The sequence below is a fragment of the Mya arenaria genome, chromosome 3 (assembly GCF_026914265.1).
Source record: "Mya arenaria isolate MELC-2E11 chromosome 3, ASM2691426v1".
In the NCBI taxonomy this organism is placed as follows: Eukaryota; Metazoa; Mollusca; class Bivalvia; order Myida; family Myidae; genus Mya; species Mya arenaria.
This window is the reverse complement of record NC_069124.1, coordinates 74,477,687-74,538,634: the sequence shown is the minus strand read 5'-3', so window position 1 is coordinate 74,538,634 and position 60,948 is coordinate 74,477,687. Positions and strand designations below refer to the sequence as shown.

At 36.3% G+C, this 60,948-nt stretch overlaps 3 protein-coding genes and 2 pseudogenes across 3 annotated transcripts; 1 reads left to right on the top strand and 4 right to left on the bottom strand.

Annotated features, from left to right (window-relative positions):
- Window positions 1-1,914: 1,914 nt before the first annotated feature.
- LOC128228211 (caseinolytic peptidase B protein homolog) lies at window positions 1,915-31,694 on the bottom strand. The gene is made up of 16 exons (XM_052939374.1): window positions 31,421-31,694; window positions 25,644-25,695; window positions 25,240-25,326; window positions 24,470-24,573; window positions 24,036-24,164; window positions 21,036-21,133; window positions 19,681-19,795; window positions 19,272-19,349; window positions 19,024-19,079; window positions 17,549-17,593; window positions 16,352-16,513; window positions 14,376-14,532; window positions 10,080-10,153; window positions 9,520-9,639; window positions 4,139-4,243; window positions 1,915-2,816 (listed from the first exon to the last, which is right to left on the bottom strand). Exons 1-16 carry the CDS (start codon window positions 31,692-31,694, stop codon window positions 2,550-2,552), a joined length of 1,923 nt encoding a protein of 640 aa, XP_052795334.1. The 3' UTR covers window positions 1,915-2,549.
- Window positions 31,695-31,904: 210 nt separating this feature from the next.
- LOC128227442 (glucosamine-6-phosphate isomerase 2-like) lies at window positions 31,905-45,976 on the top strand. Its single transcript, XM_052937986.1, has 6 exons — window positions 31,905-31,986; window positions 37,986-38,109; window positions 38,376-38,477; window positions 38,788-38,970; window positions 41,991-42,175; window positions 42,481-45,976. Exons 2-6 carry the CDS (start codon window positions 37,986-37,988, stop codon window positions 42,694-42,696), a joined length of 810 nt encoding a protein of 269 aa, XP_052793946.1. The 5' UTR covers window positions 31,905-31,986; the 3' UTR covers window positions 42,697-45,976.
- On the bottom strand, window positions 45,737-53,611 carry LOC128227441 (heat shock 70 kDa protein 12A-like; annotated as a pseudogene).
- LOC128226267 (heat shock 70 kDa protein 12A-like) lies at window positions 46,684-47,728 on the bottom strand. The gene is made up of 2 exons (XM_052936148.1): window positions 47,699-47,728; window positions 46,684-47,064 (listed from the first exon to the last, which is right to left on the bottom strand). Exons 1-2 carry the CDS (start codon window positions 47,726-47,728, stop codon window positions 46,684-46,686), a joined length of 411 nt encoding a protein of 136 aa, XP_052792108.1.
- A 3,285-nt stretch (window positions 53,612-56,896) lies between the features above and the next one.
- LOC128226266 (heat shock 70 kDa protein 12A-like) overlaps window positions 56,897-60,948 on the bottom strand; it is a 4,562-nt pseudogene continuing 510 nt past the window's right edge.

Here is a 60,948-nt window from a genome sequence, read left to right as displayed (position 1 = left end):
AGTAAACGGACCGTCTGTCCCCGCGGTTTCCGGTCAATAACTGCAGCACGCTTCGGCCAATAGACCTCAAACTTGGTAGGCAATTTGGTAATGACTAGCAGATGAAATATATTGATTTTGATGTGAAATTTCTGGTGACCTCGAGCTTCAATCATTTTCCAATCATTAACTAAAGAACGCTTAAGCCCATATACCTCAAATTTGGTAGGTCAAGGTGACCTCCAGCTGAAAATCCGTTTCCGATAAATATCTGAAAAACATTTAGGCCCATAGACCTCAAACTTGGTACATGTAGGCAGGTTGGAAATAACCAGCATGTGAACCCTTTTGATTTTGAGGTCAATGGGTCAACAGTCGAACTTGTGGTGACCTTAAACGAAAAGCTGTTTCAGATCAATAAATAAAGCTTATGCCCAGAGATGAGTGGACATTAACACCATCTTGCTATGACTTATCATTTCTATTAACTTGCTCTTTAAGAATGTTACAGATCTACTTCATTGTAAGGTTAACTGTGTCATAATGGAAATAAAATACAAACTCATGGCTATCTGTCGATATAGGCTCAAATACTAATGACTATATGCCCAACGAGGCCTTTCAGAGGCAATTGTCACGTTCATGTATGTGTCAAGGCAGATTGCTTGTTGTCTGATTGACCACGATGGGTATTGATGTTTGTGAAGCTAGAAGTTCTATTATTACACCAATATTATTCGGCCAAGTTCGAGCAAGCAGCTTCAAACGCTTGTCAGCCATGCAGTCCTTTAAGGAATGGGTTTGACATTATAGTAATATGATAGCAAGTCAACTTCCGACTGAATTCTGTGTCCTTACTTGTTAACCTTAAGCTTAATTATAATGTCCACACCAATAAAAGAAAGGGGCACAGACGTAACTGTGATTCAGTAAATTTGATCTTGTATATATGAAAACTATAGCATTTATCTTATCTTCGATTACAAGTGCTTAAATAACAGCAATGATAATAAAGGATCATTCAATGGCAAAGGACAGGGACATTCCCCAATGCAACATGTGAATAGAAAAAAAGTGCAATAATTAAAGCATTTCTTATTTAAATGAAATGCAGTGATACCGAAAAATTATTCAAAATCACTGTATTAATTATGGTAAAAATATATTGGTCCAAACAGAATTGTGTTGTAGAAAAAATCTTGAGAGCATGATAAATTTATTGGCATGTAACACTCTATGAGATAGACACAGGTAACAGATAATCATATAAGCCTTTGTGTTTTATATACAACTGGACAGCTATTGGTAATTATAGTTATGGAACTTGTTGCTTCATAACAGGTTCTCCGTGCAGGCCTCCGCCTTATATCCCTTATGCTCTGCAGCTTCAACTAGGAAGGCCTCATTAAAGGGTAGCTATGTAAGATAATCGCATATGCCTAACACTGTGACTTCATTTGAGGCAGCATCAAAGTGTAGGTATGTAAGACTTCCACATATGCCTTACACTGCGGCTTTATCTGAGGCAGCATTAAAGGGAGCGTGTGAAGAACTACCATCCCCCTTACACTTTCTGGGGCTACAACTGTGAGGCCTCATTAAGGCACATGTGAGGAGGTTAAACTCATTTCCATTACACTTTCTTGGCCTACATATTGGGATATTTACTAGTGGAACTAGTGACTTCATATCAGTGTAAGTCGAGATATTTGATACAGAAAAAAGAGAGAACAAATCTCATAAACCCTACTCTTAACCACTACACCAGCACTCCCTTGTAGCACGCCCTTGTGAACTTTAAACAGAAATTATCACTTCAAACACTGATATACCATACCATCACCTGTATCAACCACCTTCTGTTGGCAACTATGATCAGATTCAACATACTGTACAGATGGAATGATATGATATCATATTCATAAAAAGACAATACTATTTTCCTCCCATTTTAATATTTCAAAGTATTTCAGCCAATATGGACTTAAAGGTTATACAGTACAAAACATATTATTTCATCAAAACTGAAACAATCCTGATGTTGACTTCACAATAAAAAAACATTTGGCTGATTGCAGGTCAATTTAGCGGCTTTATAGACTAACGTGTTTGAAAACAGACGGCAAATTGTTTGAAATAGTAAGTATATTTTGAAGATCAAACATGTAATTTGCACATCAGACTACTGAATGATGATAACAAAATAGTACTTTTGAAAACAGATGCAGTCTTATTGTAAAATTGCAGTTGTTCATTCTGTATATTGGACTTTGATACTCAGTACAAAGCAAAAATGAGTCCAGTGTTCAGTGCTGCATATATTTGCCTACAATAAATCGTTTTGCATTGAATCGTCGCAATAAACCATTGGCATCAGATAAAATGCAAATCATTCATGAATCTCATGAAAACAGCATTACAGTGTATTCACTGAATAATCACTTAAGAAAATGCATAACAATTCAAGAAATATGCTTGTAAAAACTTCCAGTAACAAATTGACCATTCACAATGATATTCCTATCTCAGTGGTCCAAATCCTTAAAGTTATGTAAAAGAATCACAGCTTGTCATTCTGTAGTGAAAGGATTATCTGACTTGGAAAGGTCAATGTCAACATAGTACTTGTCCCGAAGACGGCCTTTCTTTACGAGCTGTAGTTTAATAGGTGTGACCATCTCCTTCCCCTCCTCACTGACCTCATCTTTTCCATCCCCGTCCGCACTTGTTGCTATAGTTACCGGGGTGTCAGGCACAGTGAGGCGTACCACACTACCCTTCTCTATGAGCTGTCTCTCGTGGGCCATGGCCAGCTGGGAGACCACACGTCGCTCAACCTACATGTACAGTTTAATGGTTTTAATACCGAAAAATAGTTTCAATGTGCAAGGGGTATTAAATAGAATGAAATGGGCATTATCAAAGTTTATTGTATAAAGGACAACATCCCATACACAAACACAAGCAGGAATGATAGTAAGTGACATTATTAATTTATCATTTGGACTTAATATTGTGTTATGTAAATTTCAAAAATTATTAGATGTGTCTTAAAAATAGATGCCATGCCCTGAGCATTCATTCACTGAAAAAGCTACAGCTATTACAGAATTGATCAATACCCACGAACGCTGCCTGGAAACAGGACGGGTTTAATGTCATGTTTCGGAATTAACAACAAGCTTATGTGCATTTTAAAACCTGTCACCATTCTGCCAGTGTTATGTCAGCCTTAAGATTTTTCAGACCACAATTAATAAGTAAAGTGCCATAACTTATGTAAGAAGAGTCAAATCTTACACATATTGCCGGGGACAATTTCAAGTGCCAACCAACAATCTCATAATAAAATAATTTACAAGAGTGTAGGTCCTAACTTTCATAGTTACATCATGCACAACAAGTCAATTCATACCATTTCTTAGGCCATACCTATTGCAGGACCAAGTGAAATGACAACAAATTGTTGGTGCCAAATTTCCAATGCATACCAACAGTCCTATTAAGTTACATGAACTTAGCTGCAATGCTTTTACAGCTACATCATGCAACATAAGATTGTTCAGACCATTTATTACAAAGTCAAAAGGGCCGTTACTTTTGTAAGAACATGTGAAATGTCACACGTGAAGTTACAGGAGTGTAAGTGCAATTCTTTTGTAGTTTTTTCATACCATTTATAACTAGTCAAAGGTCATAACCTGTAAGACCATTTGAAGTATCGCACATATCACATGTATAATTTCCAATCCTGACCATAAATCCTATGAAGTTTCATGACTGTAGGTGCAATATATCTGTATTTAATGCATCACAAGATTTTTCAGACCATTTGTTTATTTTGTCAAGGGTCATTTTATTTTCTTGTTAGACCAAGTGAAGTGAAAAAAATATTACAAGCACAATTCCCCATGCTGACCAGCATTCCTATTTGGTGTCGCATATGTGTGTGTTATACATTTTGAGTAAGATGCATCACAAGACACGTGATATGATGTGTGCGACTCTTATATCCCCCCAGATATATATATATATATATATATATATATATATATATATATATATATCTGGGGGATAATAAAAGCAGTCAAATTTTCCCTTTCATAAGGAACTCCCATATGCACCTTCATATCACACAAGTAAATACTTGTTACGCTACCTCATACTTGAGCGACCTAGCTCCATAGTGCACATCGTAGCCGTAAGCCAGGGCGTCCACTACCGCGTGGTCCCAGATCAGCTCCATCTCATGTTTCTTCTCTGCCTGTCAAACATACAACACAGAGAGGGGAAATAATTCATGGGCATATGAATTATCTGTATAAATAGATGATATAGCATAGGATTATCATATTAAGTGAAATGGAGTATAAGAATATGATTACGCTTGTAAAGTTTAATGTGTTAGGAAGGGATAGACCAGGACAATGTCAATGAACAACTGAATACTATATTAAATATGAATCTAAAATAAAATTATGCAACTTTATTTGATACAACTGTAATAACTGCAAAACAACCAAAAGAAACCAAGATTCAGGCATCAACGATTTCTCAATGTTTTTTGTACACTTAAATATAATTTGGATCCTAAGATAACAATAATATGTTAGAGGACTAATGTAAAAAATTAGAGTCATTTAATAATTTTAAAACTGGAGCTGGGGCAATCACTTGTTTCCTGTCATCTAAATCTCCCCAGCATTGGCGTAAATTGTTTGCGGAAATTATGTAATGAAATCATGAAGGGGAAAACAAATCCTTTTTTTTAACATTGATGATTTATGTAGATTTTAACCAAGGTATGATTAAATGATGATTGATGGTATCCTTGCATAAAAATGGTAAAAATTGCATGCACGTGCACTTGTATTAAAATGATAAAATGTTTGAAATGGATGTTCAAACTCAACTTAGGAACTTTAGGTTTCCACATCCTGAACCAAGAGCTATCAATGCACAATAATTAAAAAACAGAATTTTTTACTTGATTGTGACCCGTCTTTCTGCAGAAAACATGAAACAAAGCAATATCAGAGTGATAAAATAAAAAGAATGTGGTCCACATTTATCTGTAAACAAGCAAATTCGTTGAATTGATATCCCCCGCCTGATTGGGCTAAGTCAAGGAATGGAAATCAATTGTTGATGAAATATATATATATACGAGTTTGAGTTTGATTGCAACTGTTTGAAATAAAAAAAATATTGTATATATATAACATTTAGAATTGACCAAGAAACCTAGTTTATGACTCCATGCTACCCAGTTCCAAACTAATCTAAGATTTCATCAAGGCAAACATTCTGATCAAGTTTCATGAAGATTATTCCAGATATTTGCAAAAAATACAACCTCTAGAGTGTCCACAAGGTTTTTTTCAGATTTGACTCTGTGACCTCATTTTTGACCCCACATGACCTACTAGTTTCAAACTATTCCAATATTTCATCGAGGCATTCTGATTAAGTTTCATGGAAAATAGAGCAGATGTATTGCCTCTAGAGTGTTCCAAAGATTTCTGTAAGATATGACCTAGTGACCTAGTTTTTGACCCATTAACCCACTTTTAAAACAGTTGAAATTCAACCTAAGAGAACATTCTGACCATGTTTGAACTTAATCAGACCAATCACCACCAAAAAATAGTTTCGGACAAGATTTTTGATAGATTTGACCTAGTGACCTAATTTCTAATCACATGTGACCCAGTTTAAAACATGTCCAAGAGTTCATCAAGAAAAACAGTCTGATCAAGTTTCATGAATATAAGACCATTAGGCCTCTAATGTGTTTCAAAGATTTTTCTAAAATTTGACCTAGTGACCTAATTTTTGACCCCATATGCCCCACTTTTACAAGAGGTCCATATTTCATCAGGGGGTACATCATGACCAAGTTTGAACATAATCTGACCAATCATTTCCATTCCAGACAAAAAAAAGTTAAGATTTGACCTTGTGACCTAATTTTCAATCATATGTGACCCAGTTTTAAATAAGTCCAAGATTTCATCAAGGAAAAAATTCTGATTAAGTTTTATAAATATTTGAAGATGTATTATACATCTTCAAATATTTATAAAACTTAATCAGAATTTTTTCCTTGATGAAATCTTGGACTTATTTAATAATGCCTCTTGTATGTTCCAAAGATTTTTCTAAGATTTGACCTTATGACCTAGTTTTTTACCCCATGTGATCCACTTTTTTAAGTGGTCCATATTTCATCAAGATTTACATCATGACCAATTTTGAACATAACTTGACCAATCATTACCATGATATGGTTCCGGACAAGATTTTTCTAAGATTAGACCTCGTGACCTCATTTTTTATCATATGTGACCCAGTTTTATTAACGACCAAGAGTTCATCAAGGAAAACATTTTGATTAAGTTTCTTGAATATTTGACCATGTATAATGCCTCTAGTATGTTCTAAAGATTTTTCTAAGATTTGACCTAGTGACCTTGTTTTTGACCCCTTGTGACCCACTTTTAAAACAGGTCGAGATATGATCAAGGGGAACATTCTGACACAGTTTGAACATTTTCTGATCAATGCCTACCAAGATATGGTACCGGACGGACGGAAGTACGGACGGACGGAATGACGTACGGACAACGCCAAATCAATATCACGCTCCCGAAATCTTCAAATCGGTGGGGGATAATAAACACAAGCAGTACTGACCCTGAATCAGAAACGCTTGAAAGCATTTAACCTCAATTTAAAAAAGGTATCAAAAAGATACCTATGCAATGAGAAATGCACAATGCACTACAGAGAAACAAAAATAAAACACAAAATCAACCAAATTTTACCCATAAAACAATAAAATGAACCCATTTTTGCTGAGTTATTTTGCAACTTTAGCACTGATTATATCATCAAGTGTACAGTACAAGTACTTTATCCCTACTGTGTGTTTAAAAATGTTATAGATGTGCATTTGAGCATAGGCTGTTGATATTGTTATGGGAAGAATGTTTTAACAAATATATTAACAGGCAAACTATGAATGAAATTTTGTAAAAAACCTAGACACTTTAGTCTTTACATTGAAGTTCTTAATTTACAAATTTTGAAAAATTCTTAGATGGAGGGAACATTCTTCCCATGAACCAGCCAGACCATGACCTAAATCAATAATACCTATTCGCCTGTATATCTATCCACATTCACATATGAAATAAACATGGTGTGAATACGATAAAAACTCCACCATGACCAGACAATTACTTCCTAGAATATCTTGAACAAGAGCCGTCGTAAGACAGCGCGCTCGACTATGCCGCTTTGACTTAGAATACAATAACGATGTAATAATACCAAGTTTGATCTCTTTATGTCAAACCTAACTAAAATTATTCGATACATAAGGTGACTTTGATGCTGCCCTCCCACCAGCCCGCCCAAACAATGACGCAAGTCATTCAAATAACTTGATTTCCCATTATGAAAATGTGGTTAAGAAAATACAAATATGCCTTTCAAAGGAAATTAAAAAAAAAAAAAAAAAATCAAGGGCCATAATTTGTATTTAGGCTTAAAACGGAGTCATGTTTCTTGTTGTAAGATGGTCGTAAATAATTTTGAATTTTATTAAGTGCATTAAATGAATGGTATAGAAGTGTTTTTTTATTAAAATCCCAACTTGCCATTAACTTTTACTTGCCTAAAACTTTAACCTAAGTCAATCAGAGGCCATGACTTGTATTTAGGATATGGAGTTATGTAACCTCATTGGGTGATGGTCCTGAACAATTGTGTGAAGTATTAAGTCAATTGAACAAAGGATATAGAAGTTATTAATAAATATTCCAACTTGCCCTAAAACTTTAACCTAAGTTCCATAGTCAATCAGGGGCCATAATCTGTGTTAAGAATAATATAGAGTTATCTAACCTCATCATGTGATGGCCCTGAACAACTGCGTGAAGTATTAAGCCAATTGTATGTAGGATATTGGACTTATAAGTGAAAATCCCAACTTGCCCTAAAACTTTAACCGGACGCCGACGCCGGGGCGAGTAGTATAGCCCACATATTCTTCGAATAGTCGAGCTAATGGTTTTATTTACTTATACTCTGAAAGAGATATTAATGTACTATTTTTGACATAGAGCTTCCTCAGGTCATGAATTTGTTTCACATTGCAATTAAAAGGAGAAACCTCTGCCAATAATATATCCTCTAACCATGTACTTTACCAATCCCAATATAATCCCTAGATATTCTAGCTTTAAAATAATACTGTTGTTGAAGCTTTGATAAAATAAACTTCTGGTTTTCAGCTTTATCATTTCTATAATATCAAATGTAAATGCATACTCAAATGCCAACTCTTTCTACATAAATAAGGGATTGTTCACATGTTGTTAATGTTCAAATGGCTGTTATAAGGAAGACTTTTTTATTTAAGAAGGTACCAAATGAAAAGCAACTGACGGCCGCTTTCGACGGATAAATTTGATTTCTTTCACATCACCAACACAATTATGAGTGATATGAATGGTTTGGGAATTTGAATTAAGCAAGTTTATGAGGATGAATGTCCCCTGAGGACTTAAATTGGCAATGACAAATATCCCACTTTATAGAAAGAAAAAGGGCAATATCTCTGTGAAAAATCATCACAGAACATGCCGATAATATGTGCATCTCCCCATTATGCAGGAACTACATGCTCCCCCTTCATGCAGGGACTACATGCTCCCCCACCATGCAGGGACTACATGCTCCCCCACCATGCAGGGACTACATGTTCCCCTGTCATGCAGGGATTGCCTGCTCCCCCGTCATGCAGGGACTACATGCTCCCCCATCATGCAGGGACTACCTCCTCCCCCGTCACGCAGGGACAACATGCTCCCCCATCATGCAGGGACTACATGCTCCCCCACCATGCAGGGACTACGTGTTCCCCTGTCATGCAGGGATTGCCTGCTCTCCCATCATGCAGGGACTAAATGTTCCCCTGTCATGCAGGGATTGCCTGCTCCCCCATCATGCAGGGATTGCCTGCTCCCCCATCATGCAGGGACTACCTCCTCCCCAGTCATGCAGGGACTACATGCTCCCCCATCATGCAGGGACTACATGTTCCCCCATCATGCAGGGTCTACATGCTCCCCCACCATACAGGGACTACATGTTCCCCTGTCATGCAGGGATTGCCTGCTCCCCCATCATGCAGGGACTACATGCTCCCCCGTCATGCAGGGACTACCTGCTCCCCCATCATGCAGGAACTACATGCTACCACATGATATAGGGACTACATGCTACCCTATCATGCAGGGACTACCTGCTCCCCCATCATGCAGGGACTACATGCTCCCCATCATGTAGGGACTACATAACAGATTGGCACCAAAACATTGATTACATAAGGAAACTACCAACTTGTTTTAAAGTACCCTACAGTTAAATATTAATTCACACTTCTTGAGAAAATACAAGACATTTTTGCAATAAAATTTGCATACTGATTGAACTGATAGATATTTCATATCTACTTTAACAATAACTTACCCTTTGGGCCCAAAACTTGAGTTCTTTGATCACAAGTTTACTGATCTCTGATTTAGAGAATGGCAGAAAGTACACAAACTCATTTATTCTGCCAAGAAATTCATCTCTTCGAAAATGTCTCTGAAACACAAAGCCGATAATGTGAAAATATCATAAATTTTACTTTATTACAGCATAAATGTACGATGGAATTATCTACAGTTTCCCCCAATAGACATAGCTGTCATTTCTTTGGCAGTAAACAAATATACGTTGATGCCCTAGGAATGCTAGTAAATTAGCTCTGCAAAAAGTGCATAGTATAAAACATTAAGTTTGCATTATTGACAAAATGTCAAAAATTATTTAGCAAGATAAAAATGACAAATCTACAAGGAATAATAAATACCGTAGGAACTGTGTTAAATTGTGAAATTGGTTAGACACAAAAAAAATGGAACCTTCAACAGGTTTCAGTATATTAAATGTAACATTTAAGAGTACTCCAATATAGCATGTTTGTCATGATAGGATAGAGAAGAGGCAGAGATGAGGGAGAGAAGATGGTGACTGGTAGCTACCTTAAGTATCGGTCTGACAACATAATCCTTGAAGCCTCGGGAAACTGTTATAGCCTGCTCACTGTCAAGCTCATCTGAAATAATCCTGCCCATTCAAATCTCTACATGGGTTAATCTACCAAATTTATAGAAAATTTCTTCATATTTAACAGCAATCTGAAAATTAAGTGTCAGTTGAATTAACTAATACTAAAACCTAGTTACATCTGTAACGTTTTGGAGTGTACCGAGCGGCTGTACACTATTTTATCAAAGTTATGGCAGAACTCTTTAATAAATGATGAAACTATATAATAATTTTCCTCAAGGTTACTTAACCTTTTGATTGTGTACAAATGATTTTGATTAAACTCCAAATAAATAATCACAAAATAATTATAGAAGAAGTTTTGTATAAGTAATTTTCCTTTTACCAAAATGCCTATGATCAACTTCTAAAAATGATTTTCCAACTCTTTAAATCTACTGCTTTATCAGTGATCTCTGTGAATTAAAAGAAAGCTGGGCTTTCTTGCATAAGACACCGAGTTGTATCTTTCAAAATTACAATACTTAAAACACTGCTCAGTTATGAAATACCAGATAGCCGAGCTTTCGTGGTAAATACATAAAATGCGTTCACTTTCTTTCTTTGCGTCTGCAATCTAAATATAAATACGCTCTAACTTCATCCAACAAGAGCAGAGCTTTCTCTGAAAGATTGTTGAAGTTCTAACTTACTATGTCTCACAGGATAGCTGAGCTTTCTAGCAAGTGCATAGAAGTGTAGACATTAAATTAACTCTCGTATCTTTCAACAACAACCCGGTCCACTCGTCAGCTATAAACTATACAATTCGTCAAAGCTGAGCTTTTCGGTAAATATAGTTAATATTTTAGATAAGCAACTACAAAGTTCAAGTTGATTAATACTAATTATTTCTTGATGTTGACTGTATGGTAACTGCATCTAGAATGACGATATTATGAAAAATTTGGCCTTATAGACGCCGCGAAAAGCGCTCAAGCAAAGCAATGCTTTCATTGGTTGTTAAAACTGCGCGTTGATTGGTTGAAAACCAAGCACTTTGATTGGTTGCAATCAGCATTCTGATTGGACAAAATTATTCTCAACAAAAACTAGAGTTGTCACAGGAGTGACGAATACGCCCAAATGGCGTCTGGACACAGGAATGGCAAACCATTCCTTTGAAAAGAGGCCATAACTCCAAAGTTACTGCACACTGCATCTTCTTTTATCATGCATGTATTGTTTTATTTAAATCTGTTGAGTAATTTAGAAGTTACACTGCTGACAAGAAAAACTAGCCTTTCATGAGTTATCGTCCGGAAACCGTTTTTCTATTTTTAGTAACAGTGACCTTGACCTTGGCCCCACCAGCCCCAATATCGAACTTGAAATGTATCTTCTGATGTTACACCTGTGTACAAAAAATTGTTCAAATCTGTCTTGCCTTTCATGAGTTATTGTCCGGAAACCGTTTTTCTATTTTTAGCAACAGTGACATTGACCCCACCAGCCCCAATATCGAACTTGACCTGTATCTTCTGATGTTACACCTGTGTACCAAAAATTGTTCACATCTGTCAAGCCTTTCATGAGTTATCGTCCGGAAACCGTTTTTCTATTTTTAGTAACAGTGACCTTGACTTTGGCCCCACCAGCCCCAATATCAAACTTGACCTGTATCTTCTGATGTTACACCTGTGTACCAAAAATTGATCAAATCTGTCAAGCCTTTCATGAGTTATCGTCCGGAAACCGTTTTTCTATTTTTAGTAACAGTGACCTTGACCTTGGCCCCACCAGCCCCAATATCTAACTTGACCTATATCTTCTGATGTTACACCTGTGTACCAAACTGTATCTTCTGATGTTACACCTGTGTACCAAAAATTGTTTAAATCTGCTTAGCCTTTCATGAGTTAACGTCCGGAAACCGTTTTTCTATTTTTAGTAACAGTGACCTTGGCCCCACCAGCCACAATATCGAACGTGACCTGTATCTTCTGATGTTACACCTGTGTACCAAAAATTGTTCAAATCTGTCTAGCCTTTCATGAGTTATCGTCCGGAAACCGTTTTTCTATTTTTAGTAACAGTGACCTTGACCTTGGCCCCACCAGCCCCAATATCAAACTTGACCTGTATCTTCTGATGTTACACCTGTGTACCAAAAATTGTTCAAATCTGTCTAGCCTTTCATCAGTTATCGTCTGGAAACCATTAAAACCGACAGACCGACCGACAGACAGACCGACCGACAGACCGACCGACTGACCGACAAGCTCACTCCTATATACCCCCTCAAACTTCGTTTGTGGGGGTATAATAAAGAAACAATTTTTAAGGTTAAAGTCAACTATTTTATATGGCTGTGGTAAATTCGTTACACATCTTTATCATATGTTTTTTTTATCAAGATCTGACATTAATTAAAGATAATTTATTTGATTTTTCTGGGGTTTTTTTTCAATATTGTGCTGTACAGACAGCATGAAATCACACTTGATTTACCAAATCAATCAATCAATCAATTACAAATATCTAAAATAATGCATAGAGTTTGTGGCTAGTATTTTTTTGTAAAGAACAATACAGTTGAACACCGTTAATCCGAAATCGTAGGGACCGAAAAAATATTTAGGAATAGCGATATTTTGAATTAACAATTTTTAGAAAATGACAGCGCTCACGAATTATAGATGACATGAAATACTAAGTCGTGAAGATTACAATTCGGGTAACACGTTACCAATACGATACATTTGGTTTTAGTGATCATTCATATACAAAAATATTTGTTGATTTATTGTTTAATAAATGACAAATAATGCATTATTACACTTCTTATTTAAAACAACATAAAACATTTAAAACAAAATGACAGTTATGCATTCCGAATATAGCATGGATTGTTTGGTAGCGGGTCGATAGAGCAATGCGGCAATCGAATCTGATGAGATAGACATTTTTGAATGATATTCAGGTTTGCGTTAACCAGCATATACAATATAAACACACAACATCACCCAAATGAATCGCTCATTTTCTGACATCGATGTTTGTAATATACGCGTGCTCAATGTCATTCTTTAACAAGCGCTAATTGTGCTCCATTGTCACATCAAGTGAGCCCGAGAGAATTCGAAATATGGTGTGAAAAACTATGACATGATCAAGTTCAAAATAAGAATTGATAAACAGGTGTGAAATACCAAATCGGGACCGTAATTTTTGCATCGGAATAGCGATTAAATATTAAAAATTAAACAAAGAAGAAGTAAAATCTGGACCGAAAATAATTTTGAAATAGCGATAATTTTGGATAAACGCTGTTCGGAATAGCGTGTTCAACTGTACAATTTTACATGAAAGGTTTTGAAATTATTGCAAAAATGCAACTGCTATTTTTCGATGTTCCTGGAATCCCAATTTATACAATAAGAATATTATTTTCATTACACTCATGTGATAAACGATTAAAGAAACCGTGGCATAATTTTTTTATAAATAAAGACCAATAAAATTGGTTCCTTGAATGATGATATCAAGCAAAAGTCTGAGATAAAAAATTTACAAAACTTGAAATGTATTGAAAATATAAACATTGGTAAGCAATGCACAGATTCAGTTTGTGATCCTCCCATAATGCTTTGCACTCTTAACGCACATAACATAAAATAGATGCTTTGGGGTTAGGCAGAAAAACAAAAAACAACATTTTATACCTTAGATTTCAAGAAACCTGTACAATTTTATTTTTTTATGACATTTTATATGGTCTCTTTCATTGAGAGAATTATATGAAAATGCTTATTTTCTCAAACAGTATTAAGCACCTTAAACAACTGAGCTCACTTTTTTGGTTTTGCTTTAAAGTTTGTAATTTCTCCTTTAAAAGAAATGACACTTTTAAAGGATTAAATTTTTATGATAAAAAAAAACTATTTTTTATTCTGTAAAATCAAGTTCAAGTAAGAAATATTTTTACATGTTATGCTTAAGTTTTTTTGAGGAATAGGGGCCAGCCTATTAAGGAACTAATTCAAAATCACTCATTTCTATTTACAATAGGGATGAAGGGAAGAACATTTCAGAATACAAGCACAAGAAAATCCAACCATTTTATAAAATTATAACACTTTAGGGTAAGGTGGAATGGTTGTCTGAGTCTTAGGACTCTTACCCAAAAGGTCATTTGTTCAAGCCCCACCAGCTGAATGTTCTCTTGGCTTCTCAAAATTGATTAGTACATTTTAACTTTAATACTATCTAAATGGTCAAGATCATACCTAGTTTCCCAGCTCGGCGTTGTTTTGAGATACTCTCCGCCTCTTTTCTCAGTTCAAGGCCGTGCTCTGCTATCTCATCAGAGGCAAGGTTTGAAGTCATGATAAAGATAGCATCCTTACACTCAATAGTCGTTCCTTTACCGTCTGTCAACCGACCCTGTGTGGGGAAGAAAACAAATCGGAACAAACTATTTTCTTTGAATAATGCATCGTGTCATTCAAGAGATAAACAAACAAACAGAAATCATATCTTATTACATGATACTGGAAGCCAAATGTTGAAATGAGGATATGCTGAGTTTGTTGAAAGAGCCTTTCACACAGACATAATGATCTTCCATGCAATTGCAACACAGAATATCATGGAGATAAACCATATGTGGAACTTTATTTGAAAATCCCGTAAGTCATGGTAAAGATATGGCTCAGACAAGGTTCAGTCCAGACCAGTCCTATCAACATTACTCATTTAGACATTTAACCATCTTCTTTCCGACCTTGACCTTTAAGGTACAGACCTGGGACTTGTTTGCGACATGCCACCTTATCATGGTCAATAAGCCAATAAGGTTCATTTCAACGTTTGACCTCTAAGGGTGACCTTGACCTTCGAAGTACAGACCGGCTTTTGTGCACGCCACGCCACCTCATCATGGTGAACATTCATGGATTTTTTTAGAAAATCGTATTATGCATGGAAGATACAGCCTGAACAAGAGCGGTCACAGACAGCTATGTACCCCACCTCATGGGGACATTTTTTGTAACGAAAGCCAATCAATGGAGAGTTTCTCAGAAACATAAGAAATGCATAAAATTAAGAAAGGGCAATAACTAAAAGGTCAAATTGCAAAAGCCTGACAATATGCGCTGTGTCTCTTTGTAGTCATAAACATAAGAGGAGTTGCGAAGAAACCAATTTTAAATGTAAAATAAGCAAAGGGCAATAACTCTTTCAAAAATGGTCAAATCAGGAAAGCCAGACAATATGCACTGCTTCACTTATGATCATCAATCTGTGAAAGTTTGGTAGAAATCGCATGAAAAACGTAAGAGGAGTTGCGAAGAAACCAATTTTAAATGTAAAATAAACAAAGGGCTATAACTCTTTCAAAAATGGTCGAATCGCAAAAGCCCGACAATATGCGCTGATTCACTTTATGATCATCAATCTGTGAAAGTTTGGTAGAAATCGCATGAGAAATGTAAGAGGAGATGCAAAGAAATGAATGGGACGGACGGACGCACACACACACACACACACACACACACACACACACACACACACGGAATCGCGCCTACCATTACTATATCCCCTCGCCTTTTCAAGGCGGGGGATAACAAGCTTAAGTCTTGACCGACAATCTAACAGACGCACACTGAACCACGATTGCAATAAGTATGCCTAGCTCACTGCAAGCAGGCACGACAATACAAGTTCATAAAAATTCTATATATGCACTTAAGACAATAACAATGGTTCATGTTTTTGTTTCAATCATAGCAAGTCATGCAAATAACACTTAGCAGCTGTTTTATTATTCAAATTTTTCAGAAATATTCCGCAACACCTTTTAAACCGCAACAAGCAAATTGAATCTTAAGTCCTATACGGGCTACTTTTTTATAGGTGATAACAACATAATTAACATCAGTAGAGCATCACAAGCTCATACAATCTCAGCCTTATAAGAGTCATCACTGCATAAAATACTTCACCAGAGAGATGGGAGCTTGCTACACATAGCGAGATAGCACATGTATGTGCATTTAAATAACTAACAAGCTGTAATCACCAAGTTTCATATGAATATCTTTTTTTACAAGAAGAGTGTAGGAAGGCGTTTACAAAAACTGATATCATTTGTACAACTCAGCTTTATAACAATACCTGTCAGATCATTTTTCTTTAGCAAACAATTATATTCTCTCAAACAAACTTGCTAATAAAGTGGGGAAAGGATGAGACTTGATACCTCATCAAACAGTTGAAGCATGATTGTGAGGACATCTGTGTGGGCCTTGTCCACCTCGTCAAACAGCACAACAGCTCGTGGGTTCTCCTTGAGTAATTTAGTCAACTGACCCCCTTCCTCGTGGCCCACGTAACCAGGCGGGGAACCAATAAACTTGGCAACCTGGGGAAGGAGAGGGGCTTGGTGGTACAGTTCATTTAAATTGAGGAAGAACAAGAGCACTTACTATCATAAATATGCCTGTCCTAATTTCAGGACACCAAGTTTGGTGATATGAGGATACAGTTAAGCCAGATTTAGAGAGCAGACACTGTAGACAGTTTTTGCCAATTCAAGGGTCATAACTCTGGAGTGACGGAGGCACAGCTTGTTATCGAACCTAACAAAGATATTCTGTCCATACACATTCTGTCCAAATTTAGTGATGATTGGAAAAAGGCTTCTAAAGTAATTGATCGGACAAGACAGTAGACTGATTTTAGGTAATTTGTATAATTAAAGGGCAATTACTCTTGAGTGACTCATGCGATATGGCTTGACAACAAACTTGTTCAAATTGTTAGAAATACATAATATGATTCAGAATTTACTACAACAATGACGGCAAATCAAAAATTTAGCTAGACACTGTACATTAAAGATTTAATAGAGGTTATCATAAATACATATCACAGAAACCTTTGAGTCCTTCTCTTAATGTATATTAATGTAGTTATATTTTAAAACAGTTGAGGTAGAACAGTTCACACAAACCAATGACATCAATGACATTGTTGTCATTTATGCAAATCGACCATTATTCAGCTTGAAAATCATTCTGGTTAGGTAATCATTCATTTTAAAATAAGATTTCTCATACAAAGTAATACGTATATCGCTACATCTGTTTGTAATTTTAGACAACTGTTCAAGAGAAAACTTTTTTACAAAAATATGGGAATCTAATGAAAATTTCAAAAATGATCATTTAGTACACATTTTGAAGTAATTCATGTCTTTCACTCACCTTGGTAAGAAAAGCTTGATGCATAATTTATATACCTAATCCCCAAATCATTTACAAATAGCCCCATGTTATACTGTGTGCTCTGTCTTAGCATTTTATTGTTATGACCCTTGGACGCATATGTCCAATGATTAAACTATGGAAACAGTCGATAGAGATTAAATGTCATTTTAATGGATAACGTCTTTTACCTCATGTTTCTCTTGATATTCTGACATATCCAGTCGAATGAATCCCTGAAGAAACAAGTTTTCAGATTAGTTATTGAGATCAGGTCATAATACAAAATGGGATGAACATTTTATTACAAAGAGCAATTACTAACACAAGCCTAATGGACATTTTATTTCCAGGAGTAATTAGAAATACTGTGTGCTGCTTCATCAATACATTTTGCTAAAACGAACACAAGTCAGACAAGAGCAATATCATGCTTTTAATTCATTGAAGATAACCAAAACATTACAAATTGGACCGATATACCTGTTCAACATCTTGATGTAAGTACTTTACCACCTGTGGAATGACATTACAAGTATCTTGCCACCTGTGAAATGACATACCAAGTATCTTGCCACGTGTGGAATGACATACCAAGTATTTTGCCACCTGTGGAATGACAAACCAAGTATCTTGCCACCTGTGAAATAACGTACCAAGTATCTTGCCACCTATGAAATGACATACAAAGTATCTTGCCACCTGTGGAATGACATACCAAGTATCTTGCCACCTGTGGAATGACATACCAAGTATCTTGCCACCTGTGAAATGACATACCAAGTATCTTGCCATCTGCGAAATGACATACCAACTATCTTGCCAACTGTGGAATGACATACCAAGTATCTTGCCACCTTTGGAATGACAAACCTTTAAGTATCTTGCCACCTGTGAAATGACATACCAAGTAATGACATACCAGGTATCTTCCCACCTGTTGAATGACATAACAAGTATCTTGCCACCTGTGGATTGACAAACCTTTAAGTATCTTGCCACCTGTGGAATGACATACCTTTAAATATCTTACCACCTGTGAAATGACCTACCTTTAAGTACCTTGCGCCTGTGGAATGACATACTTATAAGTATCTTGCCACCTGTGGAATAACATACCTTTAAGTATCTTGCCACTTGTGGAATGACATACCAGCAAGTATCTTGCCACCTGTGGAATGAGATACCTTTAAGTAAGTATCTTGCGCCTGTGAAATGACATACCTTTAAATATCTTGCCACCTGTGGAATGACATACCTTTAAATATCTTGCAACCTGTGAAATGACATACCTTTAAATATCTTGCCACCTGTGGAATGACATAGCATTAGGTACATTGGCACCTGTGGAATTACATACCTTTAAATATCTTGCAACCCGTGGAATGACATACCTTTAAATATCGTGAAACCTGTGGAATGACATACCTTTAAATATTGTGAAACCTGTGGAATGACATACCTTTAAATATCTTGCAACCCGTGGAATGACATACCTTTAAATATTGTGAAACCTGTGGAATGACATACCTTTAAATATTGTGAAACCTGTGGAATGACATACCTTTAAATATTGTGAAACCTGTGGAATTACATACCTTTAAATATCTTGCAACCCGTGGAATGACATACCTTTAAATATTGTGAAACCTGTGGAATGACATACCTTTTTAACATCTTTATGTAAGTATCTGGCCACCTGTTTCGCAGTTTCAGTTTTGCCTAAAACAAAAAAATCAATATTACTTGAATTCAAATATCTAACAGCACACACTTTCAAAGTGCAAAATCTTGATGTTAAACATAAGGTAAGATTATTTCTGAAGCAACATATGTGATACACAAAAACAAAATACCAATTACAGACATCGAAAACCAAGAATATGTTTTGTATTAAGCCTAGTAGATGTTTACCTATTCCGGAGGAGCCAAGGAAGAGAAACACAAGCGGATGGTCTTCATCATACCAACCATTCTCCTTACGCCGGATTGCTGAAATTGTAACAAAATGATTGGGGGTGTTCTTTTATATTTTCTCAAAGGAAGAACATGCATTTAATATTTTAGAGTTCTAGGACAGGAAAAACCAATAATAACCCAATAATGGTTCAATATCAATTTGAAAAGTCAGTAAAGAACAGATCTTATTACACTCCTGTTATTTTCACACAGTTTACAACATAAAAAAATAAATAAGAATGAAACTAAATATAAAAGAATTTCACTGAATAAACTAAGTATTTCTACGCAATTTTTATATATATATTCCTTGCAATTACAATAACTTAAACTGATGTGCCCCTTGTCTACACAAAAGGCTTACCAGCAGCGACTGTGTTGATTGCCCCCTCCTGGCCAATGATGTGCTCTCGCAATCGCTGCTCCAGAGGGAACCTCCTCCGCTCCTCCGCAGCAAGCTTTTCATGCTCCACTCGAAACTGTGAATATACAAATACAAATTCAAGTAATCATTAAACAATTCATTTGACACAATGTCATGCAGCAGTGATTTGAAACAAAGTGTTCATCAGTTGTTATGCATTCATATTTATGTGAAAGAATAACAACAATGCTTGTGATTGAACAAAATTAATAAAGTTTTATTACAGTAAAATGCTATGGCAATGTTTCAATGCGGTAAAATGCTATGACAATGTTTTATTGTGGTAAAATGCTGTGGCAATGTAAATATGGTAAAATGATGTGGCAATGTTTCATTGTGGTAAAATGCTCTGGCAATGTTTCATTGTGGTAAAATGATGTGGCAATGTTTCATTGTGGTAAAATGTTGTGGCAATGTTTCATTGTAGTAAAATGCTGTGGCAATGTTTCATTGTAGTAAAATGTTGTGGCAATGTTTCATTGTAGTAAAATGCTGTGGCAATGTTTCATTGTGGTAAAATGATGTTTTATTGTGGTAAAATGCTGTGGCAATGTTTCATTGAGGTAAAATGCTGTGGCAATGTTTCATTGTGGTAAAATGCTTTGGCAATGTTTCATTGTGGTAAAATGCTGTGGCAATGTTTCATTGTGGTAAAATGCTGTGGCAATGTTTCATTGTATGCTGTGGCAATGTTTCATTGTGGTAAAATGCTGTGGCAATGTTTCATTGTGGTAAAATGCTTTGGCAATGTTTCATTGTGGTAAAATGCTGTGGCAATGTTTCATTGTGGTAAAATGCTTTGGCAATGTTTCATTGTGGTAAAATGCTTTGGCAATGTTTCATTAAAATGCTGTGGCAATGTTTTATTAAAATGCTGTGGCAATGTTTCATTGTAGCAAAATGCTGTGGCAATGTTTCATTAAAATGCTGTGGCAATGTTTCATTGTGGTAAAATGCTGTGGCAATGTTTCATTGTAGCAAAATGCTGTGGCAATGTTTCATTGTGGTAAAATGCTGTGGCAATGTTTCATTGTGGTTAAATGCTGTGGCAATGTTTCATTGTGGTTAAATGTTGTGGCAATGTTTCATTGTAGTAGAATGCTGTGGCAATGTTTCATTGTGGTAAAATGCAGTGGCAATGTTTCAATTTTTTCAAAAATTGTAAATTCAAATTTTATTAGGTGAAACTGCTGCCAATGTTACAACAACGCATTGTATTATTTTTCACAACATAACTCATGTTTAATATTTATACTATTTTCCCCAGTATACTTAAATTATCAACATGTGGAAACCTTCTTTTCTGCCTCTGCTAACAGTTGTTTGTTGGTTGGTGACTTGACGTACATCTCAGCCTTATGACCATTGGCATTCTCCATGGTCGGGTCAGCTCCTGAAAACAAAAGATTTCACAGTTACTGGTAACAAATCCATTGTTTAAAATATATTAATAATACTACAACATCATGCATTAACATCAATGTCAGATTCACATTATTTGTAGTTGACAATATCAAAACAATCAAGCTTAATAAAATGATATACATGTTTGCCATTATAACAATACAACAAAAGCATCACATGCAATTGCCAAGGCTAGTCATTTTTTTCTTAGTTACAAGAGGCTGAACTAAAGAAATATCTTAGCCACATTGTATTGCCATGGTTAAAGTGTTCCAAACATTTATTAATAATGATACATTGCTGTATGTGTTGTATATCTTAATTGTTTTGCGAAACTGTATGTATTTATGTATGTGTTGTGTGTCTTTGTTGCTTTGTGACACTGTATGTATTTATGTATGTGTTGTGTGTCTTTGTTGCTTTGTGACACTGTATGTATTTATGAATGTGTTGTGTGTTTTTGTTGCTTTGTGACACTGTACGTATTTATGTATGTGTTGTGTGTCTTTGTTGCTTTGTGACACAGCATGTATTTATGTATGTGTTGTGTGTCTTTGTTGCTTTGTGACACTGTATGTATTTATGTTTGTGTAAAATGTCTTTGTTGTTTTATGACACTGTGAATGAATGTGCTGTGTGTCTTTATTGTTTTCTGACACTGTATATGAATGTGTTGTGTGTATTTACTGTTTGTGACACTGTGTGTATGTATGTGTAGTATGTCTTTATTGTTTTGTGACACTGTGTGTATGTATGTGTAGTATGTCTTTATTGTTTTGTGAAACTGTGTGTGTGTGTGTATGTATGTATGAGTAGTATGTTTTTACTGTTTTGTGACACTGTGTGTATGTATCTGTAGTATTTCTTTATTGTTTAGTGACACTGGTTTGTATATCATTATTGTTTTGTGAAACTGTGTGAATGTATGTGAAGTATGCCATAATTGTGTTGTGACACTGTGTGTATGTATGTGCTGTATGCCTTTATTGTTTTGTGAAACAGTGTGTATGTATGTGTAGTATGTCTTAATTGTTTTGTGACACTGTGTGTATATATGTGTTGTCTGTCTTTATTGTTTTGTTACACTGTGTGTATGTATGTGTAGTGTGTCTTTGTTGTTTTGTGAAACTTTGCGTATGTATGTGAAGTATGTCTTTATTGTTTTGTGACACTGTGTGTATGTATGTGTAGTATGTCTTTATAGTTTTGTGACACTGTATGTATGTGTGTGTTGTATGCCTTTATTGTTATGTGACACAGTATGTATATATGTGTTGTCTGTCTTTATTGTTTTGTGACACTGTGTGTATGTATGTGTAGTCTGTCTTTGTTCTTTTGTGAAACTGTGTGTATGCATGTATGTGTAGTATGTCATTATTGTTTTGTGACACTGTGTGTATGTATGTGTAGTATGTCTTTATTGTTTAGTGACACTGTGTGTTTGTATGTGTTGTATGTCATTATTGTTTTGTGACACTGTGTGTATATATGTGTTGTATGTCATGATTGTTTTGTGAAAATGTGTGTATGTATGTGAAATATGTCTTTGTTTTGCGGCACTATATGTATGTATGTGTAGTATGTCTTATCGTTTTGTGACACTGTGTGTATGTATGTGTTGTCTACCTTTATTGTTTTGTGACACTGTGTGTATGTATGTGCTGTCTGTCTTTATTGTTTTGTGACACTGTGTGTATGTATGTGTTGTCTGTCTTTATTGTTTTGTAAAACTGTGTGTATGTATGTGTAGTCTTCCTTTATTGTTTTGTGACACTGTGCATATGTATGTGTTGTTTGTCCTTGTTGTTTTGTGACACTGTGTGTATGCATGTGTTTCTGCCTTTATTGTTTTGTGACACTGTGTGTATGTATGTGTTGTTTGTCCTTGTTGTTTTGTGACACTGTGTGTATGCATGTGTTTCTGCCTTTATTGTTTTGTGACACTGTGTGTATGTATGTGCCGTCTGTCTTTATTGTTTTGTGACACTGTGCGTATGAATGTGTCATCTGTCTTTATTGTTTTGTGACACTGTGTGTATGTATGCGTAGTCTGCCTTAATTGTTTTGTGACACTGTGTGTATGTATGCGTAGTCTGCCTTAATTGTTTTGTGACACTGTGCGTATGTATGCGTAGTCTGCCTTTATTGTTTTGTGACACTGTGCGTATGTATGCGTAGTCTGCCTTAATTGTTTTGTGACACTGTGCGTATGTATGCGTAGTCTGCCTTTATTGTTTTGTGACACTGTGCGTATGTATGCGTAGTCTGCCTTTATTGTTTTGTGACACTGTGCGTATGTATGCGTAGTCTGCCTTAATTGTTTTGTGACACTGTGTGTATGTATGCGTAGTCTGCCTTTATTGTTTTGTAAAACTGTGTGTATGTATGCGTAGTCTGCCTTAATTGTTTTGTAACACTGTGTGTATGTATGCATAGTCTGCCTTAATTGTTTTGTGACACTGTGTGTATGTATGTGTTGTCTGTCTTTATTGTTTTGTGACACTGTGTGTATGTATGCGTAGTCTGCGTTAATTGTTTTGTGACACTGTGTGTATGTATGCGTAGTCTGCCTTTATTGTTTTGTGACACTGTGTGTATGTATGCGTAGTCTGCCTTTATTGTTTTGTGACACTGTGTGTCACTTGTTTATTGTGGCCCCACCTTATATCTCTTAACAGGGTCAATGTTAAATGTTCAGCAAGTGGGTTTGGCTCTGTGGTTACCATTGAATTGTATACACACATATTTAAATTAATATCCAACTTAAAGGAATTGTATAGAGCTGCAAACAATGATACAAACAAAAAAGAAGACTGGAATGATATGGATACCACAACATCTCATTATTTTAATATAAAATGAAATAATTCCAACAAGTGTGATTTTCAAACCTGCATCCAGCAGCAGTTTTATAATTCTAGCATCATCAAGCATGGCAGCATAATGTAGGGCTGTACATCCACGGCAATTGGCATTCACGTTCAAGCGATTGCTGAACTCAGTCTCACGTATGTTGTGCACTAACAGATAGTGTAGATAAATACTTGTTTAACAATCTAAAATATATTCAATAACTTTTAATCAATATACTTATATTTATTGACATAATCTAACTTTGCAAAAGTAATTTTTATCAAAACCTAGTATAAGTTACAGATGCCAGAAAATGAAATCGTAATCCAAATTATGAATTCATTACCTTTATGAAACAAACAAAACATTAATATTCAATATTCAGTATTAAATTAAATAAGTTGCTTGTCATTTTCATACTTCTTTAAAATGAAACTGAACATTAAGCACTTGATTGGTACAGCTATCATACCATGTATTGGGTGAACACCCTTCTCTTTGGCCATCTGCCGAATGCTGCTGAACTCATCTTCAAGATTTGGGTCAGCTCCGCCCTCAAGTAGCTTCAGTACAGCCCTGGAATAAACAGTGTTCAAACAACTTTCATAATCCACTTCAAGAGTATATTTCTACTACTGTTTGCAAATAAGCTCAAAAAATGATCATGGCTTTTGCTATGCCCAACTACACCAAGTGTGAGCATATTCTTTTACTTATAAACTTTCTCCTTAGGGGCGGGCTCATACACACGCATAAGATTCATACATGTACAATTTGCATCTTCCGGCAAATTAAATAGTAGCATTAAATTATTCTCTTTGAAGTCCAGAAATGTTTCTATTCGAAATCAATTTTTAGGCGAAACTAAATGACTTGTCTCTTCATTGTTAAAGGCAATGTGATCATGCTTTTATTGGCTGATCGACTTCTACTGTGGATTTTGCTAAATATATTTGAAAACAGTAGTAAAATTAGAATTATACCCAGAGCTAGTTGTTCTAATTAGCACAACAAGTTAACAAGCCTTCCAGGTAAATAAATGTTTGCTGACTTGTTAAAAAATGATTTTATATTACCAGTCTTTCTACAACTTCTGATTTGAAGCAGTTACATAAGAACACAGACAAGTGCACTCGTGTACTTGAAATGACTGCAAGTGTCAAGAGCAAGTTTTGATCACATGGCCTATAATGCCATCATTAATGTTTTCCTATAAATGCTTTTTCAGCTAATTTCACCAACTGTAAATTTCCATTGATAGCAGCAACATGCAGAGGGGTCCATCCAAATTCATGCCGTTGGTTTACATCAACACCTCCTTTTATTAAACTGTAAATAAAACATTCATCATTGAAGTTTCAATCAAACAGTTGGGTTGCTGTACATCAAAATTAATAGTCATACTTATATTTTCTCATATTCCACAAACATGGGATTTCAATTGACCAACATCGCAATTTTCGGGACTTACACCTTGGCTTATGAAACCATACATAAGAAAAATAGTATCTTAACATTATGAAAAAGGCTGAACCTTTATTGTGTTTTTTTCTTTCAAATTGATGGACTCTTACTGTTAACCAATTAAAACTCTTCATTATTAATAAAACCTTTTTTACAGCCTTTGATGATTTATATAATAGTACCTGGCAAGTGCATAGAGGTCTCCTCTTCTTACAGCAAATGAAATACTGTTATCTGCAAGCACAAAAAATAAGAATCCATTTCAACTACAATAAATACATTTATTACAGTCGAAACTCGATGGCTCGATATTCTAGGGACCGGCCAAAGTACTTCGAGCCTCGAGAATATCGAGCCAAGCGGGATTGCTTACAGAATGTTATTTTTTCATTTGTTACATAAAGTCTTATTTACCTCGTTTGTTATTGTCTACGCTATCTTCGCAAGAGAAGGAAGAGTATTTATTGGGCATAGTAAGGCACCTAAATTTCGTAATATGACTTATTCGATTATTAAAAAATATCATTTTATGTTTTTATTTATAATAAAAATACATTTATGCGAAAACAAGCAATTGTAAACAGTGTGTAACACAAACATAGCTTAAAAGTTATTTCAAAATGCATAGTAATTTAGGGATGGATAATAATTAGAGACAGAATTAAAGTGATGGCATGTTTATTCAAACTGTTAAAACCATTTAAATTCGATAATAATTATAATATCAGTCAAGCAATTTTAATCGATTAGCGCCTTGTGAAGCCAATCAAACAAATCAAGGTGTGAGATTCTTAACTGAACCCGCGAAAATGACATCGACCCAAGCAAACAAATCAAAGTGTGAAATTCTTGTTTGGGACCGCGAAAACGACTTCGAGCGTGGAGAAATATCGACCCTCAAGATATCGAGCCATCCGATCGAAATTTATATGAACAAAGAGTAAATAAAAACGGTCCTTTTAATTTGGTTCGAGCCAACGAGGATATCAAGCCATGAGATATCGAGCCAACGAGTTTCGACTGTATTTTAAATACCGCTGACTGGCAATGGAATGAGCTTTTAAAGCAGGGATGTCCGTAGTGGTGGTGGTTCTTTCTTTATAAACAAAATTAGTGGCCAAATTTTGTCCCAATCTAGTTGTTTGTCAGTATTAGGTCATAATATAATTTCAATATATCATTTCAGAGCAGACAAGGAGTTAGATTCATGCGGGCCATATGGCATTGAATACCCTGACAAACAGGAAACACAAATTTAAAGCTGCAGCTATAGTTCAGTAACCGAAATGGCTAAAAATCAATCAATGAATTGTACAGTACCAGTAGTAATCGCTGATATTTTTTGAGGTTTTATCGAGATATTCTCCTGATTTTGGGAGATATCTGAATTTTCTTTATGATACTCTTCAGCTCTTCTTTTGTTGAAATAATGCAAAATGAAGTGAAATTATATAACTTAACTTTATTTTCATTCGCTCCGAATGAGGTGTTCAAAAGGGGTCAAAATTAAGTTCGACAGAAGTAGTTCTAAGAAAGTCTGGAATCCTGCCCTGAAGAGTTTTTTTATTTGCTATGTTAAAAAATTTGAATACATGTACTTAAACCACCAAATAATAGATTTGGTTTCGTTGGCATAATTAAAATAACTTACTATACATACAACACGAGTGGTACCAGGGTGTTTATTGTTAACATGTTATGAATGCAAACAATCATGTAAAAAATATTTTTGTGCATGGGGAATGCAATGATGAATCCCACAGGCAGCTGTTACGCTGACAGGACTCACCCTATTTGCCACGACCCCCCCCCCACCACCACCCCCACAATTAAATAATGATAATAATAATAATTCAAGACCAAAAATGATTGGAACATGGTTGTTAATCAAAAAAGCCTATACATCAACCAAATATTCCAGGGGGGGGGGGGGATTTTTTTAAAGGGGGGGGCTGGCAAAAAGTTGGATCATCAATTGTCCATATCGGGGTTGCTTCCCTTTCCAATGTGTTTACTTAAACCTGCCCTCTGGTCTCCTTTATCACAGGGAAGCTGCAAATTCTGAATTGTTGATAAGTCTGTGGTAAATTATATTGTTACTGTGGAGTAAGTAAATTGTCACAGTTTAATTGTGCGAGTGAGCTAAATGAAATAACACTGTTTTAATTTAAATATATTATGAAAGCAATAAAATAAAGAAAAGGTTCAGACAAGGGCGTCTGGCTTATTGTGTCTTAAAAGTTGATTTATATCAACAATATTATTGTTATTACTATTATATATATCAATTATTATTGTTATTACTATTATATATCAATAGTATTGGGTTCATACAACAAATCTAAAGATATTTGAGCCGCATCGCGCGATTTTGGGCCTTCGGACATAATAATTACAAATGAAATAATCATAAATAAAAGATTCAAAAAAAAAGATTTTTGCTATGTATATCAATTCCTCCCAAACTCCTTTCTTTCAAAGGTATGTCATTGGAGCATCATTTTCTTGACAATTTATGGCCGTTGGTTTACTCATGTTTTCATAGCAACCATGGGCTTCGTCCCAACATATTTTGACTGCATTAATAGTCTGTGTTTAAACGGCCAAATCTAATAAAGATACAAAAATTATTCATCATTTTCATCTTAAATTATGTTCCTTAAAGATATTGTGTTAAGAAAATAATTTAAATCATAAGCTAGTTGTAATATTGATAGGTTAATTATGCACGTCATTTGAATAATGTGCTTTCGAAACGATGTCGTATGAATGACGTCAAATTTAGTATTCAAAATGCGCAATACATGGTCTCACGTGTAAACACGTATATTGTCATGGAGTTTTCAGAATTTCTTCCTGAAATACTATTTAATATAGATACCATAAAACATTATAATAGCAAGTATATGTCCAAAGGCCCAAAATCGCGCGATGCGGCTCATTTAATGCCTTTGATATTCTTGTATATCATTGCATTAAATATCTTCAAATGTGTTGTTTATCTCATTTTATGTATGCAAAATGAAATTAATCAACATTTGAGACAAGTAAACATTGAGCCAGTGCCTGTGGGTTTAGAGACCAGATTTAACACAACCAAAATTCAGTTTCAACTACATAACACATTTTAGGGATGACAGATTTTCGGTCGACAACCTTAATTTTTACCGTTACCAAACTTTCTAGGAAGGTGATCCTGCGGGTCACCAAATAAAAAAAAAAATGTTGCATCCTTAAAAGTATTGGTACCTGCTGAGACATTGCAGGGACCTGATTGATAATAACCAGGCACTTGATATATATATAACTTCCTAATTCAGACACTTAATTATCACGAATGGCCGAGAACTTCTGCTATCCAAGGACCAAATACTAGCCACAATAATGCGCGTATAGGGAATTTTTTTTAAACACTTCGATCTTCCGATTCATTTTGTTCCCTAAATGCCACAAGTGGACTGATTCATACCAGTGTAAAATATATTCAACTTTAACTCGACAATATTTAACACTCCATTGTTAAACAAAAACACAAAAGTTAAACATAAATTATTTTTAGCCAATACCTTTCTCTTATTACACTTAAGTGTTTTATGAAACACAAATTTAAATCGATCTGTCAACAAAGCATCGCCATTTTTTAACGAATGTAGGACTAAGTGAACCACTTCCCAAGTGAACCAGGACTAAGTGAACCACTTGGTGAGACTTAGTGAACCATCTAAATGTTATATAGGGAATTTTGTCTTAATGTTATATTATGTTTCAGAGTTTATTTTCCTGGTTATAAATGATTTAATAGGTTATATGAATAAATTGTTCATCATATCGAAGTGTTTAATTATTAGAATTTTGTAGTTTGATATAACAATGTTTTGAAAAAAAGAAAGAAAAATGAACAACAAAATACCTTATAATGAATTTATTATCAATACATCCTACTTTGTTGAATTTTATTCCATAGAACAGAACAGAACAGATTTTATTTCAACTTATGCATAAAGCATCTCGTTACAGTATTCGTACAAAGAAAAGACAAATGTCATAATATGTGTTCAACGTGTTCCATATATGTTAAAAAAAATCTCTATGTTTGTTATTTACACCTCAAATATGTCCCAAAAACAAATAAGTCTGGATGTAATTAATGGATAATTGTACTTTAATTTTAATTGGCCTTATTAATTGGTAATTACTAATTAAACAGCTCACTTACAGAAGTTGGAACAAACATAGTGACATATGACTATTCTAAGCATTTTCATTTTGTGTATATGTTTTATGCCCATATCATTACATGTTGTGTATTGCATTATTTATTATGTATTTGTTCATATGATACCATGTACCATGTTCATGTTGTTGATATGTATTGTATTTCATGTATGTTTCCATATTTTCGCATGTTGTGTATTGCATTATGAATTATGTATTACCATGTTTTATTCCCATATCATTACATGTTGTGTATTGCATTGTGTATTTGTTCATACCATGTATCATGTTCATGTTGTTGATATGTATTGTATTTCATTGCATTTAATTTTTTTATATAGTGCTTTTGTTATAACCATATGCTTTGTATCATGTGCTTTATTATTAACATCAATTATTTGTACTGTAACATGTGTTGTTGATTTATTGACTTGTAATAAATATCATAATATTTATGCATTATGTTACTATCATAAAGTGAAAATAGCTACTATTTTACTTGTCATATGGCTTAAAAGTCTTAGGTTTCATGCCTTTTTGTTTTCTAACAGCTAGATAAACATCTTTAACAGTGTACCAAATGTGTGAAGTCTTGCATTCAAATGGCGATAATTACTAGTTATTATCACCTTTCAGGCAGTGTGCCATCACACCATAGCCACTATATACTGCATATGTGGTTCACTTAGTCCTGAAATGGTACACTTAGGAACTGGTTCACTAGTGAAATGGTTCACTTCGTCCTGCACCCTCTTTTTAACTATCTAGCAGATGCCTGTTATAGTCCAAATAATTATACGTTGACAGATTTTTTTTAGATTTTTGATATGGCAAATCCTTCACGTACAAATTGTTTAGTATCAAAAGTGGGTAGTTGTTCCGATCAGGAATCCGGGTTAAAGCATATAGCGTCTATAAAATATCATAAAAACAAGAAATATTACCAGATATTGTTATTTTATATTAGTTCCGTACACAAAAAATAAATATCCAACTTATAATTATGAGTTTGACGGCTTTTTTTCATTTCATTCTGTCAAAACATAACGATATATACATGAAGGGCACCTGCAAGGCTTCAGAGCACAGTTTTAAATCGCTCGGAACATTTCGGCCATAGCCGAGTTGTTACGATTGTATAACAAGGTCTATCTCGAAGCTTTGTCGGAGGAGGCCGAGTTATTACGATTGTATCGAGTTGTTCCCCTTGGCATAATTGTTGTCTGTTGTCAGTCAACTTTCATTTTATTGGAAAGGTAAACAACTTGTTTTAATGCATTAAATGCTTGTTTAGTGCAAAATAACATTTCACTTACATGGTAAAATATGAATATAACTCTTTATGATCAATTTCAACCATAAAATACTTCACTTAAAACAATTTCAATATTTTTAAAACACCCCTGTTTTTTGCACATTCCCGTTTAGACGTTAGGGATTGGAAGAATCCCATATAACACGTCTATTATTTTAGACTAATGACTGTTATCTTTCCGCTCAATATACTTAGCGCTGGGATCTGTCATTCTTGGCTAGGAAAACAACAAGTGGGATATGGACACATAGAGCCGCCAACACAAAAATTGTCAAAGACTCTGAAGCGGCTGTTTTTATAGACTAGACCAAAAACCTACTGCTAAATGACTTTCTGATGCAATCTCTAGATAACATGGCGATTCTTGAAATTTATTAGCAACAAAAAATCAATCAACTTAACAAATGTTAAGCATTATAGAAGTTTTACCTTTGCCGTCACCAGGAGTGTAAGCGTAAACTGTGAATGCAGACAGTAGACATGTTCCACCGCCAATGCCAAGTGCTGTCAGAAGTCTTCTAGAATTTTCTTTCACAGGTTTCAAGGACGATTTTGCATTTGAACCAAAAAAAATATATTCATTATAATAAACATGTTTTCGAGGTTTTAAGAAGAAAGATTTTGGTGGTAAATAGCGGTTTGTTTGCGATAAATTCCGAAATGAAAGTGATTGCAGTACACATCTTGCTCTGCAGGCTGCCATTGTTGCCGTAAGTGATTTTTACAAAACAATGTTTTGCGACACACAGCCGTTTTCGACTAAATTTAAAGTTTTTTTTTTAGATAGGTATCGAAAATTGAGCAATTGTTATTATTGAAAACTATCTGAAACATTTATCGTTCTCTAAATCACAGAGGCTGTATGCTTTGGGTTTGCTAATAGGCTACGTACAATGTCGTAAAATAGGTCATGGTTTGTGGCATCAGCTGTCAAACAAGTCAAACAAGATACAGGAAAAAATCCATATATTTTCTGGGACGACTGTACATTTGAGGTAATACCTGTTTGTATATTTAAATATACGTTTAGCTTGCTGTGTTTCAAACATTAAGATTTTGCTTATGACAATTTATTTCGGGCCCTTTTTAGATATAAAAAATGTTTGAATGATAGGCACCTGTGGGCGTCTTTGGGCGCCTGTTCACTAGCTACAATAATGAGCGATCAGGGATACTTTTTTATCATTTTGACATTTCATGTGTATCCCTGCCATAGTCTAAAAATCGTCAAAAGACTCGTTGACGGCCATTTAGGTGGACTAGCCTGTTCACAGGATCTTGGAGTAGGATTTGTTATTGGTCCTAGCAAGGATAGATTTTAGTCGAGTCAAAAGAGTACATGTGTAACTCTCGTCAAATGCCCTAACAATGTGAACCAGAAGTAGAGTTGTTCACATCATCAAAGGATAATTTTCCTCTGCAAATCATTCACACATCATTCTTACCTTTACTATCCTGCATTTTGTTTTCGTGTAGACTACATACAGTACTGTAGTATTCGGTCCACCAGTTTGGTAGGCAGTGAAGTCCACCTTAATTGCTATCAACAAGCCTTTTGACGTTTTATGACCTTGGCAGACTCGTAAGAAATGTCAAAATAAGTTTCCCTGAGTGGCCATTATTGTAGCTTGTAGGAAGTGTGGAATTTTGACATAAAAACATGTTCTTGGACCTTGTTTGTTTGTTGGGTTGATTGTATCTCTGGTCAGATACAGAAGAACAAAAAGAATGAAACGCCAAAGACACTCAGTCATTCGAAGGGATTGAACTGTTGCTTTGGTGTCATATGACCTGTATTTTTTTTGTGACTTTAACCCAAAAGTGTTTATTTTTTCTTCAAATTTACAAAGGGTCACTCCTACCAACCACATAAAGAAATATTAATGACTGCAGTTTAACAATGTCAGAAAAACTTGGGAGGCCTAAATAGCCTAGGGTAAAAGAAAATGAAAATATATTTTAGGTTAAAGTCACTAAAGAAGTTACAGGTCATATGACACCAAAGCAGGAGTTCATTCCCTTCAAACAACTTGGACTTAAGACAGTACAAGTTTATTTGCAAAATGTAGCTTTTCAGAAAATTGACCTTTCTTATCAGCCAGGTACTTCCCTAATTATGATAGTGAAACTTGAGAGCAAAGATATTTTAAAGCTCAGAAAACATGCGCTCTGTAAAATAAATATACTGGAGTGACTCTGCAGGTTTTAAGATAACACAGTTTTTGTTAGAAATGATATCATAAAAAGTAATTTGGAAATCAATAACAATGTATTAATTTAAACAACAACATCAGACTTAAACCTTGTGAGTAAAAAAGAGATACATGTACCCATTTGAGAAATGTGACAGTTTTTGTATTTTAAAGTACCTACATCATAGGCACTAGAGTTGTTTAGACTGCGCATCTAAAATGCCAGCTAGCCTTAAATGGCTTAACATGCACTAACATTAAATAGAAACATGATTTTTTGATTTTTTGGAGTACACAGTGTTTATCCAATGCATTAAATTATATTTACAAAGTATTAGCTGAAATCTATTTTCTACCTTAAACATGTAAGAGATTGAAATTTGGTCCAAAATCATAATCAGTAATGAAAATGATTTAAAGTACCGGTAATGTTATATGTATTATAGTAAAATGCATTCACATGTATTTTATAATCTGTCATCAAAATTAGAGTTTTGGATTAACAAGCTGGTATTCTTGCATAAGTGGCTGGCATCATAGTTGTAAACAAGCCGGCTACAAATCAGGGCTTTTTCACCTTCTTTGCTAGGGGCCGAAATAAGGCTACTTCACAATTGGGAAAAAGGGCATATTTTCCCAATTTCCAGATATTTTTTTCACTATTCCCAGATATCTTTCCCAAAAAGGAAGATCTTACTTCAAAACTTACAATAAAAATCTATTCTGATTGAGCAAATTATTCTTTTTATCTTTTAAGTTAACATAAGAAAAATGTTGTATACTTTAAATGTTATTCGAGGATCAATTAGTCCATATTGTTATCATATGTTACCTTTACCTGTGTTTAAAAGATGTCTTCAATCCTCATATGTGGAATTTCCCATTTTGAGACATTTACGCATTTAAATTTCCCAATTTGCAGAATTTCACGCATTTAAATTTCCCAAAATGAAAAGGCTAGGCCTCTTCACAATTTTTGGTGAAAAAGCCCTGCAAATTGTCAGGTTTTAAGCAATCTCAGAATGCATTTTACCAGTACAGGGCTAGTGGGCTTGTGCTTATTTCAACCACTGTTTAAATGCTATAAATAAAAATAAATTAATATCAATGTTCAGATAATGTTTTTTAATGGAACATTCATTCATTTTTGAGGATACAGCTACATGGCATTATGTTTTCTATTTCATTTCATTTTATGCCGAACATAAAATATTTATTATCTTAACCTTAAGTAAAAGGAACTCAATATAGGTGTACCAACAGTTTGTTCCCACTTTCCCAACGACTCACACTTACAAATTATCCCCAATAACCTCTTTGAACCTCAACCTTATCTGTATTTTCTATACTGTTCAACAAAAAAATGTACTACACACAAAAACTTGTACTTGCAGTATACTTGCAGAATACTATTTCACTGTATTTTATTATGGATATCTTGTTTCACTCTGTTTGAAATGCATACTGTAGAATATAACTGTAAAATTGTCATTTGTTTGCAATGCATATATCTATGCATAAACAAAAACAAAATAATTTCTTTAATTGTGTTACTGTATAGACAAAATACCAATTGTCAAAAATAGTGATTAGAACTGATTGCAAATTATTCTGGAAACTACTGATGAGTCCTTATTAATGCAATTAAGACATTCCTGGTAAAAAACTTCCAACATTCTACGAAGCCAAATCGATTCTATACAGACAGCTGTCGAAGATTAGACCAGTGCTGCCAAAGACTTGAGCGGATGTCACCTTTGAAGGGAAGTGGACAGGGACACTTGCCCCTGACACTAGACGGTGATGTTGGGCTAATGCTGATATTTTCCACCGTTGAGACCCTGACCCAACTGTCTACAGCCGAGACCTGGTATCTGTGCCAGTGTCTCGGTTTAAGGAATATGTAACAGAGCAGTGGATAGAGGAAGACCGCCTAGCCTGGACCCACTACAACAATGAAGGTCCACCCACTACAAATTATGTTGAGGGTTGGCACCATAATATTAATAACCAACTGCGCCACTGCCACCCTAATGTACACACTCTGATAGATATTGTCCAGAAAGAGCAGTCTGCTAACAAGGCCAAGATATTCCAGCACGACAATGGTGGAAAGCAGCAGCCGAGGAAGCGGGTCTATCGTGAGCTTGAGCAAAGGCTCATCAGGCTTAAGTACCAGCTGCAAACTGGCCATATGGATATAATAACATATGTTGATGCTGCTGCGCATTTAGTTAAACTGAAGTAAATGTGTGTGAATAGGTAGCATAAAAGTGTTGTATTATGCGCTAATGTATGTTTTTATTTATATCAATCAATACGTAACATTATAAATATTTGAATATGTGATATTTATTTGTACTGTTAAAATGTGTTATAATGAAGATATATTTAATATTAATTCTTATGTTTTTCCATATATTCATTATATTTTTGCATTTTTAATTATATGAACTTTTATGAATTTTGCAAATAAAATTCAGCTCTATATTTGTGTTATTTAATGAAATTTAAGAACAACTTTCTAAAGACTAAACACGCAACTTTTTCAGCACAGTATAGCAATTTTCGCCAATTATCACCTACATTGTATTAACTCTATTGGCCAACCCCAACCTCAATTTCTATAGGGAAAATTAGCAGTTGGAAAAGTGGGAACACACCGTGCCAACAAGTGGGGTATTTTATTTTGTGTTTACTGACAATTCAATAATATTCACACAGGCACTGATTCCCTGGTAAGCCATATCATGGTGAATGGCTCAATGTTCCTATACAAGGTGATGAATGCTTCTGCATTGTAGGAATGTCCAGCAAACAATACCTTTGAACTGAAAAATAAATCTGTGTTAATAACACAGAAACAATACATCTATCTGTATGTTCTCTTTAGCTCATATGATTTTTGAAAAAAAATGACGAGCTATTGTCGTCACTTGATTGTCGTCGTCGGAGGCGTCGGTTAAGTTTTGCATTAAGGTCACTTACATGGAAACCAATTCAAAGCTATTACTTTGAAACTTGGGGAACTTGCCCATCTAATACCCTTCTTCACATTGTACCCTAACGATGCTGAGTCTCACCTGTTATTTTGGGTAAAAACATGAATTTTGGTTGGTTTTGAGAATTGGACATAGCTTCTTCAATTTTTGTTGGATTGATTTCAATTTTATTCACAGACAATAAATGGATAATGCACTTCAAAATATCAAATACGGGGTTTGAGTCACACATTTGGAAGGGTAGCGGGAGGGTGGGTGATATTTTAGTAATTTTGGACTTTGTAATTTTTAGCTAGTCTGATTTTTTAAGTTTTGTGCTAGGGTCACTTACATGCAAACTATCAAAGCTATCACTTTCAAACTTTAGAATACATGTTCACTATCAAATGTACAATAGTATAAATGAATAATTTTACAAGTTACACAACCCTGTAGTGTATGAGGCTGGATTATTGCCCCTTCTAAACCTATACTAAGTTTCACACATACACTATTTGTAACAGTCAACATAATGCAACTGAACTAAGTGTATAAGAAAAATTTATGAATAATTTTAATTGGATTTTGGGCTCCTGTGATCAAGGTCGCTGTTAATTAAAATAAGAATTATATTCAATATCTTGATATACCTGTTCACTATCAAATGTACAATAATGAAGTAAGAGTGTTACAAGTTACGTTACCCTGCCATGTATTTTGACTTGGATTATTGCCCATTGTTAACTTAGAAAGTTTCATACACAAAATATTTTTTTAACAATAAACATAATACAACCAAATATACTGTATAGGAAATATTTATTAATATCTTTAATACCGGTAAGATTTATCTCGGGCACCTAGGGTCAAGGTCTGGACAAGATGCTGTTTGACTCAGTAATGACTTAACTATATTTTGTACACCAATACTTATTGTACAGAACTTACAATACTTATCTTACCATTTTTTTTCTATAGAAAAGTGATAAACTTATATATATAGTGAATAGTCAACAGGAATAAACCAGCTTATCTCATTTGTCTGTCCATACACAAAACTCAGCTTACGAAGACAGCCATCTATCCGACTAAAAGATCTCATTATCATGTATTTAAACTTGGAAGTATTTCCACATGGTCAATTTTTGTATGATACTTCTATTAGTTTACAATGAGATGATCTTTACTGTACCCCACTTCATTATAAAATGCTTTCCCAAATCAGTACATAACCCAATACTTGTAATTTCCTCAAGGAAAATGTAAAACTTATGCACCAGTCAATTGTAACCACGGCCCCTCCAGGTCCTGGGAATAGCGGGGACTTTTGGTCCAGCCAAGCCCGGGTAAAACCCCCACCCTGAGAGGGGGGACGAACTGATGGAAAAATCCCCGCCAAATGCTCCTGCACCCCAGGGACCCCAAGTATGGCATATTCCCCGCTATATTTGGCGCGAATACAAAGCCACCGCATTCACCTGGCACTGCGGATGGCCCATTTCCCCGGCTATCCCCAGTATACCCCAGGACCTTGGGGGGCCCTGGTTACAATTGACTGGTGCATTATATAAACTACAGTGCCCTTCAAAATCTGCCTCACAAACATATTTCACATTATCAATTACGATAATAAATACATAAAATTGATTCCAAGAGCATAAAATCAAATATATGCCACCTGGTTTGTAAAAAAATGATTTGACAACACTTGTTCATTGTTTTCACCCTGTTCTAGATAATAGATTAAAACAAACTATGACAGTACATGAACATAACAGTCCTGGCAAATTCCATTTAATATGCATGTTTGAATGTTAACAGATGAGGTTAGTGATCACAGACACCGCTGCTGATGTTGCTGACTGGGCAGCCAAGTACATCAAGAAGAAGATCACAGAGTTTAACCCTGGCCCTGATAACTACTTCACTCTCGGACTCCCAACTGGTGAGGCCTCAAACATTTCACAATAGCTGTATCTGAAGTTGGCTCAACTCCTGGTCCAATCCCTTTGCATTCTTGATTTTATAATGTTGGTTAAAAAGTTGTGTTGAACAATGAAGTTTGCTTTGATATTCTCATTGACAAATGCGTTTTCATGCATTCAAATATTGTAAGATTTATTAAAATAACATTCTATTTTTGTTTGTTATATTATAAATTGATAAAATGATGTGTTAGAAACATGTGAACAATTTTCATTTCTTTTCAAGGCAGTACTCCGTTGGGCACGTATAAAAAGCTCATAGAATTCCACAAAGAGGGAAAGCTGTCTTTCAAATATGTGAAGACATTTAACATGGATGAATACTGTGGTAAGAGATTTCATTTAAATCAAAATGTATTGTACCATTGGCTTATTTATTGGATAACTATTTTCAACCGCCTGGAACAAAATTAAAGTTATCACATACTAAATTTCTTTCTTTGAATGTACATTTTCTATAATAATAAGTTGTTAATGTATATTGCACAGCTTTACTACTGTGTTCATTTTTGTCAATAAGACTAAATGTATGCATCATATCCTTTATTCTAGAACCATAAACAAGTATGTGCTAAACCTAAGGAAAATGTGAAAAATGTAAATGAATAAAGTTTAAGTCCTTTTTTGTCCTATCACAGATTTGCCTCGTGATCACCCAGAGAGCTACCACTCTTTCATGTTCAACAGCTTTTTCAAGCATATTGACATTGACCCAGCCAATGCCCTCCTGCTGGACGGAAACGCCCCCGACCTTGAGAAGGAGTGTGATGAGTATGAACGCAAGATTAAGGAGGCTGGTGGCATACAGCTCTTCCTGGGAGGTAGGTGTTTCAAATATTTATATCATGATATCCCTCTGCATTGAGTAAGAACTTCAGTAAATTGTGTTTAGTATTTGCAAAATAAATTTACTTGAAAACTTTCAAAGAAAGCTTACTAGCTAGAATACTTTCACAGTAGCATTTAAAGGTTTCCTGTCTCTGTAATCATAAAGAGTGTTTGTATTTGTAACATTATGATGGCTAGTTTCCAATTTATAACTCATTGGCACTTCCTCATAATTCTGCCAAAATTCATTTAAAAGTAATGTAATTGTTTTTCATTCTTTGTTTTGAAACAGTATACCATATTTAAGTCCAATAAAAATCAAATAAATTGAAAACATTATTTATCTTTTTAGCTTGACTATTCGAAGAATGAGGAGGGCTATACTACTTACCCCAGCCTTGGTGTCAAGTTAAAGTCTAAGAGCAAGTTGGCATTTTCACTTACTCCAATTCATTTCATACTTTACACAGTTGTTCAGGACCATCGTACAATAAGGTTACATTACTCCATAACATCCTTAATACAAAGTATGACTCCTGATTGACTTAGGAACTTAGGTTAAACTTTTAGTGCACATTGTGTCAAAGTTTTAGAGAATTCAGAAGCAAGTTGGGATTTTTACAAATAATTCCTATACTCTTCACTCAATGGACTTCATATTTTACACAATTGTGACAGGCCTTCAAATAATAGGTTACAAAACTCCATGTTATTCTAAATACAAATTATGGCCCTTGATTAACTGAACAAGTTTGGTTCAAGTCTTAGGGTAACTTGGGTATTAACTCAGGTCTTCAATACTTTTCATTCAATGGAGTTCATACTTCAGTCAGTTGTTCAAGGCCATAACACAATTAGGTTACATAACTCCATGTTAACTTATCCTTTTTTAAAATTAAAATACAAATTGTGGCCCTTGGTTATTTAAGTTTAAGGGCAAGTTGGGATTTTCTCTTATAACTTCTATACCTTTTATTCAATGTAATTTATGCTTCAAACAATTAGTTCATATAACTCCATGTTATCAGAAATAGAAATTATGGCCCTTGATTAACTTAGAAAGTATAATTCAAGTTTTAGCTCAGAGTTTAAACTTAGATCTCAAATAATGTTCTGTCAGTTCATACTTCACAAAGTCAGACAATAAGGTTTCATATCTCCATATTAACCTCAAAACAAATTATGGCCCTTGATTTACTTTTTAGCTCTTCTATACCTGAATGGCTCATTCAAGCTGTTGTGATAGTGTACTCTCCATCATCCATCATCCATTCATGGTCAACATTTTTCTCCAAAAACTTCCCCTCCTTAACCACTAGGCCAAGTGCAACCAAATTTCACAGGAATGTTCCTTGAATTATCTTCTTCCAGAATACTCAAAATAAAATGGTTCCATGTAGAACTCTGGTTTCCAGCAACTTTAGGAAAAACTTTGAAAATCTTCTTTGAAACTGCTGGTCAGATTTCAAAATAATTTCACAGAAATGTTCCTAAGGTGGCCCTTTCTCAAATTCCTTAAAACCAGGTTGGTTCATTTAAACTCTGCCGACATAGTTCACTGACTTGTTTGGCATTTTAATCAGGTGAGTGATATAGGGCCATCTTGGCCCACTTGTTATCCCCCGCCTTGAAAAAGCGAGGGGATATAGTAATGGTAGGCGCGATTCCGTGTGTGTGTGTGCGTGCGTGCGTCCGTCCGTGCATGCGTCCGTCCGTCCCATTCATTTCTTTGCATCTCCTCTTACATTTCTCATGCGATTTCTACCAAACTTTCACAGATTGATGATCATAAAGTGAAGCAGCGCATATTGTTGGGCTTTTGCGATTCAACTATTTTTCGAAAGAGTTATAGCCCTTTGTTTATTTTACATTTAAAATTGGTTTCTTCGCAACTCCTCTTACGTTTTTCATGCGATTTCTACCAAACTTTCACAGATTGATGAGCATAAAGTGAAGCAGCGCATATTATCTGGCTTTCCTGATTTGACTATTTTTGAAAGAGTTATTGCCCTTTGCTTATTTTACATTTAAAATTGGTTTCTTCACAACTCCTCTTACGTTTTTCATGCGATTTCTACCAATGTTTCACAGATTGATGAGCATAAAGTAAAGCAGCGCATATTGTTAGGCTTTCCTGATTTGACCATTTTTGAAAGAGTTATTGCCCTTTGCTTATTTTACATTTAAAATTGGTTTCGCATCTCCTATTACGTTTTTCATGCGATTTCTACCAATTTTTCACAGATTGATGATCATAAAGTGAAGCAGCGCATATTTTCGGGCTTGCCTGATTTGACCATTGTTGAAAGAGTTATTGCCCTTTGCTTATTTTACATTTAAAATTGGTTTCCTCGCAACTCCTCTTACGTTTTTCATGCGATTTCTACCAAACCTTCACAGATTGATGAGCATAAAGTGAAGCAGCGCATATTGTCGGGCTTTCCTGATTTGACCATTTTTGAAAGAGTTACTGGTATTCCCTTTGCTTATTTTACATTTAAAATTGGTTTCTTCGCAACTCCTCTTACATTTTTTATGCGGTTTCTACCAAACTTTCACAGATTGATGAGCATAAAGTGAAGCAGCGCATATTGGCTGGCTTTTGCGATTCGACCATTTTTGAAAGAGTTATTGCCCTTTGCTTATTTTACATTTAAAATTGGTTTCTTCGCAACTCCTCTTATGTTCATGGCTACAAAGAGACACAGTGCATATTGCCAGGCTTTTGCAATTTGACCATTTTTGAAAGAGTTATTGCCCTTTCTTAATTTTATGCATTTCTTATGTTCCTGAGAAACTACCCTTTCCATTGATTGGCTTTCGTTACAAAAAATGTCCCCATGAGGCGGGGGATATAGCTGTCTGTGACCGCTCTTGTTTTGTTTTTGACATGTTCATGTTACATCATGAATGCATTCATTTTTTAGACAAAGTGACATATAGTCGAGCACGCTGTCCTTTGACGGCTCTTGTTATTTTACATCTTTATCATTCAGCACATCTCTGTTTCTAGGCATAGGTCCAGATGGCCATATAGCTTTCAACGAGCCGGGATCCAGCCTGGTATCTCGTACCCGTGTGAAGACCCTTGCACAGGAAACCATCATTGCCAATGCCCGTTTCTTCGGAGGGGATATCGCCAAGGTGCCTACCAGGGCTCTCACTGTCGGAGTGGCAACTGTCATGGAAGCAAAGGAGGTTGTTAAAGGCTTTGAAAATTAAAATAAATCCATGAAATACAATTTTTTTCAAATCCGTCCATTGTCAAATGCATAGTAATTGTAATGATTTCACACTAAGCTCTATTTAAACCTAAGTAGATTCTTGTGGAGTAGATTCATGTTGAAGTTTTTTTACTTATTCACTAAATTTAACGAGTGGCCAACACGAGGCTTGCAGTGCTTTTGTACCTTCAAATAACAGTAACTTTTTTAGTATACATAAACAACCATAAGCAACCCTCTCTTTCATAGTCCTTAATATAATGTTTGCCTCTCCCTTAGGTAATGATCCTCATAACAGGAGCCCACAAGGCGTATGCTCTTCACAAGGCCATCGAGGGTGGGGTGAGTCACATGTTCACCGTCAGTGCATTCCAGATGCACCAGTGTGCCATCTTTGTGTGTGACGAGGATGCAACCATGGAACTCAAGGTGCGCACGGTCAAGTACTTCAAGGGACTGAATGCTGTGCACCATAAACTTATTGAGGATGCATAGGGTAAATGTCTGGTCAGCTGGGCACTGTTGCATGAGGCTCTGTTTAAGACATAAGTTCATGTTATTTGATCTGTTAAGATTTTTGTACAATAATTATGTGTTTTTTTTAATGTGGCCATTAATTTTGTAGCTGATATTAAAGCTTATACCATTGTTCGGTTCAAAAACATTCCCTTTACTAAGAATATTATAAATAATGAATGTTCATGTATATTACTATCACAAACTGGCTGGATCTCATCATGAATGCCGATGTCCACACCAAATTAATGATCTGTTTGTTGGATTAAACCACATTTGTTTGATGCAAATAAATACAAATTATGCCACCTATCGAGTTTTTCACTTAAAAAACTGCACTTGCATTTTTTGTCTGTTACATTGTCCTTAAAGATATATTACAAGGTGTATATAAAATGAATTATTAGCATGATATTTCCTTTAGCTTACATTCAGAAGAAATATTAAACATAAATATGAGATATGGTTTCCTGCGCACACTTCTGTTTTTTTAAATTGAAATGGAAAAATGGCTCCAATTTTTCTTGGCAGGAAAAGAGGTAAACATTTGGTGTGGCTGAAAGTATCATGTTTGTTTCACTTATACATGAATTAATATGTTAATTATTACATTTGAAAATGTTGTCTGTCTTATTTTTGTGTAATTAAAGGTGTCTGTAGGTAGTTATAATGAGAAAACTATTGAATTTAGTAAATATTTTAAACAACATGAAATACCCCACTTTTTAAGTGGATATGGCTTAAGTAGACATGCTTTAAATAAAAGGTGCAAAATATTTACCTGGTGCTAGAATTGAAATAATAATTATTGCTTTAATTGATTTTTTTTTTGAAATCCGTTCTTTGTATCATTGTAACACTATAAAATGTTTATTATTTTGTATTGTTTCGATCATTTCAGCAAAAATAGGAATGGTTTTGTTTTAACCTTGATGCTGTTGTGTTAACCATCACTCAATATGAGTGTTTTTTGCCAGTCTAAAATAAGTGTGCAAAAAAATCTAAACTGGCCATCATTTAAAATTCAATTCCAGTTAATTCAATTAAATAGTACACTTGTTGTAATCAATCATGCATAGTAAAGCCCAATTATAGCAAAGCCCAATTCTCCTGCTTTAGTAGTTCTCGACCTATGCCCAGAAAATAGACAAGCATTATTATTGGCTTGCAATGCTCTTGTTTACTTCATTTTTAGCTAGACTATTCGAAGAATAAGGAGAGCTATCCTAGTCATTGAGCGTAGGCGTCGGTGTCATCGTAACCACTTAATGTTAAAGTTTTTGTAAGAGTTTTTGTACCACCTCAAATATTTTCAAAGTCCATTGACATAAGGCTTTGAAACTTTGCACACTTGTTCACCATCATGCCCCCAACCTGTACACAGGAGGAGGTAACTCTATCAAGCGTTTTGACAAAATTATACCTCTTTTTCTACTTAGAATTTAGGTTAAAGTTTGCGTACCACCTCAAATATTTTCAAAGTCCATTGACATCTGGCTTTGAAACTTTGCACACTTGTTCACCATCATGCCACCAACGTGTACACAGAAGGAGGTAACTCTATCAAGCATTTTGACAAAATTATGCCCCTTTTTCTACTTAGAATTTACGTTAAAGTTTGCATACAATATCTCAGCTAATCATGTATTGCATTGAAATCTAATCTAACAGTGATCCATGCATGTTTCCCCAAAACTTTTCAATTCATACACCGAAAAGCGGCGGAATAGTCGAGCGCACTGTCTCTGTGACAGCTCTTGTTTAAATTGTAAATTCTATTGAGAATCTACATAATTACAAGGGTGTATTACATCTTTGATATGATGGCATTTCTGTCTATGTGCCATATCTTGATATGTTCCCTATTTTCATGTGTATTTGTTGTTTTCACTTTGTGCCATTTACTTACCCGGATGTTTTATGTGAAAATTGAAAGCAATATTACAGCAATATGACATTTATTCTTCAATTGAATCTGGAGCTTACTACCTCAAACTTCTATTAGATCTTGCCCATTGTTGATGGTTTTTGATAAGAGGGATGCATGTATCTTTGTAAGAATTCATAAGGCTGAATATAGCATAAATTGTTGAACAGAGAGAAGCTGTATTTTCAGATTATTACAATGATTTAAGTTGTGTGTTTTTATTAATTTTGTTGATATTGGAAAATGTTGAATCAGAAGCCACATTCAGGTTATTTAGTGTCGTTGAAGCATTTGGTGTTGTGTAGATGCCTATGCATTGTTGGACCACAATATCCACATTTCACACTTTTTACAAAATTGATTTAAAATTTTGAAATGTGTACTATCAAACTGGTGGGGGGGGGCAAGGAATACCCAAGCATTTCTTTCACAGAAGTTCTCCTAAATGTCTTGTGCATAACGTGACTAGTGAAAAAATCTCTGTTGTTGATTTGTCCGTCTTTCCATCTGTATTTTTGGCTGTCTGTCTGTGTCCTTCCATATGTCCAATTGCTATACACTCTGGTATAATATAATATATATAATTTGATTGGCAGTTGCACAAGAATAAAAGTAACTATAAGAAAAACAAGTAATTTCTTACGAAAGCATAGTTTTGCAATTATCCCTTAAAATCTATTTTAACGGTGTGTTTGCTATTCATTTATAACCAGTTTATATCTTGGGACGTTCACCCTTTCATTCCTGAAATAACTTAAGCTCAAAAATATACACTCTGGTGTATCTTATTATTTCAGGCTTTCTTTTCTAGTGCACATTGGGTACCACATTTAAGACCTAGGTGAACACTTACGGGTCACATTCTTTTGACTAAAATTTATAGCAACCTTACCACAACTAAAAAAAATGATATGGAAAGTATTTAACAAAAATGTGTGAAAATGTGCTTGTTGACAGAAAGATGAATACAATTTTAATACATGTACTGGTTGACCATAAAGACATAGAAAACTACTGTGAAAATGTGCTTCAATACATGTGGAAATTGCCCCATCAAGTACAAAATTCACACAGGTATCTGTAAGATCTCTGTCTTAAATTTGAAGCCAGAACATTTGCTTTGTATTTTTCACTGTCTTAAATTTGTAGAGAGAGCATTTAATTTGTATTTTCTCCATCTTTAATTTGAAACGAGGGCATTTACTTTATTTTGTTTTTTTCTTAAATTTGAAGTGAGAACATTTACTTTGTATTTTTGTACTTTTAATATTGTGGACTATTGCACAAAACTGAATGTTATGGAACTAGCTATGAATAAATAATGATAATGAAGTTCCATGTTTTATCATTCTTGTGATTCAAGATTGTTCAATGATTCTCCTGCAAAAAAGTAACAGTGAAATATATGGAGTTTAGATGGATTCCATTCAACCCCAGGAATCCTTATAACACCATACCATGGTATACTGTATATAATTTACTACTGTATATACAATAGGTATCTTTAATAACACATGCTGGGTTATTTTGGCTCCGGAAGTTAAAATGGGGCTTTTTACGTTATATCACTGTAGAAACATTACACATTGCGAAATCCAATATCTTTACTGTAACGTTGGCATTTCATGTACTGGAGTTTTCAAACATTAAACAGTTGTTTTTGTGTAGCAATGAATTGCATTTTCCAAAAACACTTCTGCATTAAGTGCATTATCGTCTATGACAGGAAGTCTACAGCGAGGTGTGAGACCTCCCCTGTGTCCTCCTCCGTCTATTTCCGTTCCTCCAAAGATCATGCGTACAGTGACCTCCCGCACCGTCCCCGACCCTGCAAGCGGAATAGTGAACGAACCGATGTTTACGCATCCGGGCTCATCAACAAACTCCACGTCTTCAACTTCCGTTGCGTATATATCGATAGTCATCTCGTCCTTGTCTTCTTCTGTAGGGTTGTATACCTGCTCAAACTGCGCCGCTCCAATCTGCATCACCTCGCCTATCTCTACATGCTTGTCAAAGATTTTCCCACAGAAACATTCTCAATCGTTATTTTCAAACATGTATTCTTCCGGATGTTCGTCTTTATCGAACTCAATACAAGTCTCAATACCGTACGTGTACTTGCTAACGCGCTGTGAAATCACCTGCGGACTGTGGCCGAATATGACGGCGCCTTTCAGCACAGCGAGACCGGCCTCCGGTGGAATAACGAGCATCAATTTCGGGAAGTTGGAGCGGACTGCGTCCTGCAGGAGAGGGGAGTCCGAGAAGCCACCTACCATGCGGATGGCCTCTACGCCGGCATTAACGGGGTCGTCCAGCAGTTGCTTAATCTTCTCCACCATTCTGTCAATGGGCATCTGGAAGAAACCCTTGGCTACCTCATGGTCCATTCGCAGTTTGTCCCCCATAAACTGAACCTAGGCAAATGATACAGAGTGATATATATATAATTATTATGAAACAGGAAACAATGGAACGCCAATAAATAGACAAGCTCCAATTCGTGTTAACCAAAATTTATTATGTTCGTTTTTCGAATAAGAATTGGATGTATTACCGCGTGTATGTCGGCGGAGCCGTGCAAAAACGGCAAACATTATGCAATTCGCGAAAACCATTCATGAATACATTAAAATAAAACGAGTGTTGGTACGCCTTGGTTAACATTAACGTTCTTGTGTTAACATTATATGCTTTTATCCTCCATGACATCTGTTATTTATATATTATTACGTTGAAGTAATAGATGACATGAAATAAATTCTTAATGAATTATAATGGGCGGAGTGAGCGTAGCGAACGAGCCCTTAATGTTCATTTAGAAATTAATTAAGGACATCTTACTGACTTAGAATACAACCTGATATGCTATAAACAAGATTGATACAGGCAAACTCTGAAGCAGGGGATGTGTATCGGATGAGTGGCAATAGGCAGACCTTAACACCCGCGAAGTGTGAAATTCTTAATGATTAAGTCTAGTAATAAATGTTTGTCTATCGGCAATTTCAAAGGCCTAAAATGTAGGTTGTATTTTAAAAATGTTTTTACCTTGCCGGCAAATTTCGATTTGGCTATCATGTCGTTCATGTCCTTTTACTTCATACTGCGGACCATCTCGACCAGGGCCGGCGGACACTTGATTGTCACCTTGGTGTCCTTGTCCGGCATGATCTCCCGCTTCTTCATCTCGAAATCCAACATCAGACCTATATAGTCCTCCATGTGCTGGTCTTTATAGACATCCATCACTTTGAAACCTATAATCATAGAATACCAGGAGTTGTCAATGAATGTATACTATATGGTGTATTCAAAAACACAATGAAGTATGATCATGCTTGACTTAATCTTGAGCGAACTAAAGTTTGTCATTACTTATGCTCTTTCATGCAAATTCTGACAGTAACCGATTCTGGATTAATTTTAAGGCTATTATTAGGACTTTCTAAGCGATTTAGAATTGCTACCCATTTAGAGACAGCAAGAAACCATTTTGCTTCCCTTCAGTGAGCCTTTGACATTTGAAGGTCATTAGTCCGTCTCAACAATAAATATGGGGTGGAGCGGAAGAAGTAGCCCCACCCGTGGGAAATATTTGAAAATGACTTTAATTAAAAACTATTCGTAAACATTCTGAATGCCAATATCCGATGAAATAACAGTACACTGTAACATGTTAAACATTGCTTTTATATACACCCTTTTCATTTTTATGCCCCCCATTCGAAAAAGAGGGATATATTGCTTTGCACATGTCGATAGGGCGGGCGGTCTGTCCGTCGGTAGACCAAAGCTTGTCCGAGTGATTACTCAACAATTCCTGGACGTATGGTCATCAAACTTGACATGAAGGTTGGACCTGACCAGCATATGAACCTTATTGATTTTAGGGCTCATCGGGTCAAAGGTCAAGGTCACAGTGACCTTTAAGGGTAAAATAATTTTAAAGCGTGTCAGAGTGATAACTCAACAATACCTAGACCTATGGTCATCAGACTTGATTAGGAAGTTGGGCCTGACCAGTAGATGACCCCAACTGTTTTGGGGGGTCATCGGGCCAACGGTCAAGGTCACAGTGACTTTGAATGGTAAAAGGTTGTCCAAGTGATAACTCGACAAAGCCTGCACCCATGGCCCTCATACTTAACTTGGAGGTTAGGCCTAACCACTAGATGAACCCTATAGTTTTTGGTGTCATCGGGCCAAAGGTCAAAGTCACAGTGACCTTGAATGGTAAAAGGTTGTCCAAGTGATAACTCGACAATGCCTGCACCCATGGCCCTCATACTTGACTTGGAGGTTAGGCCTGACCAGTAGATGACCCCTGTTGTTTTTGGGGTCATTGGACCAAAGGTCAAGGTCACAGTGACCTTGAATGGTAAAAGAATGTCCATGTGAAAACTCGACAATGCCTGCACCCATGGCCCTCAAACTTGACTTGGAGGTTGGACTTAACCAGTAGATGACACCCATTGTTTTGGGGGGTCATTGGGCCAAAGGTCAAGGTCACAGTGACCTTGAATGATAAAAGGTTGTCCGAGTGATAACTCAACAATGCCTGCACCCATGACCCTCAAAGTTGAATTGGAGGTTGGGCCTGACCAGTAGATGACCCCTCTTGATTTAAGGGGTCAAAAGTCAAGGTCACAGTGACCTTGAAAGCAAACTCGACAATTCCTGGACCTATGGTCATCAAACTTGACATGAAGGTTTGGCCTGACCAGTAGATGACCCCTCTTGACTTTGGAGGTCATCGGGCCAAAGTCAAGGTCACAGTAACCTTTAATGTAAAAAAGTTAACAAATCTTCTCCCAGTGATATCTCAACAATGCCTGAATCTATGATAATCAAACTTGACATGGAAGTGTGGCCTGACCAGTAGATGATCCTTATTGATTTTAGGAGTCATCGGGTCAAAGGTCAAGTTAACAGTGGCCTTGAATGCGAAAATGTTTCGGATGATAACTCGACAATGCCTGCATCCATGGCCCTCAAACTTGACTTGGAGTTGTGGCTGACCTATAGATGACCCCTTATGAGTTTAGGGGTCATCGGGTCAAGGTCACGGTGACCTTGAACGAAAAAAGCTTGTCTGTGTGATAACTTGTCAATGCCTGCACCCATGACCCTCAAACTTGACATTTAGGTTTTTGATGACTCCTATGGATTTTAAGGTCATAGAGTCAAATGTCATGGTCATAATACACTCTATGACATTGAATGGTCATAATCTTAAAACTGCCTCAACGGCATCCAATGTCAGTGAAAAATCAAATGTCATGTGGGTATATGCATATATTATTCAATTGTCCATATAATCATGACAACATTGAGCTTAGGGGGGTTGGGGGGTGAAACATGTAAAATATTGCATGTATATACACCCTTTTCATTTTTTTATTTCTAATTGGGAAGATAAAACTAAAGTCTTGAACACCCGTGACAAGCTTAAGTTAAGACAAAAATGTACTGTTAAATGCAATATACACACCATGTACTTCTACTTGAACAACGTATGAGCATCCATCACAAATATGAAAGTTCAGAATTTCGATGAAATAGTCGGTTAAATTTTAATTAGGATTTTTTGCTTACTTTTAAAGGGACAAGACACCAGATGGTCCCAAAATTGGCAAATACCGTATTTCCTCAGAACAAATATATATTAATTATCAATACGATCTAGTATGAGGCCGATAATACATGATTTTACTTGATTAAAATAATATTTTGTCATTGCCTCAGCTGAATTTACCCGTTTAAAATAGCGCATAATGGTTTCCAAGTTCATAGTGAGTATATTTAGCATGTGAAGGTCACGTGATTAGTACAGATACATATACCGACACATTTTTTTAATTTATTGGGATTTACATGGTAGTAAATTTCGAATAGGAATATACGCAAAAACTGGGAAAGATACATGTGTCGTAAACGATGTGGTACATCAAGTACTATTTAATGCGTTGAACACAACTATGTCAATTTCATGTAAGTTTTCAATTTTCTTTTTTTTCTTGCAATGGATTCATCTGGTATCTAGACCTTTTAAGACAGAAGTATCTTTAGGACCGCTAGAAAGTGAATATACATTTAACAATTATTTTCTATCCTGAGCACACACCTATAGTGAAATAACTGATCGATATGTACCTGTGATTTTACCCAAGAAGCTAAGGAACGCCTCGTCCACCTTGGGGCCTCCCCAGGCGCCACCGTCCGCGCGGTGAATCTCCCGAAGATCCCCTTTCTCACCAACCTCGTGAACCGTGATGTCTACTGTCCCGCCTGGAATATATGAAATATATATATATATATATATATATATATACAACAACATCCCTAAAGTGTTTGAAGGGTACGTTCACGCGTGTGCCAGCCCAGGCACAGCCGTCCTCGGATGGAGCTCCCGGAGTATTCCATTCTCCCAAGATAGTGAACCGTGTTGTTCACAACAAGTCGCCCTTATCCGCCTAAATGATTGTCGGTCCCACCTTAATGATCGATCAAAGTAACTTCAAAGTATGTTTTGTTTCATTGTCGGTTCTTTGTTTAAAGGTAATGGCTAACATCTGAAATGGTCTACACATATACATGTATATTTGGCTGTTTCCTTCAATATTAAATTGAAATTTACCTCCAGCGTCAAGAACAAGTTAGCGTTTTCCCGGCCCGAACGTTGAGAGTGACCTTGACGTTGACTTCTATATGGGTAAATGGCGGCAATAGATCGATGCAGCTTCCGGTTCCAGTGCGATCGTCAGCATGTGCGCAGCGTTACCGGTCTTTGAGAAATGTGAAATAGTTTAGTGCGAGTATCTACTACATGTCGAGAAATGACGGTTGTAAAAACTACAATTTGTAAGTCAATAAAGTTCCTCCTACGGAGCGTACCTTCTCCGCAGCCTCCCTCATGAACTGTTTGGCGGCGTCGTTCCAGATTGCGGGGACGGTGATCATCCAGTGGACATCCCCGGCCTTCAACCCCGCCCCGCCGATCTGGTCCATGGACATCTTTAGCAGCTCGTCCTTTAGGAACCTGGGGAAAAGCGGGTTTTTTTTTCATGTGACGGTGAGGCGGGGAGGAGGTTGCACGTACATTTTTCAACATAGCATCAAGTATCAATAACATAATCGACGTTATACAAAGTAATTACTGAGAATCTTACTATTGTAGAGTTACGGGATAGTTTCAAACCTTATTGACAAAGCAAAGACTCTCCTTGCAAGCATTTTTTTTGCCACATTCGTCCGCAATTTTTGTTTTTCTGTCAACGCCCTGAAATTAAAAGGGGGAAAGGCCCATAGTTATTCTTGTTTCTACTAATACAGAATAATGAATATGGCATATCTCGGAAAATGAGCAAAAACATGATTTGTAAATACCAATAAGATGTTACGGTCGCGCATGATCTAACCTGTTCCCAAAGCCTCATCTTGAATCTGCGGAAGTAGAACCACTGTTTGTGTTGGTTGTTTTCCGCCAGTTCCGAGTAGCGCGACTCCGCTTCAAACCCGAACGTTTCCAGCGTCCGTCCATCCGGCCGGATCAACACGCACGTAGGACCTACAGGGACAGTTAGAGGAAGATGTCCGCACTTTACTTTAAATGCTGTGAAGGTGTAATATATTTTAGCTTCCCTTCACTGGAATGTTTCAATTCAGTGCAAAATTACACCGATGATTGCTCACATTTTTCTTCACGCACGAAATCTGCAGACACGTGTGTTTATACTTCAATCGTAGGGACAAACAGGTACCGCCCTGTTGTGACACATTTTTTTCATATGTCGACAACACCCCCTATATATTATTGAAATTCTGTTGACATTTAATACGATTTAACATTAACCATACATATTATATGTTTTGTTGAATTTTTCACCTTTTTACGATATTTCTTTTCGCAAACGACTTATTAAATCCAGTGGACATCCCCGGCCTTCAACCCCGCCCCGCCGATCTGGTCCATGGACATCTTTAGCAGCAATTTAAAAAATGGTGGGGTCCGTCCATCGATGCAACATTGCTAGGAAGGGTCTGTCGCTGTGTATACCTTAAAACAAAATGTACAGATTTCCGTTCGTTGTGGTACGTTGAGATAACGTGTGTGCTATTTAGTTTACCTTTGAGTGATGAGAGCTGTCCCCCCGCCATATTTTGGCGGACACCTCTGTGGGGTCTCGCTCGTATTCGTGCCGGAAGGAGAACGCCCAACCCGCGTACGTCGTCCCGAAATCTATGGCCGCCACCACCAGTGCACCACCTGTCGACTGTAGAAGGGGTGGGGTTGCATTGCCGTAGCTACACCGAGGCACCTGCCTCGGTGTGTTTTGGGGACATATAATAATTTCTATAGCTCTAAAAATAACTTTTTTTCGACTTACTTCATTTGCCTCAATGTACACAAACCATCGACCAAAGATACTCAAGAATGCAGGAAATCGCTTTTTGCAAAAAATCCGAGGGGGTTGGGGTGGGGAATGCCCCCGGACCCCCATAGACCGTTCTGCCTCGGTGTTTTTTTTAAGTCTGCCTACGGCACTGGGTTGGATGCATATTTATGGGTGTAATAAAACTGTAATAACGGTACGCTTATGATACAGTCGAACTGGTGGATGCAATCAGCCAGTTATCAGCTTTTCCTTCTATTAGAAAATGTATAAACGTACTCTGATAATTAGCATATAATACATGTGATGCTATAGTTCCTGGGTGCATTCAATTTAGCATACCGTGGCATTTTTTATCTTACATCCGTTGGCGAAAGGTTACACGCATGACACCGAGGCTGACTCATAAACTACAAAGCCAATCGAATTATGTATTAAAGGTTACAGGCCTTAGACAAAAAGAGGTAATACATATGTCTTCTTACCATTTTCTCCAGTTTCTATTTCTCTTCTCGATGAGGAAGTAAAATGTGGCTGGAGTTTTCCAGGATCTGCTATTACTTTCATACAAAACACCTTCCGCGTTCTATACACATATATTTGTAATATTTTCTATGTGCCATGTACTTGACCCCTAAAGTACATCAATGCATATTTATGGGAGTTATAAAACTGTAACAAGAAAGACGTAGCATCAAATGGCGCCAAGAAATTTATTGTTATGTTTGTACATTGTATTATTGATAGAAGGTTGTGATAGATATGTAAATTTAACAAAAATATTTTATTTTATCAATATAAACACTTATAAAATGTGAGGTAAATCAGAGAAGTAATTTTACTGACATGAAATGTAAAATAAAATGTACTGTTATGAGTTAATACTGAATGCAAATAAAAATGAATATATAGCAGATTTTCAATTCGCGCCACAAAGCGATTTCCTCGTGCATTTATTGAGATTGTCTATTTTACGCACTGAAACGATAATTAAATAATAAATATCGTCCTATATTGGTATCGATATATACAAAATTTAGAGTATCTGCACATACACTAGCAGAGACTGGGAGGTATGATAATACACCAAGAAACGAACGACTTTGTAAAGTCTGTTTAATGACAGCTGTAGAAACAGAATTTCACCTTTTGCTTGTCTGTCCTGTATATAGAGACCTAAGAAAAATATATTTTAAACCTTAGCTGGCCTACATTAAATAAGTTCGAAACGCTTATGTCCTCCAAATAAAAAAGGTCAAATGAATATTGCGAAATACATGTTTTTTGCAATGAAATTAAGAAATGAAATTTTACCAACAACTTAATATATTAAGTTAAATATTGAAGCTGAAATTAAACCTTCTTGTGACTTTTTGTTCTGTTATATTGGAATAATACACATGTATGTAACAACATTTCATGCATGTATTTTTATACATAACATTCCTTTGTTAAGTTCTGTTCACCACTTATCATATGTGATTTTTCACTGCTATACGTATTCTGTGTTCCAACGCGACATTCCATATGAAATTACAAACCGGAGTTTCATGAAGGACGCGTCATTTCAACGTAGTCAAACTGATGGATGCAACTAACGAGGGACCAATTACGAGCAGCTAAAGAAATGTAGTCAAACTGGTGGATGCAATTAACGAGGGGCCAATTACGAGCAGCTAAAGATATGTACTCAAACTGGTGGATGCAATCAACTAGGCACCAATTATACGAGCAGCTAAAGATATGTAGTCAAACTGGTGGATGCAATCAACTAGGCACCAGTTATACGAGCAGCTAAAGATATGTAGTCAAACTGGTGGATGCAATCAACTAGGCACCAGTTATACGAGCAGCTAAAGATATGTAGTCAATCTGGTGGATGCAATCAAATTGGCACCAGTTATACGAGCAGCTAAAGATATGTAGTCAAACTGGTGGATGCAATCAACTAGGTACCAGTTATACGAGCAGCTAAAGATATGTACTCAAACTGGTGGATGCAATCAACTAGGCACCAATTATACGAGCAGCTGAAGATATGTAGTCAAACTGGTGGATGCAATCAACTAGGTACCAATTACGAGCAGCTAAAGATATGTAGTCAAACTGGTAGATGCAATCAACTAGGCACCAGTTATACGAGCAGCTAAAGATATGTACTCAAACTGGTGGATGCAATCAACTAGGCACCAGCTATACGAGCAGCTTAAGATATGTAGTCAAACTGGTGGATGCAATCAACTAGGCACCAATTATACGAGCAGCTAAAGATATGTAGTCAAACTGGTGGATGCAATCAACTAGGCACCAATTATACGAGCAGCTAAAGATATGTAGTCAAACTGGTGGATGCAATCAACTTGGCACCAGTTATACGAGCAGCTAAAGATATGTAGTCAAACTGGTGGATGCAATAAACTAGGCACCAATTATAAGAGCAGCTAAAGATATGTAGTCAAACTGGTGGATGCAATCAACTAGGTACCAATTATACGAGCAGCTAAAGATATGTAGTCAAACTGGTGGATGCAATCAACTAGGTACCAATTACGAGCAGCTGAAGATATGTAGTCAAACTGGTAGATGCAATCAACTAGGCACCAATTATACGAGCAGCTAAAGATATGTAGTCAAACTATTGGATGCAATCAACTAGGCACCAATTACGAGCAGCTAAAGATATGTAGTCAAACTGGTGGATGCAATCAACTAGGCACCAATTACGAGCAGCTAAAGATATGTAGTCAAACTGGTGGATGCAATCAACTAGGCACCAATTATACGAGCAGCTAAAGATATGTAGTCAAAACTGGTGGATGCAATCAACTAGGCACCAATTATACGAGCAGCTAAAGATATGTAGTCAAACTGGTGGATGCAATCAACTAGGCACCAATTATACGAGCAGCTTAAAATAAATTGTCAAACTGGTGGATGCAATCAACTAGGCACCAATTATACGAGCAGCTAAAAATATGTTGTCAAACTGGTGGATGCAATCAACTAGGCACCAATTATACGAGCAGCTTAAGATATGTAGTCAAACTGGTGGATGCAATCAACTAGGCACCAATTATACGAGCAGCTAAAGATATGTAGTCAAACTGGTGGATGCAATAAACTAGGCACCAATTATACGAGCAGCTTAAGATATGTAGTCAATCTGGTGGATGCAATCAACTAGGCACCAATTATACGAGCAGCTTAAGATATGTAGTCAAACTGGTGGATGCAATCAACTAGGCACCAATTATACGAGCAGCTAAAGATATGTAGTCAAACTGGTGGATGCAATCAACTAGGCACCAATTATACGAGCAGCTAAAGATATGTAGTCAAACTGGTGGATGCAATCAACTAGGCACCAATTATACGAGCAGCTTAAGATATGTAGTCAAACTGGTGGATGCAATCAACTAGGCACCAATTATACGAGCAGCTAAAGATATGTAGTCAAACTGGTGGATGCAATCAACTAGGCACCAATTATACGAGCAGCTAAAGATATGTAGTCAAACTGGTGGATGCAATCAACTAGGCACCAATTATACGAGCAGCTAAATATATGTAGTCAAACTGGTGGATGCAATCAACTAGGCACCAATTATACGAGCAGCTAAAGATATGTAGTCAAACTGGTGGATGCAATAAACTAGGCACCAATTATACGAGCAGCTAAAGAAATGTAGTCAAACTGGTGGATGCAATCTGTCAGTTATCAGCTTTTCTTTTAATGCCATCCGTGCCCAGGATTCCTTTTAACTATACCATGGTATACTGTATACAATCGTATACACAATAGGTATCTTTAATATCACTTGCTGGGTTATTTTGGCTCCGAAAGTTTATAAAATGTTTTTTAAATGTTTTATTACTATAGAAACATTACACACTGCAAAATCTATTAAACATCTATAACGAAACTTCGGCATTTTTTTATATAGATCTACATAATTATATGCTTCAACAGTCAGCAAAATTCATTTGTAATGAAAAACCGAGATCGAAATGATCAATGGAATCTTTAAGGCTTAAACGCCATTTATAACTATGAAAACATAACATGTACGTTTTTTAGTCGAATTTCAATACCATCTGCAAATGCTAAGGGAACTACATGGTCAACCCCACACAAACACATGCCATTTGGTCATTTGACAACGATTCAACAAAAACAAACAATACAGCTAGCATACAAACATTTGGCTTTTATGCAATAGTTTCTTTATTCCCCAGAACAGTCCATGACCTCGTTAAATTTACTGATCCTAATGTTCAATCAGTTTGCAAGTGTCCAACCTCACTCTTGTCCGAACATGGGAAAACACGGGCATAACATGTGCAAAAACATGGGCATAACATGGGGAAAAAAACGGGCATAACATGGGCAAAAACATGGACATAAACACGGGCATAACATGGGCAAAAACAGGCATAAACACGGGCATAACATGGGCAAAAACATATGTGCATCAATCAGGGGAATTTGGATAACACATACTGGGGTTTTCAAACTGTAAAAGCCATTGTTTTTTTGTGGTGTAGCCAGAAAGTGCATTTTCCTTAAACGTGGTCTTTACTACTGCATAAATTGTATTATTGTCTACGGCAGGAAGTCTACAGCGAGGTGTGAGACCTCCCCTGTGTCCTCCTCCGTACACTCCACGTCTATTTCCGTTCCTCCAAAGATCATGCGTACAGTGACCTTCCGCTCCGTCCCCGACCCCGCAAGCGGAATAGTGAACGAACCGATGTTTACGCATCCGGGCTCATCAACAAACTCCACGTCTTCATCTTCAGTTACGTATATATCGATTGTCATCGCTTCCTGATCTTCTTCTGTAGGGCTGTATACCTGCTCAAACTGCGCCGCTCCAATCTGCATCGCCTCGCCTTTCTCTACATGCTTGTCAAAGATCTTCCCACAGAAACATTCTCCATCGTTATTTTCAAACATGTATTCTTCCGGATGTTCGTCTTCATCAAACTCAATAGAAGTCTCAATGCCGTACGTGTACTTGCTAACGCGCTGTGAAATCGCCTGCGGACTGTGACCGAAGATGACGGCGCCTTTCAGCACGGCGAGGCCGGCTTCCGGTGGAATAATGAGCATCAGTTTCGGGAAGGTGGAGCGGACGGCGTCCTGTAGGAGAGGGGAGTCCGAAAAGCCACCGACCATCAGGATGGCCTCTACGCCGGCGTTAGCGGGGTCGTTAAGCAGTTGCTCAATCTTCTCCACCATTCTGTCAATGGGCATCTGGAAGAAACTCTTGGCTACCTCATGGTCCATTCGCAGCTTGTCCTTCATAAATCGAACCTAGGCATAAAGATACAGAAGTATATATAAACATATATATTTTAAAACAGGAAACAATTGAACGCCAATAAAAAGACAAACTCCAATATGTTTCAACCAAAGTTTACCTTAAAAACGTCAAACATTATGCAATTCTCTGAAACCATTCAAATATTAAAATATTTACAAGCGTTGGTCAACAGTATGCTCGTGTTGTACGCTGGTGGGGATTTTACCTTTGATTAAAAAGTATTTTATTCTAAATTAACACACAAAAACATTTACAATTTTACAAAAAGTACGTATCGGAAAATTCCTTTCATACTGTAACATTATTTAGCCAAGTAAGCTTAATGCGTACATTTGCGATCACTGTAAATGTCTGTAATAAGGGACGTGTTTAAAGTACATGTACTGACATACACATATATACTATTATAACGTTTTAATAACATTTTTACCTTGCCGGCAAATTTCGATTTGGCTATCATGTCGTTCATTTCCTTTTTCTTCATACTGCGGACCATCTCGACTAGAGCCAGCGGGCACTTGATGGTCACATTGGTGTCCTTTTCCGGCCTGATATCCCGCTTCTTTACCTCGAAATCCAACATCAGATCTATATAGTCCTCCATGTGCTGGTCTTTAAAGGCATCCATCACTTTGGAACCTATACTCATAGAATACTAGTAGTTGTCAACGAATGTATACTATAATAGTGTGTTCAAATACACATTGCTCGCGGTCAGGCTTGACTTTGGTTAATTTTGATCGAAATAAGTTTCCTGTTACTTAACAAACAAAAGAATTTTGTCTAAATTTTAAGCTTAGGAATTTTAGGGCCGCTGGAAAGTGAATATACATGTAACGATTAGTTTCTGTCATTAGCACAAATGTAAAGTGAAATAACTGATCTATATTTACCTGTGATGTTAGCCAAGAATGTAAGGAATGCCTCGTCCACCCTCGTGCCTCCCCAGGCGCCACCGTCCGCGCGGTGAAGCTCCCGGAGATCCCCCTCATCCCCCACCTCGTGGACGGTTATGTCTACTGTCCCCCCTGATAATATATAAACACAAAAAGATCGTTAAAGTGGTCGAAGAGTACGTTCACGCGTGTGCCATCCAAGGCATAGCTGTTCTCGGGCCGGAACTCCCTGAAGTAGCCATCCTCCAAACATAGTGAAGCATTTTGTCCACAATTCCGCCGAAATATATATAATACATATATACACAATAGCATCCTTGTAGTGGTTTGAGGGCTCGTACAACCGTTAACCATCCGGGAGCCGGTGTTCTCGCGTAGGATTTCACGGATGTCCCAGCTCAATGATCATTCAAAGCAACTTCAAATTAATTATGTATTGTTTCATCGTCGGTTTTTATTTTAGATAAAATTGACATATGAAATTATCTACAAATCTACATGTGTATTGGGCTGTTTCTGACAGTATTGAATTAAAACTTACCTCCAGCGTCAAGAACAAGATAGCGTTTTCCCGGCCCGAACGTTGAGAGTGACCTTGACGTTGACTTCTGTATTGGTAAATGGCGGCAATAGATCGAAGCAGCTTCCGGTTCCAGTGCGATCGTCAGCATGTGTGCAGCGATACCGGTCTGTAAAAAATTGTAAAACAGTTCAATGGTATTAGCTAACGAGAGTCATCAAAACTTGTAAGTAAGTCTAAGTTCTTGCTTTGTGGCGTACCTCCTCCGCAGCCTCCCTCATGAACTGTTTAGCGGCGTCGTTCCAGATTGCGGGGACGGTGATTACCCAGTGGACATCCCCGGCCCCCAACCCCTCCCCGCCGATCTGGTCCATGGACATCTTTAGCAGCTCATCCTTTAGGAACCTGAGGAAAATAAGAATAAGCCTTTTTTTATCGAACGGAAGGGCCGGGAGAGTGTTGCAAATACGTACACTTTAAGCATAGCATCGCTTAAAAATAACATAATCGACGTTATACAAAGTAATTATTGAGAGTCTTACTATTGTAGAGTAACAGGATAGTTCCAAACCTTATTGACAAAGCAAAGACTGTCCTTGCAAGCAACTTTTTGCCACATTCGTCTTCAATCTGTGTGTTTCTGTCAACGCCCTGAAATTAAAATGGGGAAAGGTCCAATAGTAATTATTGTTTCTATTCATACAGATGAGTATGGTATTTCTCGGAACATGGGCAAAACATGTTTGTAATTTCCAATAAAATGTATGATATTACGGTCACGCATGACCTTACCTGTTCCCAAAGCCTCATCTTGAATCTGCGGAAGTAGAACCAGTGTTTGTGTTGGTTTTGTTCCGCCAGTTCCGAGTAGCGCGTCTCCGCTTCAAACCCGAACGTTTCCAGCGTCCGTCCATCCGGCTGGATCAACACGCACGTAGGACCTACAGGGACAGATTCAGCTCAATGAAAAATTACATCGATGATTTATTGTGAACCATGTTCCTGTACTTTAACTTATATTTTAAACGATATAAGAAAAAAACAACACACATAATGAAAGCAGAATACGGCACAGTCTCAATAAAGAGGACGGTTCCTGATGAGGAACAACAACCAAGGACGGACGGACAGAACCAAAGATAAATCATACACTATCTACATA

Coding starts and splice junctions, on each gene's coding strand:
- LOC128228211 (XM_052939374.1), bottom strand. CDS start 31,694: ATGGCAGCCTGCAGAGCAAGATGTGTACTGCAATCACTTTCATTTCGG. Junction 21,134..24,035: donor AAAACTGCTGCTGGATGCAG/GTTTGAAAATCA, acceptor TTTTGTTTTCAG/GAGCTGACCCGACCATGGAG. Junction 4,244..9,519: donor TCAAGTTTTGGGCCCAAAGG/GTAAGTTATTGT, acceptor TATGTTTGACAG/GCAGAGAAGAAACATGAGAT.
- LOC128227442 (XM_052937986.1), top strand. CDS start 37,986: ATGAGGTTAGTGATCACAGACACCGCTGCTGATGTTGCTGACTGGGCA. Junction 38,478..38,787: donor TAACATGGATGAATACTGTG/GTAAGAGATTTC, acceptor GTCCTATCACAG/ATTTGCCTCGTGATCACCCA. Junction 42,176..42,480: donor CTGTCATGGAAGCAAAGGAG/GTTGTTAAAGGC, acceptor CCTCTCCCTTAG/GTAATGATCCTCATAACAGG.
- LOC128226267 (XM_052936148.1), bottom strand. CDS start 47,728: ATGATAGCCAAATCGAAATTTGCCGGCAAG. Junction 47,065..47,698: donor AATCGAAATTTGCCGGCAAG/GTAAAAACATTT, acceptor TCATTTGCCTAG/GTTCAGTTTATGGGGGACAA.